At 43.3% G+C, this 62,500-nt stretch overlaps 3 protein-coding genes across 24 annotated transcripts in view; 1 reads left to right on the top strand and 2 right to left on the bottom strand.

The window, feature by feature from the left end:
• The window catches only part of LOC147031272 (KN motif and ankyrin repeat domain-containing protein 1-like), a 122,800-nt gene extending 121,598 nt beyond the window's left edge, over window positions 1-1,202 (bottom strand). For 6 of the 11 annotated variants that reach the window (XR_015052629.1, XM_085860868.1, XM_085860791.1 and 3 more), the window contains exon 1: window positions 851-958. The gene's annotated coding sequence lies outside the window, so the exon portion shown is untranslated. Of the gene's footprint in view, window positions 1-844 lie in introns of all 11 variants that reach the window. The other 5 variants (XM_085860807.1, XM_085860831.1, XM_085860824.1 and 2 more) reach the window with 4 other exon arrangements.
• Window positions 1,203-11,900: 10,698 nt separating this feature from the next.
• On the bottom strand, window positions 11,901-49,416 carry GSR (glutathione-disulfide reductase). Of its 4 annotated transcripts, XM_085860764.1 has the most exons (14): window positions 49,193-49,306; window positions 46,363-46,447; window positions 45,626-45,652; window positions 45,256-45,344; window positions 42,867-42,936; window positions 42,618-42,765; window positions 37,774-37,828; window positions 34,203-34,302; window positions 32,117-32,203; window positions 31,849-31,998; window positions 31,625-31,736; window positions 15,516-15,647; window positions 15,275-15,405; window positions 11,901-14,343 (listed from the first exon to the last, which is right to left on the bottom strand). In XM_085860764.1, the coding sequence occupies exons 4-14, from the start codon at window positions 45,339-45,341 to the stop codon at window positions 14,194-14,196; spliced, it is 1,221 nt and encodes a 406-aa protein (XP_085716890.1). In that variant the 5' UTR covers window positions 45,342-45,344; window positions 45,626-45,652; window positions 46,363-46,447; window positions 49,193-49,306; the 3' UTR covers window positions 11,901-14,193. The 4 variants fall into 4 exon arrangements, with proteins under 4 accessions (XP_085716890.1, XP_085716883.1, XP_085716897.1 ...); XM_085860757.1 differs by lacking the exon at window positions 46,363-46,447 and having other exon boundaries at window positions 49,193-49,416; XM_085860771.1 differs by lacking the exons at window positions 46,363-46,447; window positions 49,193-49,306 and adding an exon at window positions 46,328-46,344.
• Window positions 49,417-61,897: 12,481 nt separating this feature from the next.
• The window catches only part of HORMAD1 (HORMA domain containing 1), a 95,310-nt gene continuing 94,707 nt past the window's right edge, over window positions 61,898-62,500 (top strand). For 6 of the 9 annotated variants that reach the window (XM_085860714.1, XM_085860713.1, XM_085860711.1 and 3 more), the window contains exons 1-2: window positions 62,050-62,128; window positions 62,336-62,387. In XM_085860714.1, the coding sequence (XP_085716840.1) occupies window positions 62,065-62,128; window positions 62,336-62,387 (116 nt within the window). In that variant the 5' untranslated portion in view covers window positions 62,050-62,064. The other 3 variants (XM_085860745.1, XM_085860734.1, XM_085860723.1) reach the window with 2 other exon arrangements.

The following is a 62,500-nucleotide window of genomic DNA, read 5'->3' as shown; positions in this document are numbered from 1 at the left end:
TGTCTGTGTGTGTGTCTGTGTGTGTGTCTGTCTGTGTGTCTGTGTGTGTGTCTGTGTGTGTGTGTGTGTGTGTGTGTGTGTGTGTGTGTGTGTGTGTGTGTGTGTGTGTCTGTGTGTGTGTGTCTGTGTGTGTGTCTGTGTGTGTGTGTGTGTGTCTGTGTGTGTGTCTGTGTGTGTCAGAGTGCCGCAGTAAAACTTGGAATGTTTACTTCACTTTGGAGAGGTATTTTGAAATCTCTGATTGGTCAGTTTCGTCCTCAGGCTGTGGCTGCTGGTTGCATCATTTTTCTGACAGTGCGGCAGTGGCGCTGATGCAGTGCCCCTGTTACCAGCAAGCTGGTATTCATTTTGCTGACCACGGAAGGATGACAGGCTGAATCAGCCCACTTGGTGTTATTTCAACGGCACGACAGGGGCTCAAAAAAACAAAAACAAAGACCATTTTAGTTGAAGATCTTAAGCCAGCCACCTTAACCGCCAAGAAAACACCAGGCTCATCTCTGATTGGTCATTTCCCTTTACAAGGTCCAAAAAATATATCCAAAGGAATTAGTGACAAAAAAAAAAACACTAATTCAAGTGTAAACACACAGGTAAACCACGTGACGAAGACAAGGTTATACAGGTAAGCCACGTGAGGAGGTGCGAAACGACATTCAAAATGGGTCCGTTCGGGGTTCGTGTGAGAATGACAAATCGCACGAACATTTGGACCTCGTTCCGGTGACGAGGGTCGAAGAGCGAAGACTGAGGCGGTTTTACCAAATTCTCCACAACACAAACATTCTCCTCCGTTTCGTGAAAACCGACACACAACTCACAAACAAGTGCGCGTGACACGCACATTTACCTGCGGACAGGTAGCCACGCGGAAAGCGACACACCACACGAGACCAGCTCACCGTCCGACGTCACCTGCGATGTTGTGCAAGGTGTCCCCAGGACAGGGCGGAGCCGCCCGCGGCCGTCACGACTCACCGGCAGCAGTTCACTAACTGCGGCTCTTTCTCCACCATCGAGCAGCAGCGCCGAATTCCTGTTACCAGGACAACACGTTCGGACGAGCAGAAAACCGAACAGAAATATATAAATAACTTCTCTTTTGAAGTGTCGGCAAAACCGGAAGTGACCCGGGCGGCCGCCGCAGGAAAGTGAGCGCGCGCTCGAACATCAGATTCTTTATTTGATCATGACGTCATCAAACTAAAATACAAGGGATAACAAAACAAAATAACTTCAACTCTAAAGAACAACCCAAGTGGGCGGTCAAGTAATGGACTGTGTTTGGGTCCAAGTGGGCGGTCCGAGTAACGGACTGTGTTTGGGTCCAAGTGGGCGGTCCAAGTAATGGACTGTGTTTGGGTCCAAGTGGGCGGTCCAAGTAATGACTGTGTTTGGGTCCAAGTGGGCGGTCCGAGTAATGGACTGTGTTTGGGTCCAAGTGGGCGGTCCAAGTAATGGACTGTGTTTGGGTCCAAGTGGGCGGTCCAAGTAATGGACTGTGTTTGGGTTCAAGTGGGCGGTCCAAGTAACGGACTGTGTTTGGGTCCAAGTGGGCGGTCCAAGTAATGGACTGTGTTTGGGTCCAAGTGGGCGGTCCAATAATGGACTGTGTTTGGGTCCAAGTGGGTGGTCCGAGTAATGGACTGTGTTTGGGTCCAAGTTGGCGGTCCAAGTAATGGACTGTGTTTGGGTCCAAGTCGGCGGTCCGAGTAATGACTGTGTTTGGGTCCAAGTGGGCGGTCAGAGTAATGACTGTGTTTGGGTCCAAGTGGGCGGTCCAATAATGGACTGTGTTTGGATCCAAGTGGGCGGTCCAAGTAATGGACTGTGTTTGGGTCCAAGTGGGTGGTCCGAGTAATGGACTGTGTTTGGGTCCAAGTGGGCGGTCCGAGTAATGGACTGTGTTTAGGTCCAAGTAGGCGGTCCAAGTAATGGACTGTGTTTAGGTCCAAGTGGGCGGTCCGAGTAATGGACTGTGTTTAGGTCCAAGTGGGCGGTCCGAGTAATGGACTGTGTTTGGGTCCAAGTGGGCGGTCGGAGTAATGGACTGTGTTTGGGTCCAAGTGGGCGGTCCAAGTAATGGACTGTGTTTGGGTCCAAGTGGGCGGTCCGAGTAATGGAGTGTTTAGGTCCAAGTGGGCGGTCCGAGTAATGGACTGTGTTTGGGTCCAAGTGGGCGGTCCGAGTAATGGACTGTGTTTAGGTCCAAGTGGGCGGTCTGAGTAATGGACTGTGTTTAGGTCCAAGTGGGCGGTCCGAGTAATGGACTGTGTTTGGGTCCAAGTGGGCGGTCGGAGTAATGGACTGTGTTTGGGTCCAAGTGGGCGGTCCAAGTAATGGACTGTGTTTGGATCCAAGTGGGCGGTCCGAGTAATGGAGTGTTTAGGTCCAAGTGGGCGGTCCGAGTAATGGACTGTGTTTGGGTCCAAGTGGGCGGTCTGAGTAATGGACTGTGTTTAGGTCCAAGTGGGCGGTCTGAGTAATGGACTGTGTTTAGGTCCAAGTGGGCGGTCCGAGTAATGGACTGTGTTTGGGTCCAAGTGGGCGGTCGGAGTAATGGACTGTGTTTGGGTCCAAGTGGGCGGTCCAAGTAATGGACTGTGTTTGGGTCCAAGTGGGCGGTCCGAGTAATGGACTGTGTTTGGGTCCAAGTGGGCGGTCCGAGTAATGGACTGTGTTTGGATCCAAGTGGGCGGTCTGAGTAATGGACTGTGTTTAGGTCCAAGTGGGCGGTCCGAGTAATGGACTGTGTTTGGGTCCAATTGGGCGGTCTGAGTAATGGACTGTGTTTAGGTCCAAGTGGGCGGTCGGAGTAATGGACTGTGTTTGGGTCCAAGTGGGCGGTCCGAGTAATGGACTGTGTTTGGGTCCAAGTGGGCGGTCTGAGTAATGGACTGTGTTTAGGTCCAAGTGGGCGGTCTGAGTAATGGACTGTGTTTAGGTCCAAGTGGGCGGTCCTTTGAACCCTGGATTGGTTAAAACGGCATCAAGCGCTTCCCAGGGAGGCTGTGACGGTTGTTTTGTTGTTGTTACATCAACTCGTGACCGTTGTTGATGTTGTTACTTCTGCTGCTCTTCATACTCTTATTATTGCTCCACCACAAAAGCAAACAAAATTGACAGACAGACAAAGGAGAAAAATATTAAACCATTGGATAAAACTGAGCATCCGACACTAGAACTTGCTTTATACAGCAATTTATAGATGTTAGGACAAAGTTACAACAATTGAGCTCGAAATTGTTTAATATGGAATCGCCAGGCTACGAGGTGCATGGCAGATCTTTCGAGTCGGTGAAACAACTGAGCATTCCCACGATCCGATAAAATACACGCCCACAAACGTGATGACGTCGTTCCTCCGCGACGCGACATAGTCACATCTTCCCCTTGGGGTTTTAAAAAAAAAATTTCAAAGAAAACGTTCATCAATGACTTGATGTTGCTCAATCGTCCAAATGGCATAGTAGAAACAAAACATGTTAACCAAATTATCCATTTTATATTTCATATAATAAACAAAGCATGTTATCCAAATTATCCATTTCATATTTCATACAAGAAAACAAAGCATGTTTACCAAATCATCCATTTCATATTTCATTTTATAAACAAAGCACGTTAACCAAATCATTCATTTCATATTTCATACAATAAACAAAACATGTTAACCAAATTATCCATTTCATATTTCATACAAGAAAACAAAGCATGTTTACCAAATCATCCATTTCATACAATAAACAAAGCACGTTAACCAAATCATTCATTTCATATTTCATGTTATAAACAAAGCATGTTTACCAAATCATCCATTTCATATTTCATACAATAAACAAAGCACGTTAACCAAATCATTCATTTCATATTTCATACAATAAACAAAACATGTTAACCAAATTATCCATTTCATATTTCATATAATAAACAAAGCATGTTAACCAAATCATCCATTTCATATTTCATATAATAAACAAAACATGTTAACCAAATCATCCATTTCATATTTCATACAATAAACAAAACATGTTAACCAAATCATCCATTTCATATTTCATATAATAAACAAAGCATGTTAACCAAATAATCCATTTCATATTTCATATAATAAACAAAACATGTTTACCAAATCATCCATTTCATATTTCATATAATAAACAAAACATGTTTACCAAATCATCCATTTCATATTTCAGATAAACAAAACATGTTTACCATATCATCCATTTCATATTTCATATAACAAAACATGTTAACCAAATCATCCATTTTATATTTCATATAATAAACAAAGCACGTTAACCAAATCATTCATTTCATATTTCATACAATAAACAAAACATGTTAACCAAATTATCCATTTCATATTTCATATAATAAACAAAGCATGTTAACCAAATCATCCATTTCATATTTCATATAATAAACAAAACATGTTTACCAAATCATCCATTTCATATTTCAGATAAACAAAACATGTTTACCATATCATCCATTTCATATTTCATATAACAAAACATGTTAACCAAATCATCCATTTTATATTTCATATAATAAACAAAGCATGTTATCCAAATTATCCATTTCATATTTCATACAATAAACAAAGCATGTTTACCAATCATCCATTTCATATTAAATACAATAAACAAAGCATGTTAACCAAATCATCCATTTCATATTTCATATAATAAACAAAGCATGTTAACCAAATAATCCATTTCATATTTCATATAATAAACAAAACATGTTGACCAAATTATCCATTTCATATTTCATATAATAAACAAAGCATGTTAACCAAATAATCCATTTCATATTTCATATAATAAACAAAGCATGTTTACCAAATCATCCATTTCATATTTCATACAATAAACAAAACATGTTAACCAAATCATCCATTTCATAGTAAATACAATAAACAAAGCATGTTAACCAAATCATCCATTTCATATTTCATATAATAAACAAAGCATGTTAACCAAATAATCCATTTCATATTTCATATAATAAACAAAACATGTTGACCAAATTATCCATTTCATATTTCATATAATAAACAAAGCATGTTAACCAAATAATCCATTTCATATTTCATATAATAAACAAAGCATGTTTACCAAATCATCCATTTCATATTTCATACAATAAACAAAACATGTTAACCAAATCATCCATTTCATAGTAAATACAATAAACAAAACATGTTAACCAAATTATCCATTTCATCTTTCATATAATAATCAAAACATGTCAACCAAATTATCCATTTCATATAATAAACAAAACATGTTAACCAAATCATCCATTTCATATTTCATATAATAAACAAAGCATGTTAACCAAATCATCTATTTCATATAATAAACAAAACATGTTAACCAAATCATCCATTTCATATTTCATATAATAAACAAAACATGTAAACCAAATTATCCATTTCATATTTCATATAATAAACAAAGCATGTTAACCAAATCATCCATTTCATATAATAAACAAAACATGTTAACCAAATCATCCATTTCATATTTCATATTGTTGTGGTTACCAAATTCGCAAACCACCATTCAGGTCCCTTAGGTGAGGTATCTCGGTAAGTACATGTGTAGTTAGGCCCAAACCCGTTGTCTAGTGGGAATACATGTCATTTATGCGTGCTGCGACTCTTCAGGATAGCCGTTTTTCTTTTGCTATCTTTATTTTGGACCAACCGCCATGATTACCACCACAACCACAACATCAACCACCAACCACAACGCCGCTTCACCACAACCGCCACGACCTTCCCGTCACACCTCGCAACCGTCGCATCGCCACCGTTCTTGCCCCGCTGTGGGTACCGGTGTTGGACTCGTGCAGGGCGCGCGCCGAACAGCGTGTACAAAATCACGGATTTTGTGCTTCAAAAACGGATCAAAAACGACACACGCCCACTTTTTGCCGTCCAATCGGTGAGCGAGGGGCGAATTGGCCCCGCCCCCAGGGCGATCGATATATGCAAATTTATGGATCAAAAAGCCTTCACGCCCACTTTTTCTCGGGCCAATGGGGAGCGAGGTGAAAGGTCGAAGGGAGGGGGTCAAAGATGAGAGGGCGAAGCTACGGGGCTGATAAAAGGACCGTGTTCGTCAGTCCAGAGAGTCCAGAGGCGGAGAGTAGGAGAGTCGAGAGGCGGAGAGTAGGAGAGTCGAGAGGCGGAGAGTAGGAGAGTCGAGAGGCGGAGAGTAGGAGAGTCGAGAGGCGGAGAGTAGGAGAGTCGAGAGGCGGAGAGTAGGAGAGTCCAGAGGCGGAGAGTAGGAGAGTCCAGAGGCGGAGAGTAGGAGAGTCCAGAGGCGGAGAGTAGGAGAGTCCAGAGGCGGAGAGTAGGAGAGTCCAGAGGCGGAGAGTAGGAGAGTCCAGAGGCGGAGAGTAGGAGAGTCGAGAGGCGGAGAGTAGGAGAGTCGAGAGGCGGAGAGTAGGAGAGTCCAGAGGCGGAGAGTAGGAGAGTCCAGAGGCGGAGAGTAGGAGAGGCGGAGAGTAGGAGAGTCGAGAGGCGGAGAGTAGGAGAGTCCAGAGGCGGAGAGTAGGAGAGTCCAGAGGCGGAGAGTAGGAGAGTCGGAAACAGAGTCAAGACTTCGCGGGCGGTGGAGTTGGCAAGAAGGAGCTGGTCGTCGTGTGCGTTGGAGTCGGAACGGAGGGGACGGAGCTGTGGAAAGGCAGCGACACCAGACGAGGGGAGACGCTCGTCGCGGGATAATAAAAATCCTCTATACCCCGAGCATCAGCAACCCCCTCCTGTTTCCCCCCGCGCTGAGATAGTGCGACCAAGGGGGCCCCTTTCCCACCCCCTACCAGACACTGTCCACGAGGCCCGCGGAGTTGAGGCGCCATCGCCGCTCCGCGTCTCATCACCAGACGGGTAGGCGCGACCCGGTCTCGGCCTCAGGCCCGCCTCATCCTTGAGGGTATTCTTTTCCTTGGTTTTGGGTATGTGTTGTCGGCGCCGTCTGTGAGGTAGAATTGTATAAGTGTTGCCGTGTGCTCGGTAGTCGGTATTAGCTCTGCATTGTGTTTTCGCTTTTACATTTGCTTCTGGTGTAAATTACATTGTGTCTTTTCTGTGTGCATTTGGTGGAATTGTATATGTGTGCTCCCGTGTGCCGCGAATAAATGTGCTTTGTGTTGAACTGTTTCCCGCTTCGCTTCGTCTTTTCCTTCATTGAATCCTCATCTTGCTTCACGTAAAGGGTTGGTAGTGGGCTGAATATGCCTGATAATTAATCGAACTGTCGAGGTCGACGATAACACCGCTCGGTTATTCTGATAGTACGGAACGGGTCGCTTAAGTGGCCCGTGTCCGAAGTCGACCTGCGGCGAGGTGCGATCGCCCGGTCTACCCTCCGCGTGGGTACTTAGGTAGGTCGAATTTGGCGAGCAACCCTATCCCACGTGGGGGCTGATTGGCTCGATCGCGGTGAGACCAAAAGGTCCACCCGTGACTGGTTCCCGGCGTTAGTCCGAGAGGGTCACGACTGGATTGTCCGTCCGGTGGGCGACGTGCCGCGATTCGAGTTACGTGGCCGTCAGCACGCCGGCGGGCGCGAATACCGCAACAATATAATAAACAAAACATGTTAACCAAATTATCCATTTTATATTTCATATAATAAACAAAGCATGTTAACCAAATTATCCATTTCATATTTCATACAATAAACAAAGCATGTTAACCAAATTATCCATTTTTTATTTCATATAATAAACAAAACCTTTGCTCTCAAACAAAACCTTTGCTTTGCTCTCAAACCTCGAGTCAGATTCTGCAACCGGTCCAGACGGCATCAGCCCACGTGTCCTCAAAGCCTGCTCTTCTGCTCTTGCTCACCCTCTCTCTGTTCTATTCACCCTCTCATTTGCCCAAGGTCATCTGCCATCTGCTTGGAAATCTGCTAACATCACTGCCCTGCATAAAAAAGGTGCAAAAACAGATCCCTATAACTACAGACCAATCAGCCTTCTCCCAATCATCAGCAAGGTGATGGAATCCATCATCGCCTCAGATATGAAATCCTTCCTCTTCTCCAATGGCTTGATTTCCAATCATCAATTTGGTTTCAGACCAGGTCACTCTACCCTGGATATGCTGCTTCTGCTCTCCCATCAATGGATGGAGGTCCTCAATGCCAGACAGGAAATCCGAGCCGTATCCCTCGACATATCACGTGCTTTTGACACAGTCTGGCACCCTGCCCTACTCACCAAACTCTCTTCCCATGGTATTCAAGGCCATCTCGACTCATGGCTCGCAGACTTCCTCTCCTGTCGCAGTCAACGTGTGGCCCTAAATGGAGTTCTTTCATCCCCTCTTCCTGTGCAGGCTGGAGTTCCTCAAGGTAGCGTTCTGGGCCCTGTTCTTTTTCTGGTTTTCATCAATGATCTCTCGGACTCTCTGGAAAATCCTCTATTTCTCTTTGCCGACGACTCCACCCTCTGCCGTACCATCTGTCATCCCTCAGACCGGCAAGCAGCAGCTTCTTCGCTCACTGCAGATCTGGATAAAATCACAAACTGGTCCAACACGTGGAACATGTCTTTCAATCCAGACAAATCTCACACTCTCACTATGTCTCTTCAAAAGGACCGTTTACAAAACCCCCCCATCCACTTTCTCAACAATCCTCTGGAAGAAGTCTTTTCTTTCAAGCTTCTAGGTCTCACTATCTGCCATGATCTTTCCTGGGAAAGTCACATTTCCAACCTTGCCTCAAAAGCCAGTCGCCGACTGGGAATCCTCCGTCGTGCTAAGTCCTTCCTCGGCCCTCTTGAGGCCCTGACCACTTACAAAGCTTTTGTCCGTAGCCTGATGGAGTACTGCTCTCCCCTCTGGGCTGGTGCTCCTGCCTCCCACCTTTCTCGGCTTCACGCTGTCGAAACCAGGGCTTTTAAGATCATTGGCATCTCCCGCAATGAAGCTGAGTCTTTGGGCCTCTCACTCAATCACCGCAGGTTGGTCGGTGGTCTTTCTGTCTTCTACCGACTCCTCTCCAGCCTTGCCCCCCCGCTCTCTCTGCGGTTTTTTTCCCCACCACATTTCCACAGGGCGCTCAAGGTCCGCCAACAACCCCCTTCTGGTAAAACTACCAAAATCACGAATCACTGCTCATCTTCACTCTTTCATTCCTCTTTTTTCCCGCCTTTGGAATAAACTTCCTCACTCTATTCTTTCCCATTCTTCCCTCCAGGCTTTCAAAACAGCTGTTCACCACCACCTCTTATCTTCCCCCATCCAAATCCTCGATCTTTTCTATCCCCGATAATCCACCCAAGCCCACTTCCCTCAATTCCCCTGCTTTCCTTCCTGAAAGTCCCTGAAATGTCCATCTTCTCTTCGCCATGTTCCCCGTCCCATCCCCATCCCTCTCCCTTCCACAGTTCACCTAATGTGTCTGTTCCCCACTGTTTTGTCCCTTCCACTCCCGCCCCTCTTGTCTCATGCCTCCTTGCTGTGAGTTGTGTGTTAGCTCTCATACGAGCCTCGACCAAGGTATACAAAAAAAACCAAAAAAAAAACATGTTAACCGAATTATCTATTTCATATTTCATATAATAAACAAAGCATGTTAACCAAATCATCCATTTCATATTTCATATAATAAACAAAACACACACACACAAGCATTTAAAGGCCATTTTCCCCACTAAAGCGGGGGTTAGCCATAATAATAAACAAAACATGCGAACCAAATCATCCATTTCATATTTCATGTAATAAACAAAGCATGTAAACCAAATGTTTTGCTTCTTGAACAAAGTAGAATAACAGGAATGAAGAAAAATAAATTAAAGATTTTTTTCATTTCACAGGTGCTTTGTTTTAATACAAAAACCTGATGGTGTAAATATTTTTTTCAAATCATGACATTCATCGTCGTTCGGATGCAGCATAAGGCTGTGGGGTGTCATCATTAGCTGAGTGTGCGGCTGTTCAGCTGATGCAATGCCCTCTGCTGATTTAGGCAGGAATTTGGAATTTGGCTATGGTGCCGGTGACAGCTCACCAACTATTCACAAAGGATAGCATCCCGTTTAACGTCCATCCGCACACACTAATGAATCATCCTTCCTTGTGGAACACCGGGATGACAATTTTTAGCTGGGTTGGGATTCGAACCCAGCCTCGACAGCTTTGAGGTGAGTGTGCATACTGTACCTGTCGGCCATCCTGTCAGCTCAACATATGACATGAGAGTGTCTCATTGTGTCAGAGAATACAAATGGAATAGCTTTGAACCCACTAGACTAGAAAAAACGTGGCAGAACGCAAGGTTGCCCTTTGGGAAATTCCTATTGGTAACTTTTTATTTCATGATGATGATGATGAGTTAGAATCCAGTAAACTCCTCTGAAGAGGATGCAGGTGAGGATGCTGAAGGGGACACAGGTAAGGGTGTTGATGGTGTTGAGGTGGAGGGGCTACAACAGGAAAAAAATGGATAATCGACAACTGTTTTGCAGAGTCCTGCAGGTTTCTGTGTTGCTCCTTGAACGAAAATAAAACATCAGCCAACCCCCTCTTGAACCGGAGGTACCGCTCCATCACTGGGTCAGCATCTTGCAACCAGTCAGCGACTGCCCTCATATCCTGCAGCACCTCAGCCAGGAACTTGAGTCAGGTTGGGCCTTGCCACCTCTTCACTGCCCTCCTCCTCCTCCTCCTCAGAAACCTTTACGATGGCCTCCAACTCTTCCTCAGTCAGCTCCTCCCCATGTGAGGCGATGAGCTCCTCAAATTCCTCAGACTCCATTTCATCACAGCCTTCCTATCCCATCTCCCATGCCAACCTGGCAATTTTCTGCCTCTTCTGGGGTGTTGGGAAAACCTCTGAAGTTGTTGACTGCCTGTGGCCATCGGTTTTGCCAGCAAGCGTTGATGGTGGAGGCTTTCATGCCACTGATGCTGTGTGCCACATTGAAGTCCTTCCAACATTTCCTGGTAAGTTAGTGATCGGGCTCCACAGCATCAAAGATGTAGTGGGTGTAATACGTTTTAAATATTGAAATTACCCCTGGGCCGAGTGGATGGATCAGGGATGTTGTCTTAGGTGGTAGAAAGATGACCACGACATTGGAATGGGCCAGCTTCAGCACCTCAGTGTGGCCAGGAGCATTGTCCACCAGCAGGAGGACCTTGAAGGAGAGGTTCTTCACTGCTGAGTACCTCTCCACTTGGGGGATGAAATGGTTGTGGAACCAATTCATGAAGATGGCAGCTGTTACCCATGCCTTTCTGTTGCGATTCTAAAATACAGGTACAGAGTGTGGTTGTTTATGCCCTTGAGAGCACATGGGTTTAGGGAACGGTACATCATCATTGGTTTGATCATGCAGTCAGTCCCCTTTGGCATTGGCACAGTGGGAGAGAGATACCCAGTCCGTTGTAGCCTTGAACCCCGGTGCTGTCCTTTCTCGCCTTGAGATGAAAGTTCGCATCGGCATGTTTTTTTTTTTTTCCAGAATAGGCCAGTCTCGTCTGCATTGAAGACATGCTCTGGTACATTCTCCTGGAAGAGCTGCATGAGTTTAGCAGGGAAAGTTTCAGCTGCCTCATGGTGCACTGAGGCATGCTCGTCTGTGAGCTTCACATTGTGGAGACCATACCGCTTCTTGAAGCGGTCAAACCATCCCCGACTAGCTCGGAAGGGACTGGCGCCACTCATACCCGCATCAGTAAGCGTATCGCTCATACCCGCATCAGTCGTGTTTTCATGAATGAGGTCCACTTTAAGGCACGTTTTTCTGGGAATTGTCCTCTAACCACATATTCAATGCAATCATTATTTGTATGTGAATGTCCCTGACCTGAGTAACCACTTTAGTGCTGGGTACTGCACTAGCCATGACACTTTCACGAATCACCTTCTCGTTTTTTTAATGTAAAGGAGCAGTCAACTCATTCACACCATAATGCCTGCCCAGAGGCCACACTCTCACCTCTTGATAGCTGGTCTAGTAGCTCCACTTTCTGGCTCAGGCTCATGACTTTTTTTTGTCTGCCTCTTGGGAGCAGATGCATCTCCTACACTGCTCTTGCACTTATGACCCATGATCGAACAATGTGCACAAAAAAGCCTACAAGCGTGAGGAATCACAGCAAGTCAAGGCAGTGGGCCGAGAAGAAAGAACGAGACCCAGGACACACTGCACAAAGGGCCGCAAAAGTAGGATGTGGTTACATTTTATAACATCGAGAATACGTGGGGTCTGCGAAGGTCGAATCCACGAATGTTGGGGTTTCACGGTACTATGGAAGTTGATGACAATTCTCAATTCAGCTTTGTGGTGCTTGCTGATCTTTTGCTGATAAGAAGGGATAACAAAGGAAAGTTTGTGGTGCTTGCTGACCATTGTATCATGAAGTGGTCTGCCAATTCTCTAATTACAGATTGGTAATCAACTCGATGAAATACAATTCGGGTTTTCTCAAAGTTAGTACATTTAAAAGAAGTAACAATGTTAATCCGACCCCAATTTAACACAATATACAAGAAGTGAAAGAGTGTCAACATCCAGGTCATAACAAAAAAAAAAATATTCACATGTTGTCCTGAAGTTAAAAAGAAAAGATAAAATGTATTTAGAGATCAGTTCATCAATTTTATGTCCAACATTTAAAAAACGAGGGATGTTAATAACTTACGAGTTAATGGTATTGGCCGAAATGTCTTCTCATTTCATAAAATATCATGGGATCCTTCATGTATTTATGCATGTGCTAACAAAATGACTGACGATCGGGGATGAATAAAAAAAAAAACACGAGGATATAATTACAGCAGTAAATAAAACAATTAAGCTTTAACCATTTAGCCACTAACTATACCAAGAGGTCGTTGATGTTGACTATGGAGGCACAGCATTCTCATTGGGGCACAACACTAAATCTCAGGAACAGTTTTGATGAATCATTGGTCATGAAGCCAAAATAAACAAGTGACACAAGAGCATAACTTTGAAATAACACACATCAGGATGATATTTCATTGTGAAAAATTACTTTTATTCAAATAGACCAATGCATCCAGCAATAAATCACTTTTGAGACTCACAATAAGGAAAAAAAAAAGAAAAGAAATTGTACTGTTTATAAAGGTCCACAAGTGTCCCAGAGGATGGTGTTGTGGTTGTGCACTAACCTTTGAACCATCTCGTCTGGCTTTAAATCTCAGCACAACTATAAACTGTTGGATTTGTATTTTGCAGGCATGGCATTGCTTCACAAAGTGCACCGTCCTTCAGGTGGACATTAAGCTGGGGAGCCAACCACAATAATTAGTAGGAGGCCATTAAAGAGAACATGCTGTCTTTTCCGAAGAGTCAGTTATCACTGGCACCATAGCCCGACTGAATTTAATATTCCTTTCAACATAAGGCCTGGCCACTCAGCAGCAAAAGACATTGGCTGAGCATACATTTTCTATCAGGGCAGCTGTTCTGTTCTTGCATATGGCAGCTTTGGCTGCAGGTAGCTATCATTTCTTGAAAGGATGACTGTGCTGCTGATGCTGTGCCCCTCTGCGAGTACACTGGTACTCATTTCACCGACATCAGAAAGATGACAGGCTGAGTCAACCCCACCTGGTGTTAATTTAGTAACCAACAGGACTTTGACTCAGGACCCGAAAATCCCAAGCCAGCCACCCTAACCACTAAGTTAACACCAGACTGTTATCAGGACAGCTGACCCCACCAGACTGTGGGATTAATTGGGGCCATTCAAGTAGTAGTAGTAGATAAAATTACAAGCCCAAACTCATACAAGAATGCAAAAACATTTTTTCTCCCCTCTTTAGCCCTTCTCGACTCACCCTCTTCATCTTCATGTACTTGTAGGTTGATATTTCCTTCACTTTTCCTCTCTTTCTCTTTCACCTGCTTTTTCCAACCCCTTTATTGTTGTGTCCACATGTTGTTCGACTGCTCCAATGTCAGTGTGCCGACTTCTACACTCTGTAAACTTGCTCTTTCAGGAGCTTAGATTTTGTGTACAAAAAAAATAATAATAAAAAATGTTGAAATAATGAAATTAAATGCCGAATCAACAGTTTAGGATTAGATTACATGGGTTTTCTTTGACGTAATCAAAGGGGAGTTTGATCGTGTGTTCAATCAGAAAGATGGGCAACAATGTCCTCAAAAAGCAAAACTTCATCGCAATGTCACAAGTTCTTCAGCAGATGTGGGGTGAATGGCTAATGTTGCATCAAAGTTTGCTTTTGTTGCTCCCATTTGAATAGCAACAGCAAACCCTTGTAAGATCTCATCACACCCCATTCCCTGCATGTGCAATCCAACGACCTGAAATTCACCACAGAAGACAAAAAAAAAAAAAATTGTCATTTACAGCATCACAGACATTCCTTCAGAAACATAATGTAGTATAAAAAGTTACAAAATGAACAATAATTGCAACGAGAGTTCATAGAACACGATACCCCACGCAGTGTTCACATATATACTTCGATTCAAATAAAATAACGAATTTTAAAAGTTGCTATTAAAAAAATCCGGAAGTTTAGCACGACTGAAGCAGTCTTTCCATCACCGTTATACACTGTAAGATGGCGGTGGGTCGCAGCTTCAGCGATTGAGGCTTTCTTGATCATTACAGAACACAGCGTCAATCAGCATCGTCCATAGCCATAATCGGGAACCTCTTCTTCACCACAATACTGTCCCCTTTCACATGCCACGCCCTATTATGAAGGCGCTTTTTTCTTTCTTTCTTCGACAGTGTTCAAGTATATAACTCAATTCAAATAGAAAGGTTTAAAGGCGTATAAATTAATTAATTCTGGGATTTACCACCGTTTTACCCAGTGTCCATTACATCACCCGATCTAACACGTCACATTAGTTATTTGCACCTGCTGTTTGTGTTACTTGTGACGTCTTTAAAAACAGTAAGTTTCTTGTTTGGAATGATTTTAAATTTTGTTTGACTGCCAGGCTGGCGGACAGAGTAAAACGGTAAACTTGTCTTTCTATTCATGTCCCGATTTGTGTTCAAAATACAATATTCAATTTAAATAAGTTCTTCCTCGATCATAAACTGATCAGATAGACAGATGGATGGACATGAACCAATTGCTTAACCCCGCTTTTCACTTTGCGTGCGTGGGGTAAAAAGGCAATATGACAGGATTTATCACAAACTTTGACCAACCTTTAACCAGATGGTGTAAGATTCCCTTTTTAAAAATTCTATGCAGACATCTCAAAATCTTACCTGCTCGTTCGCATTTGCACACACCAGTTTCATCACACATTTTCTCTTGTGCTCAGTCACAGCATAGTATAATGGAGTAAATGTAGAGCGGTACACCTTGGTATTTTGTCCATATTTAGCTTCTGCTTCAGCTGTTCATGTGAAACGACATGTTGCTTCATTAAGATAAAGACGATTAGGGCTTGCAAAAAAAGATGTGATAAGAACCAGTAGTTTGGCCAGCTAGAAATTTCCGACATACCTTCTGTCAAACCAATGGTAGCAATCGGTGGATGACTAAACACAACAGTTGGGATGTTCGTGTAGTCCAGCCTCGCATTGGCCTCTCCCCCAAACAACCGGCTGGCAAGTTTCCTCCCAGCAGCAATTGCCACTGAGAAAAACATTGACCACATCACTCAACTATCTTTCCTCATGCAGTTGCAAAATATTTTTCAATCAAATAAGCACAGCGATTTAAAGGACAGGAGTGCTGTACATCATTGCATGATACTGCCCATCATGTGTGGAATATGCATTTAATTCCTAAATACGAGGCTGTTCAGTTTTATCAAAGAAAACGAGAAATAAAATAACTTTCCCTTTTGAAGTGAATGCACAGCAGGTTCAACATTTCTCTATGAGCTATGTTCTGTCGATCAGATTGATTTTGTTCTCTTTCGCTACTGTTCATTAAATCATTGTAAATGTTGTACGTCCATTTCTGCACGAGGAAGTCTGACATCTTTGTGTTTCAGGTTTGGGTAACACCTTAGGACCACCATACATACATGGGCTGCCTGTAAACTCAAGGAATTACAAGGAACTTCAATACAGGAGAACATCACTATGCCCAATAAACCTGTGCAATCGTACCAACATATACAGTGACCTGGAAAAGTATTCACCCCCAACCAATAATTACAGTGGCTCAGACTCCTCATTCAGCACCTCAAGGACCCCCATAAGGATATCCAATAACTCTGCAAAGATGACCGAGTCATCTGCGAAATCAAGGTCAGAGATCCTGACATTCCCAAACGATGCACCGCAGCTTGATCTCTGACATCCTCCCCAGAATCCAGTCCATACAAGTGCTGAAAAGTGTGGGGGCCAGTACACACCCCTGACAAACTCCAGAAACAACTGGAAATAAGTCAGAGATGGAACCACCACAACTCACAGCACTCTAAGTACTACAGTATAGTTCAGAAATCAGATTGATCAGTTTTGGTGGCACCCCACGAAGACCGAGAATCCTCCAGAGGGCATCCCGATTGACTGAATTGAACGCTTTGCGGAGATCAACATAAGCTGTGAATAGCCCCTGATAAAACTCTCGTTTGCATCTGGTTTGGACCTGAAGAGGAAGGATACGGTCAATCATTGACCACTTTGGTTTGAAGCCTGACTGCTCCGGGTGCTGGTGCTCAAGCTGATGGTGGTGAACCCCATCAAGAACTATGCAAGGAAATAACTTACCTGGCACCAAAAGCAACATCACCCCTCAGTGGTTGTTGCAGTCCTGGCGACCACCCTTCCCTTTCCAGAGAGGGACGACAAGACCCCTCTTCCAGTCAGTTGGGATAGTGCCTGTGCTCCATACAGAGCACAGAACTGCATGCAACGACACGAGTGCAGCATTTCCACCAGCCTTGAGAAGTTCAGGATGGATATCACAGATCCCAGGCGGATGACTTGCCAATAAATCCCAAGAGTTTTACCCCCTCGCAACTGGTTCACTGTAGCCTGTGTTTCCACAAACAAAAGCAGTTAATAGTTGACTGGAGGGTCAGCTATAGGGACAGTAACACCCGTGAAATGCAACTCAACAGCTGCTCAAAGTAACCCACCCAGCGGGCCTTCACATCAGACTACTCTGTCAAGAGCCCACCACCCTCTGCTCTAACTGCAGTACACAGAGGAACAGGCTTGGAGGAATGCAATCCACAAATGTCTGTAAGCAGGATGAGAATCACTTGACGACAGTTGATGTTCTTCCCCTTAACAGTCATCGCGCATAGGCCATATTGTTCGCCCTCAGCGCACGTACAGTTTAATATGGTTCGCCCTCAGCGTACAGTTTACATATTGTTCGCCCTCAGCGCACGTACATCTTCCTGAACAGCTCAGCTCCGCCATCAAGCCTGGCCCAATGACTCTGGTAAATGGTATCCAGTGTTCCTTGGGAGACAAATTTCTTTTTCGCCTGACAGTGGGTTCCAAGACATGTACAACTCTTCAGGATTCCCCAAAACACCCAGACCCCCCAAATCCCCACACAGCCCACATGCAAACTCCTCAGCTGCCCTCTCATCATTGAGCTTGCCAACATCCAGCCTCGGCTGGGATGGTACCATTCTCCCAGATTTAATCTGCAACTTCGAAGTTGCTACAACAAGCTGATGGTCAGTATTGATGAACTGAACACTCTGGTAGCTCCTGCAGTTATGGAGTATCCTCCAGCGACTATTAACAAGTACAAGGTCAATCTCCTTTGCCACACCACCAGCATGGATTACCAAGTCGAGCGATGAGGCTCATGTGGGTGCTGAAATCATGAACCAGCCACTCCAAATCCACAACTTCTTGTAAAGTCAAGGAACTTAGTGCTATTCTGATTCACAGTTCCAGACCCATGGGGACCAACATGTCTCATAACCATCCCTGTCAATGTCAGTCAATGCATTCAAATCCTCCAAAACTAGAAGATCATCTTGCCTGTGGCACTGATCAACCAGACTTGAGTGTGGCACAGAATGCATCCTTCACGGTGAGATCACTCTCCTCAGTCGGAGCATATACAGAGATCAGGGAAATGACACCCAAGGAGTGACAAATCCTTAATCTCATAATACACTCGTTGATTGGTGATACGTCAATTGATTATCATGGGAGTCAGTTTATTGGACACAGCTACAGCAAATGCTTGAGCATGGTAACCATCAGAGTGCCCAGACCAGCAGTCAGTGTAACCACCCACCATGATCTCACAACTATCTGGTCTCCAAATCTCAGAGAGTGCTTCAATACCGATGTTCAAATGCTGGAGCTCAGATGACAGCAAAGACAGGTGATCATCCTCTCTTAGGGATAAGACATTCCAGGCACCCATCCAAAAGGACCATCTCAGGTTAACCTGAGGAGACCACCGTCTGGTGGATGACACCTTAGCACCACCCCAACACACCACTGCAATCTGACCCAGGAAGGTAAATACCCCATGCTTTTCCTCCCATCATCAAAGAATGGGGAACCCAAAGGCTTTACCCCAATCTCGTCATCCGGTGAGCTGCCCTGCAAAGGGCAACTGCACAGGAGGTACTCCCACAGAGTGGGTTTTGAGTTTTCTTTGCGTTTTTAGTGCGTTTTGCAGAATTAAGTGATTTTTAAGTAAATCCTGTCATCAACCTTCGAGAAAAAGGTAACCCAACTGCAGGAGGACGTCCACAGACAGTTGGGCACAAGATATGGATGGCCATTGGCTCACAAGGAATTCCTCTGCCCTTTGACAGGTTTTGTTTTTAATCCTGCTGGGTATCCATATCGATACACCCTCCTCAACAGGAAACCTTGTGGGGGAGATGGTTTAGTCGCCGACAACCTGATCACTGATTACATTAACTGAGGATGATTATTATATTATCTGAATAAATATTATCTGGTTAGGGTTAGGGTTTTACCCACATTGTCACACTATTCTTACCAACTCCAATCGCAATCCACACAGAATCCACCAAATTAACCCCTTCCTTCATGTCATTCCTGAATTCTCTTTATCGTCCATTAGTTTTCTGAGCCATCTCTTTACTTTCTCCACTCATACAATGATCTCTTATAAAAGCCATTGCTCACTTCCAAGATATGTACCATCAGCTATTGGAAGGTCGCCTGACTGTTCTTTTGTAAATGTATAGGGTGGGCCAAAAGTCACTGAAGATTTTCTTTTTTTTAATAACTTTTTTATTTTTAAATAAAAATTAATGAAATTTATTCCACACGGTAGTTTTATTCATGGAATTAGTTGTTTTTTTTAGATCAATTATGAAAAATAATGTCCTGCAAATGGACCCCATTCGCTTCTTCGCAAAGTCTTCTCTTTCCAAAACATGATATTCATTATAGAGGACAAAACTCCTTGATCAATCGCTGCAATTTGATCAGAAATGTTGTTTTTCAATTCCTCTGACAGTCTCATGTCTGTTGCTTGTTGACATACACGCGATCTTTAAGGTACCCCCCCCCCCCAGAGAAAAAAAATTAATCTGTGGTCGTTAAATCTGGTGAATGTGGAGGCCAATTAATGTTTCCAAATCTTGAAATTATATGGTTACCACAAACTGCCCTCAAGCCCATTGTTGGCCTCGCAGTATGGGCCGTAGCTCCATCTTGCTGGAACCACATTTCTGATAAATTTTCCACTTCCGGAAACAATACATTTCCCAGCATTGAACATTAAAACGATTGCAAAATTTTCTAAGTTTGAATTATTGATTTCCCAGTGGAGTAATAAAATTCAACAATTTTCACGTGCTGATCATTGGTAAATATAATCGCAACGAATCAGCCTGGTCTTCCTTCATTTATAAAAATTAATTAATTAATTAATTAAAAAGAAAAAAGAAAACCTTCAGTGACTTTTGGCCCACCCTGTAGAAGCAAAAATATATTTAACAAGCCTGTCATCTCACCATCATAAGCCTGGTGTTGGCTTAGCGGTTAGGGTGGTGGCTTGGGATCCTAGGATCCCGAGTTTGAGCCCCGTTGGCCACTGAATTAACGCCAGGGGGTTGACTCAGCCTGTCATCCTTCCGAGGTCGGCGAAATGAGCACCAGTATACTGGTAATAGGGGCACTGCATCGGCGGCATAGCCGCGCCCCTAGCCAATGATGCCACCAGCAGCCAAAAAAAAAAAGGCAGCACATGATGGGAACAATCATTAAACACCAATTCTATGATATTTCTCAAGGAGCTCACACTTATCTCAATATACCAATACGAGTCACACTCTATTCCTGTTATTTTGTACTTGATGAATGTCTTCTGCTCATCATTTATAACACTGCTTACCTCCCTGCTCATCAACTAGATCTAGAACATCCTCCACGGCTCTGCTCTTTCCCAGTTCCTGGACCCAATCCATCCTTGGCAAACGAAAATCCCACATAATCAATACTCCTTCCCTTTGCACATGCCTTCCTGAATTCTTAATGAACCCCTCTCTCCTGCACCTCCCTTATATCAGGAGCCAGAATCGATGCATTCTCCAAGTATCTTACTATTCTTACAATCTCAAAGCACAATCCACGCAGAATCCTCGACAATAACCCCCTCCTTAATGTCATTCCTTACTCTCGACACAATATTGTCTTTTAACCAGATTGCCACACCCCATCCTAGCTTCCCTTTGCTATCACTTCGAGATGCATCTGGTAGCCTTCAATTGCTGTCCTCCAGTTTTTAATTTGTCATTAAACCACATCTCACTTACTGAAACAGTCATGCCTTTCACGATTTACTTTGGCTTCCATTTTAATATTTAATCTTCCGGCATTAGCACAAAATATTTTAATCTTTCATAAGTATCTGCTGCCAACACCTTCCAATCATATCTTCAACAGCAATTTCTTCCGCGAGAGCCTCTCCACTCCCCTCTAACCGAAAAAGGCACAATTTCTCCATCAAACCTCGCAGCTGTTTTTCTGTATTCTTCTGCATCACCATTCTCATTCTCCACTCATACCTCCCTCAATCAAATAACCTCATAAAAATCTCTCCCTCCCCATCTCCCCAGATGACAATTAATTTTTAAAAATTGCCTTTAATCTGAATGTATTTTTCCGATCGCTCTCATTACCCCACAAGCTTCTCTTGCTTTCTTCACACCACCGAATTGACGATGGAACTGTAAATGATGCAATAGCGCAATTAATGTTTTCCATTCCTTGTTGAGACAGAACTGAAAGGAGTGAACGAGCCAAAAAGAATAATGGAAATGGATGCAGGAAAAAAGTTTTCTTTGAATTACAAATGATTCCACAACTTCTTTACTGACTGGTAAAAAGTGGTTCAGACAAATGGGAGTATTAATAGAAAGTAAGAATATGTATAATCCAAGCATGTTTGCTACGTTAACACGAGTTCACTAACAAGGAACTTTGATGCAGGAGGATGCCATTCGACCCATCAAAGTCTGTGCTAATATTACCGAATTATGGTTGATTGTCTGTGCTCCATCCTTTTTTAAATACCAAGTGTTGAGCGAGGAAGCAGCACATACCGTTTTAAAGTCTTTGGTACGACTCGGCTGGGGATCGAACAGCCAACCTCCCAGACTCACGGCAGATGCTCGAAACATTACACCATTGAGGCTGGAAAATTCACGGTGAATACACGATATCTTATCATGAAAGGCTTCAGCAAATCGCTTGGCTAGAAATACACGTGTAGTCATAAGAAAAACAGTGGAAAAAAAAAAAAAACGAAGAAAGAGTTTAATATATATTGAGAATATTATGTGTACTATTGTGTGTGCGTGCGTGCGTGCGTGCGTTCCTCCATAACTCCAAAACCAAGAAACTTTGCAAGCATACTAAGAAAACTGCAAAGGAGTGCAAGAGTGAAAATTGGGTGGTTGGGTTAGTTAAAAACAACCCTTTTGAGGATAATTAACGGCCTTAGTTAATTATATCCTTCATCAGGTGATCCTCAGCCACCTCGCTCTCTGGGGTCTGAAGCAGCCATGTTTTTTTGGCCTGCTCAACCATGCCTTAACTTGGAACAGGCTGCAGCGATTTCTTAACGATGAAGTTTTCATTTTCCACTTTCCTCACTCAGATTATCGAATGCCTGTTCATCAGAGCTATGAATCACTGTATACATCGCTTTTGTATGTACTATAGTTTTCAAATTAGGAACTTGGTGCAATTTCATGCATTATACGATACAATTTTCCACGATCTACTCTCACGGACGAATTAAAGTACATCATCGAATCATGATTTCGGTTTTGAGGATCGGGTATCAGCCAGACTAAATAAATGTCGAAATCTGGAGTGAAATCCGATAATTTAAAGAAATAACGAGTCTTACAACTAAGCAGATATACCTATTTACTTAAAGCAAGCAAGGCAATGTTCCCTCCTTCTCCATACATATAATACACAAGAAGATGTGAAATTTCCAAAGCATTAAACTTATCTTTTTCCACTGTTTGGAGAATTGGATCACGTGAACAAAAAAAATTAGAAACGTAAAAAAATTAATCAGCTTCATTGAGCTGTACGATTTAATGCGTTCACTGCGAGACCTCACGCTCTGTACCCCAGATAGACTGCCTAACCATAGTGTCTCCCACATCTGTGGCTATATTTTTTGGGGTTTCACGAGGTGCACGACGAGGAATCAAAGCAAATCTTGTCAAAAACGGATGTTTTAAAGAAAAGTTAAAAACCATGTGAAACGTGAACAGACAAGCAGGGAAAATGGCGGATTTATGAATTGATTTTATTTCATCAACTGCTGCGTGCGTGGTGAAGATGAGCTTTAAAGTTAAAGGGATCCTATAAGTTATGTAGCGACAGCCTTGCCAACTGTTCATCAACAATTGAATTGGAGTGCTTAAGCCACTTGCCAAGTGCCCATTGTCAATGGCGGTACCGTGCTACGTCATTCTGAGTGAATCCTTGACTCACTGCAGACACTTTTGCCATTCTCCGTCACCCCCAGCGAGTGGTCCGTGCTCCGTCACCCCCAGCGAGTGGTCCGTGCTCCGTCACCCCCAGCGAGTGGTCCGTGCTCCGTCACCCCCAGCGAGTGGTCCGTGCTCCGTCACCCCCAGCGAGTGGTCCGTGCTCCGTCACCCCCAGCGAGTGGTCCGTGCTCCGTCACCCCCAGCGAGTGGTCCGTGCTCCGTCACCCCCAGCGAGTGGTCCGTGCTCCGTCACCCCCAGTGAGTGGTCCGTGCTCCGTCACCCCCAGCGAGTGGTCCGTGCTCCGTCACCCCCAGCGAGTGGTCCGTGCTCCGTCACCCCCAGCGAGTGGTCCGTGCTCCGTCACCCCCAGCGAGTGGTCCATGCTCCGTCACCCCCAGCGAGTGGTCCATGCTCCGTCACCCCCAGCGAGTGGTCCGTGCTCCGTCACCCCCAGCGAGTGGTCCGTGCTCCGTCACCCCCAGCGAGTGGTCCGTGTTCCGTCACCCCCAGCGAGTGGTTGTGAAATAACACCCGATTTCTAAGCTGTCTAACGTATTAACGTGCTTTGTACATTAACAAGCCCAATTTTATTTTTTCCACCTGTCACGTGTAGCTGTTTATGAAGAATAATGTTTGTGAACATATCCCTGAAACGTTGATATAAATGCAGCATGGTTTTTTGGTGAAAGCTACTCCAGGTTGCTGGGTCGTATGCAGTAAGTACTGTCATTGGTAATCCCACTGACTCCAACCTGCCGATTGCCAAAAAATTGCCTATGTCGGCTGAGCACGTGTGTGTGTGTGTGTGTGTGTGTGTGTGTGTGTGTGTGTGTGTGTGTGTGTGTGTGTGTGTGTGTGTGTGTGTGTGTGTGTGTGTGTGTGTGTGTGTGTGTGTTTTTCATAAAGCATAACACATTCTCTCTGCTAAGTCCCCTGCCCCCACCTCTGTCTCTGTCTCATCCTTGCTCTACCCCCTTCCATGACAGTGCAGCACCCTCCTCCAACATCTCCTCTCTCACTCTCCCCTACCCTCTCCTCTCCTCTCCTCTCCTCTCCTCTCCTCTCCTCTCCTCTCCTCTCTCTGTCTGCGTCTCTGGACGTATCGCGCCAGTGGTTATGTCTGGACAGGCGGTATTCATCTCCGGACCGTGTTTATAGTATGACCGGTAGAAAATGGATTTCAGACATTATTTTGTTTCCATCTTCACTGTTATTCTATGCAGAATCATTTTGACGAGACGGTATGAATCGTAATTCATGCTTCACCACGTCTGCCTTCCCTTCCTCTCACCTCACACAGTCTTCCCTTCCCCACTCCTCCTTGCTCCCCCTCCCTCCTTCTCTCCTTTCCCCTCCACCTCTTCACTCCCCACTCCTCTCTCCCTCTTCCCCTCCTCCTTCTCCCTCCCCCTTTCATATTACCATTAGTGAAGCGATGGTTGGTATTTGCTTGTATTTAATAAAGCTTCTCTGGACATGAACCTATAATTGTTAGTGAAAGGATATTGGACTAGGATTCAATTCCAAATTCAGCCCGTTGGTTGTTGCAGTGCTGCAGTGAGTGGATATCAGGAGGCGGGAGCAATCGGCACATGAAGCTGGCACAGGTGAGGCCGCATCAGCAAAACAGAATCATGGCCAACAGACCAGCACAGCCAGATGAAATGAGACCAACATACCCCATTACCCTTTACTGAAAGGCTAACAGGTGGCCACACAGCCAACTCAGCTGTCAGATATCCAATATCAATGTGAATGACAAACAGTCCAATATCGATATCAATCCAATACACGATGGTTCATATGGTGAGGCAACTGCCGGAAAGTGACTTTCATTTTCCTTCTGAAAAGCAACCCTGTCCACCCCCACCCAAACCTGCTCTGTACACATTATTATATTTCTGAAAAACCTCCCTCAAATTTTTGCATTGTTGCAACAACCAAATTTAATTTTGATTTAACCATAACAACTGGCATTGTAAATACAACTAACTAGTGCAAAATAATTTATATACAAGTAGTGGTATATTCAAAGTACACCACACCCATGCCAAATAAATAAATAAACCCTCCAGTGCACGACATTGCCAGGGCACCTTTTATGCCCTGGCAATGCCAGCGTATAGCACGTGGAGACGGAATTGGGAGGGAGTGGTGCACTTCTGAGGTGAATATGTACAAATGATACTTACTCGCCGTGCAGCATATGGAGATGGATTTGGAGTGAGCGGTGTGCAATAATTGATTTATTTAGTGATTAATTGCGTAATTAAAATAAATAAGTCGTAAAATAATTGATTTCTCAATCAATTGTCTACGAGCATACCTAAACCACCACTATTTCTTCCGAACGTGTTACTGAAAATTAAGTGATTAATCGAAAAATGAATAATTAATCGATTAATGGAATCATCAATAAATCAAAAATACCCTTGATCGACAAATCACTTGTTCACTGTCGTGTCCAAATATCAGTTTCCTCGCTCAAAAGGTGCCCAATACATTGTTACGAATTCGCGCCCACGAGCGTGCGAACGACCGCTTTTCACCAATAGTAGCCGCTCGCCCACCAGATGGACAATTCAGTCGTGACCTTCCGGAACAACGCCAGAACCCTGTCACGCGTGGATCTTCAACCCCACCACGGCCTAGCCAATTTTCTACCCGCGCAAAATAGGGTCAATCGCCGACTATCGATATACCTAAGTACCTGCGCGGGTAGCCTACCGGGAGACCGTACCTCGGCGCAGGTCGGCTTGGACACGAACCGCTCAAGCGGTCAGTTCCATTCTGCAGTGATAACCGAGCGGGTATTATCACCTGACCTCGCCGGATCCGATTCTATTTAATGGGTATTTAAAACCCAACTAGCATTCCGAGATGCAATATGGCGTTTTAATGGGGGAAAAAAGATACGACGAACAGGTTACATTTAGACCAGCACATTTATTATACACCTATGTACAGCCATGCAATCAATGCAGGTATTCAAGAACACGTATACAGGCAAACAATCATGCACGGGACGGGGACAAAGACACGAGCAAGGTGAAAGCACTACGACCGTCTATCAGCAATTATGTAGTCACTTAACAGTTTTTACTTACAGGACACGGTGCCACCAACATTCATTCAAAAGAAAGGAAAAGGCCACCCTCAAAGACGAGGGTGCCAGACAGGGTCCATAGACCTTATGGCGTGGAGCCTGGTTGACCAAACGGACCCCACGAGACCGTTGCAGGTTACCTGCACCCTCGTGGTGCGATGGTGGGCGAGCTCTCTCCGGCGCTCTCCTCCCGGGTGCGCAGGCTGCGCGGCAGAGCTGCAAAGCGGCTCCTCCCGTCCGCATCCTTCGTGCCTCGACCCGGACCACCGTGCACCACACACACAACTTTGCGCGCCCAAGAAGGCACCACCTCGACGACGACGAAACCACCAATGCACACGAAGAAGACCACCAGTGAACCACCACGAAGACAACAAAAATAAAAAGCCCAAAAAAGCCCCCAACTGGTGTCCTGCGCGCCCTTATATCCCTCAGTTCCAATGCCTCGCTCCTCCCCGTTTATCGCTCCGCCTCCCTTCCAGCTCCTGCGGGAAGCTTCCAGAAAAAGGGGCGTGCACTCTCGCCCCCCTCCCCGCGTGCCTCGCGGGGGCCGAGAGAATCATTCTTGGCACAGGTCCAGGGAGATTCATTCCCCCAAAATCAGGCCCCTCCATCACATGACCTTTGACCCGCATCGCACTTCCCCCACACCAATGCGTGGGAAAACAGGCAGGAAAATCCACGCGCCACCGATAGAGTGTTGTGGTTTGGTTTGTGGAGAAGGGGATCGGCAGTTGGCGTAGCGGGGAAGGTGGTTAGGTGATGGGCATAATTGTGGTTGGCATTTGTTGTGATGCGGTTGATGAGAGTGATGTTGGTGGTTGGTCCAAAATAACGATAGTAAAGAAAAACAGCTATCTCAAAGGACCACAGCCCTGTTACACGAATAAATCCCATTAAACAACGGTGGGGAAATCTAACTGAACACAGACTTATCAATCTAACTGAACTATGGACCTTTATGGTGTTCTGCGAATTTCCACAGCCGTAACAATATTGTTACGAATCTAGAACCCATCGCACACAACAGACAGAGTCCTTATAGATCAGTTATATCGGTAAGTATGTGTTTCTAGTTAGGGTCCCATCGCTTGTTTAATGGGTAATTAAGTATACGTGCGCTGCGAAGTTGTTTTATAGTCAGGTCTATAAATCCTTAGATATGACAAACCAAGCACCCTGCCACTGAACCAGAGCTTTACAGCGCGTTCCCGTTCACAACTCCTCCACTGAACTAACGTGTTCCCATTCACGGCTCCTCCACTGAACTAGCGCTTTACCAGGCTCCCCTTGCTGTCCAATCAGGAGCGAACAGCGCGTCAACACACCTGATCCCTGTCCAACCAAGCGCGGAGAGAGCATCCGACACCGAGGCTCTGCACTGCTCAGGGAGTGGATAAAAAGACCAGGCTCCCTTTGGAGGGGGGTTCAGGTTCGTGTTCATGTTCGTGTTGGCGTCAGAGTCTGGTTGTGTGTCAGAGCCTGAGGAGAATCATTTGCTTCGCCTGCCTCGCCGCCTCCTCGCTTGTTTTTGCTGATCGTGCTGGCATCTTATGCTCCACTCCTGGTGCCTTCGTCCCTGATGCCACATGAAAGTTGCGGGTTTGAGTCCTGCTACTGAGCCAGATCGTCGAAGACCGCATGAGTCGGACAGGTCCAAGCACAGGCTCTGGTCTCCAGCTCACCTTTCTTCGAGCTAGAAGCCTTCAATAAAGACCCGACGGGGTCCATTTCTTTGGGTGTGTGTCGGTGTGTGGGCCCGTCTCTTAAGTAGAACTGTTAAGTGCTTTTGCTCTCTGTATATTGCCTGCCTGATATTCGGATAACTCTGCCCTTACGTGCTTCCCGCTATTGTAATAAATTTCCCAATTGTTGAATGTCCCAGCTCGTTCCCTGTCATTTCTTTTATTGGCTTAGCACGGTGTGTACTGAGAAATAGCGAGGCAGTAAATTGTTCATTTGGACCGACGGGCCTCGGTAACCATCCGCTCGGGTTACACATGGTTCGAGCACGGTAACGGCTCGTTCCGCTCGAGGTCTGTCGAGGGTGTGAATTCCCCGTTTGCTCTGCCGTGTGGGTACTTCGGTATATTGAAGTTTGGCAATTAACCCTACCCCACGCGGTCGAATTATTGGCGATTCATGGTCCTGTAAGGGACCAGTGCCTTTCGGACTTATCCGAGGGTCACGACCTAAATTCCGGTGTGTTCAGTCGAGCCGACTCTACTGCTCCCTCGAGCGGTCGTGCTCGCCACCGATACCCGGCCCCACAACAATATTGCCCAGATGAGAAAGAAAATAAATCGATAATAATAAACTAATTAACCAATTGATTAATAAAAAACAAAAAATACAATTTTTGCGAAAGCACATCTTCGTTTTTGTCCCCAAATTTTGGCTTCCCAGCTCAAAGGATGGTTGAGATATTGCCCGGACAAACAAAGAAGAAAACAAACAAGTTGTGGTACATTCAAAGTACACCACCCCCTTGCCAAATAAATAAATAACAAATCCTCCAGCATGTGCCATCGCCGGGGCACCTTCGGCGCCCAGCAATGCCGCCTTGCAGCACATGGAATCGGACTTGGGAGGGTGCGGTATACAATAATTGATTGATTAATTGCATAATTAAAATAAATAAATAATAATCGTAAAATAATTAATTTCTCAATCAAATGCCGAATAGCACCCCGAAACCACCAGTTTAATCCGAATCTGAAACCTTTTGAGAATTAATAATTAATCAATTAATTCATCAATAAATCAAAAACACTCTTTATAGCCAAATCACTTGGTCACCGTCATGTCCAAATATCAGCTTCGTAGCCTAAAATATGCCTGAGATATTGCCAGGATGAGAAATAAAATAAATAAGTAATTAATAAATCAATAACAATGTAGTAATTAATCAATTGATTATTCCAAAAAAAAACATTAAAAAATTTTTTTTGCCAAAGCATATCTTCACTTTTGTCCCCAAATTTCATCTTCTTAGCTCAATGGATAGCTGAGATATCACCCAGACAAACAAACAAGAAAACAAGCAGTCATAGTCTGGTACTTACGAAATCAACTTGACCTCTCACCTTGTCTAATAAAAGCTGTCTCTAGAGAAGGTAGCGATGCAAACCAGAAGTTTCTACGATGACTCTGTACCAAACCATCAAAAATCGTAACGTCGACCGAAGCAAAAATCTTCATTTCTCGACGCAATTATTTAATATTATTTTATCAAAGTCACAAAACCGTAATATTCGGCCATCCACCAACAATCTTTACATAATCCGACGGCTTAGCGAGTCAGGCATGCGATGATAACCTTTATTGGGATAAAAAATGACTTTTAAACACCATCTTTATCAAAAACACCGTCAGCGCGCACACGAAAAACCTTTACGTGACTCAACGACGCCTCTGCTCGAGCGCGCTGCACCACGTGACGACCTGTGATGCGGCGAGTGAAATATTTTTTATACAATTTTAAAACGTCTCCAAAACATCAGATTTTTACCAGAATTTCGACAACCGAGTTTTAAGCGTCCTAAGCGATCGCAAAAACCGAAGACAAAATTAAAATCGAAGTTAAAACGAACTAGTAACGTCGATCGAAGCAAAAATACTCCATTTCTCCACATGAATTTACGGAATTATGTTTGACCTCACTGTGACCTTGACTTTTGACCGATTTTGACCAAAATCTAATCAGCGCTAGCCATGACCCTCCTGAATCACGTGGTGTAATTTGACATTGGTAGCTTCTTCTGTTCTCGAGTTATCGTGCCTACAAACAAACAAACAAACAAGCAGTCATAGACTGGTACTTACGAAATTGTCAACTTGACCTCTGACCTTGTCTAATAAAAGCTGTCTCCCGAGAAGGTAGCGACACAAACCAGAAGTTTCTACGATGATTCTGTACTAAACCATCAAAAATCGAATGTTTTGGATGTTTGACCTCACTGTGACCTTGACCTTTGACCGATTTTGACCAAAATCTAATCAGCGCTCGCCATCACCCTCCTGAATCACGTGGTGCAATTTGACATTGGTAGATTCTTCCGTTCTCGGTTTATCGTGCCTACAAACAAACAAACAAACAAACGGAAGTCATCAATATACTTACGAAATCTTTAGATTTCGTAAGTAACAAACAAACAAGCAGTCATAGACTGGTACTTACGAAATCATCAACTTAACCTCTGACCTTGTCTAATAAAAGCTGTCTCCAGAGAAGGTAGCGAGGCAAACCAGAAGTTTCTACGATGATTCTGTACCAAACCATCAAAAATCGAATGTTTTGGATGTTTGACCTCACTATGACCTTGACCTTTAACCGATTTTGACCAAAATCTAATCAGTGCTAGCCATCACCCTCCTGAATCGCCTGGTGTAATTTGACATTGGTAGCTTCTTCTGTTCTCGAGTTATCGTGCCTACAAACAAACAAACAGAAACGGAAGACATCAATATACTTACAAAATCTTTAGATTTCGTAAGTAACAAACAAATGGAGTAAAAACTGAGTACCCCCTTCCTCCAGCGCCTGGCGATGACATCATGCATTGCCTAGATATGGAATTGGAAAGGAGCGATGAACAACAAACAAGAATATACTATACCATCAGAGATGGGGAATCCCCCACCATTGAATGAAAAAGGTCATACATATTCCAGATAATGAGGGAGGTGAATTGGAAACAAGACACCATTTGGTCATCATCTCGAAAAAGTTCCCCAGGGGTGAGGAACGTATTAATCAAAAATAATTGAAATCAGATAAGCGGTTTTCCATTTATTACTAAAAAACATTTTTTTTCAAGATGGCCACCCCAGTCGGCCATCTTGGATCCGGCCATGCCCAAAATCAACAGGGCTCTTCCTTTTCAGGTGGTATATGTGTGACCCAAATTTCAAATCGATATGGCGAACAGTTTATGAGTTATCACACTCAAAGCTATAAATGTTGATGCCCGGACGGACGGACAGCCGGACGGACAGCCGGACGACCTGGGTGACAACAATATCCCCCTTCCGACACGCGGTGGGGGATAAAAACAAAAAGCATGGTTCATGAGGCAGGGAAGCCATGAAGCAGTCGGTCAATCTGTGAAGACCACATACTGATTAATCACGTCCTGTTTGAACGTTAATTCCCCAAGACCCTTAAGACCCCGAGGACCCAAAAGGCCCAGACAACCGAAAAGTCCCCTGTAGACACCAAGGACCCAAAAGACTCCGTGGACCCGAAGGACCCAAAAAGACCCAGATAACCCAAAAGTCCCTGAAGACCCAAAAGTCACCAATGACCCAAGAGATCCAAAAGACCCCTTACACCTTTCAGACAGATTAGACAGCTTAGACCCTTGACCACTTGGACCACCTTATATCACAAATAAATATAATATCACCAACATTTCAAATAAATTTGTAGAAAAGCAATGTTTGTGTTATGATCGGTGTAAATCATGCCAACATCGCAAATGTCTGACATCAATCTCTGCAACGACATGTGGAGAGGCGAACGTAGCGAGCCGATCCACGCTAGTTAGATATAAAATGAAGATGTTCACCTGGAGTAAGCAAAGCTTTGCCACACACATCTCCAAGTGCGTAGATGCCTGAACGGTTTGTATTCTGATACTCATCTGTACATATATGACCAGAAGAATCTAAAGAAATTCCCTGGAGATGACAGTAGGGGAGAGGGGAGGGAGATGGAAAATAGGAAGTTGACTGCATTCAACCTGAATGCTTTCCATACATCACTTTTGGATAAGTTGCTAACAACACTCACCAGTTTGCTCAGGTTCAGGTCATGACAATTGGGTTTTCTTCCAATGGCCCAAACAAGGCAGTCAACATCTGATAGAGTATGGTCAGCTGCATTTTCTCTTGCAATTGTAACCACCAACCGCCCAGCTGAGTTTCGGCTCACACTGCCCACCTGATAAAAATAATATTTAAAAAACGGAAATGAGGCAGCAGAACAGAAAATCATGATTCCAACAAAACTTGCATCAAAATCACAGATGACAAACAGCAGCACAAATCATTGTCCTAACCTTGGAGCGTCTGAGCAATTCCACACCATTGCTCTCAAGTTCCGTAGTACAGTTGCCGCTGATCATTGTGTCAAACTTTCGCAGAACCTGTGCTCAGAACAAGGTGAATATAATGATCTTATTTTGGCAGCATTCCGTACAAAAACATACTGACAACTTCTGTATATGATAAATGCAATCCTTTTCCCAACTCGATCTGAAAATATGTTCGGCACTTGACCAGGTAGAATAGGCCAACATGCTGACAATGTTCCTCTATTTTAATCAACGCTTATAAACAACGATAAAATTTCCATGATGAATTGGAGCGCCTGCCAAAGGTACTTTTCATGAAAAACGAAATCAATTGCATGTTTGCTTCTTTACTGATGAAACTTTTTTGTGCATCCAAAAATCAAGGCTCATGAAAGAGGAAGTTGACAAAGGATGAAAAGGCAACATAAAAATAAATGACAGTGGGGGCCAGAGTTGGATACAACACACAAAATAGTAAGCCAACAACAAAAGAGGAGACAGAGAGGGAAAGGAAAGAAACAGTAATTATTAAAGGTGAGCAAGGTTGGGTTAATGGGGGAAGAAAGGTTTGCAGGTATTAATGAGCTGATGAGGTATGAAAACAGATGGTGGTGCATTGCTTAAGCCCTGGAAGCAAGAGTGTAAATGAACAGTCTCTGGAAGGCAATACCGTAACCAGAAAAACAAAGGAGGAACAAAAGAAGAGAAATGGGCAGCAAGCCTGGATTTTAGGAGTTTAATCAGGAAGGGGTTAGTGGATGAGACTGAGATTTGTCAGGGCATGTTACATTTTTTTTTTATCAGACCAGTCTCGAATCATTTCGAGATCAGCAGAGAGAGATACAGCTGCTGTCTGCCTATCCGAGGGATGGGGTACTGTATAACAGAATAGGGAGACATCTGCATCAAGAAAGAGAGGGTTTTCCAGAGCATCGAGAGGTCATTAAAAATGATGATAAACAACACTGGGCAGAAGACACTGCCATGGGGAATTCCAGACTCCACTAAGAGAGGGTTTCATTGATGATAGGATGTTGACTGCATGAGTGGAGGAAGTCAGAAATTCAGGAATGAAGGTGGCCTTCTATGCCACAGGCAGAGAGCTTGGCAAGCAAAGCAAGATGCCAGACAGTATTGGATACCTGACATACGTCCAGGGAGACGGTCATAACCAGAAAACGGTCTCTTGTTGGATATTGATGGCATCCAACCATTGCTGAGAAAAGAGCAGAAGCATGTCCAGAGTTGAATGACCAGGACAGAATCCAAACTGATGGTCAGAAAACCATGTTTGAAAACATGAAGGACTTGATATCAGACGCAATTATGGATGGTCCATGACTTGTTTGTAATTGGAAGCAAGCTCACTGACCTATAGTTGGTAGGGTCCAGTTTCTTTACAACATTTTTGTGGATGGGAGTGACGTTTGCATATTTCCATGCAGAGGGTAGGCAGCCGAAGCAGAAGGACAGACTGAATAAGGCAGATAGAGGGTGAGCAAGAACAGCAGAGCAGGGTTTTAAAAGATGGGCACTGATGCCATTTGGGTCTGTCGACGAAGCAGAGTCAAGGCTGGACAGAATTTATCTACCTTCTCAGGTGAGGACACTGAGTCCAGTGGAGTAGTGGCAAGTTTTAAGGGGTTTTTTTCTTTTCTTTTTTGAGATATGAGAAAAGGGATAAATATGAAAGAGGAAAAACAAAGGAGAGTGTAAAGAGAGAATGTGTCGATCCAGACTGCTGAGAACATGACATAACTGAGGCCCAAACAACCAAATCGGTATCGATACAGCAGGACCAAATATAACTAAAAAGACACGGGACCAAATCTAAGATACGAGGAACAGGACAAGGAACAAATGGCAACAATTTGATAAGACAAATCCGATGTGGTAAATCTATGTTTTGGAGAGAATTTCACAGAAAGATTCGAGGACCGTCTGCACTCACAAAGGTTACGCAACTAGAAGACAATTTCTATATGTTGTGCGAGATCAAGATTAGACATGGCGTTTGTAAGCAACAATATGGACAAACTGCAGCCTTAGTCAACAAAATATAGTTCCATACCTCATCATATCGAATGACCAGAGATGTTTTACAACTTAGGTGGCTGAATATGCCAGCAAGTTCAACGGCAATGTAACCAGCTCCCACAACAACAGCCCGACTGCAACATAACAAGAAAGACATTACTTTATGTTGATTATCCCTTTCTGTTTATGCAGGAAATTCTGTTAACAGTAATATTTTTAGGTATCAGAAATATAACAAAGATGGCCTCATGAAGGAGGGTTCAATCACACCATTTCTTCCAAGGGTTCAAGCAAGCAGTGAACAACCATCTCATGTTCATCTGTTATCCATCCTCCATCCACACATGCAATATTTTCTGTAGTCTCCAGTCTAACCCCAACTCTCTTCCTTGCATATAACTGACTGATTGTGTCTGTTTCTCTGTCTCATCTTTTCCTGTTCATTCAACCCCCTGCTTGTGTCCAACTGCAGCATCAATTTCCCACTATCAATTGGATGCCTTTTTACCCTCTTTCACCTTGCTCTTCCATGAACCAATATGTTGTATGCAGAACAAGATTGAACAAGAAAAAAAAACAGAGATTGCAGACCCTTGCCAGGACTTGTTTTGTGTGGTGTATTTTGTGTGGCGTTTGTGTAATGGTGTGTTATGTAATTAATGAGACATAATTAGAACCGACACTTTATAACTGCTGGCAGTGATGACCGGGTACCAAGCCATCTCGCTTTGATGCAACCCCGCTTTGATTAGACACCCGACCCTGACCCATGACGTTTTTTATTATTATTAAATTGAATTTAGAATGGGATTAAAATTAATTCACTTCAAATCAAAATGGAACACCAAATGGGTACAGTCCTGCATTGGAGTCATCAGAAGAAACCCAAACAAGCAAAAAGCAACGTCATCAGGAGGAACCTGGATAGGATTGTCATTTCAGCTGCGACTCCTCTACCCTCAAACCAATCCAGGCACAGCCAAGTGAACCAAATAATAAAAATTAAAAAGCATTTCATCCATTGGGACCATACTCTGTGCAGAGCGTTGGTGCTGCCTTAGAAGTCTCCTTGGCTATTGGACACAATCCTGGACAGGTCGCCACTCCGTCACAGGATATCAGCATGTTGGCACTCATTTTGCCGACCTCAGAAGGATGACAAGCAGAGTCAACCCCACCTGGTATTAATTCAACAGCAGAGTGGGATTTCAACTCAGGATCCTCAGATCCCAAGCCCTCCACCTTAAACATTAAGGCAACACCAGGCACATGTATATATATATATATATATATATATATATATATATATATATATATATATATATATATATATATATATATATATATATATATATATATATATATATATATATATATATATATACATATACATATACATATACATATACATATACATATACATATACATATACATATACATATACATATACATATACATATATAGTATGCCAGCCTGGTGTTGGCGCAGTGGTTAGGGCAGCAGCTTGGGATCCAAAGGTCCTGAGTTCAAGCCCCGTTGGGCTACTGAATTAATACACCAGGGGGTTGACTTAGCCTGTCATCCTTCCGAGGTCGGCGAAATGAGTACCAGTATACTGGGCCGGTGTATACCCCGGTTAAAATAGGTGTACCATATCCCTGTGTCGTAAGAGGCGACCAGGGTTGCGTCAGGAAGGGCATCCAGCGTAAAACATGTGCCAAATCACTATGCGGATCATACGGATGATCCGCTGTGGCGACCCCTATCGGGAGCAGCCGAAAGAAGAAGAAGAGATATATATATATATATATATATATATATATATATATATATATATATATATATATATATATATATATATATATATATATATATATATATATATATATATATATATATAGTATGCCATCATGTGCATTATAAATTGAACAAATCACTGGATTATGTTGTATAATTATAATTTACTCTGTATAACACACTGTGAATAGGACATATTACAGTATAATTGTCAACTCTTCCATAAAACTTAAATGATTATCAAATTAAACTTTAAAAACGTGTGTAAACTTTTTCACTAAAACATAAAAATAAATTTTTTATAAACTATAATATGTGGTTTCTTTGCTATTGATTGATGAAAAACACGACATCAGGGCCATTTTTAATTATAGTAAACTTAATTTAGTGCTTGCATTTTAAATTGGAAATTAAGGGGTTGAAGACCCAGAATTCAGCTTGAGAACAAGCATGTTTGGATTCAGCATGTTCAAATTAGGTTAAAAATGTTCAATTCCAACTTTTAACACAAAATGCCTCGAGAAGTTTCTGTTGCCTTCTTTTTGCAAAATCCGACGGGCATATTAGTTTAACGTCAGGCTTGGCCAGCAGGGTCGTAAAAGACGACAAAGAAGAAGAAGGAGAAGGAGAAGACAAAGAAGAAGGACGACGACGAAGAAGACGAAGAATACGAAGAAGAATACGAAGAACAAGACGAAGACCAAGAAGACAAAGAAGAAGACGAAGATGAAGAAGACGAAGAGGAAGACGAAGAAGAGAAGTTTACACCAAATCTGTGGCTCATGTCACATAAATAAACCACTTTTTCTTTTTCTTCAAAATAACAGAGCATGCACGTCTGTGACTTCGTTTCAGACTGTGACCATAAAACTTGCAGACAGAAAGTAGAAGTGTTTACTTGGAAAACGAGAGAGAAGAAAAAAAAAACCTTAAATGACTATTTCTTACCACTAGTGATTTGCACGTTGCTGTTTAATACCTTCTGCCATCTTGCTCTTTCATGAGCCTCGATATTGTATCCAAAAATGTCACCTTCAAGTCTGTAATGAATACGTATTCCATATTGAATACGTATTCTAGTCTGGGTTCAATTATCAGCCTGACTATAAGCCTGAGAGATTGGTGTTTCAGAGACAGGGTGTTGCATCGCAAGGTGAGCCACCTCTCGGATCGACGTCAATTCCAACTTTTAACACAAAATGCCTCAAGAAGTTTCTGTTGCCTTCTTTTTGCAAAATCCGACGGGCATATTAGTTTAACGTCAGGCTTGGCCAGCAGGGTCGTAAAAGACGACGAAGAAGAAGAAGGAGAAGAAGGAGAAGACAAAGAAGAAGGACGACGACGAAGAAGACGAAGAATACGAAGAAGAATACGAAGAACAAGACGAAGACCAAGAAGACAAAGAAGAAGACGAAGATGAAGAAGACGAAGAGGAAGACGAAGAAGAGAAGTTTACACCAAATCTGTGGCTCATGTCTTTGCAGATAAAACTTGCAGACAGAAAGTAGAAGTGTTTACTTGGAAAACGAGAGAGAAGAAAAAAAAAACCTTAAATGACTATTTCTTACCACTAGTGATTTGCACGTTGCTGTTTAATACCTTCTGCCATCTTGCTCTTTCATGAGCCTCGATATTGTATCCAAAAATGTCACCTTCAAGTCTGTAATGAATACGTATTCCATGCAACTTCCAAATCATTTCATGGCCGCATGTCATGTGACAGAGCCACCAGTTGCAATATCAGTCAGCTCGTTACTTTTAGCCAGATAGGTACACCTCTATCCTTTCCTTGCAGACATTTTTATACCTGGGCAGATCTTCCAAGTTGAAGAATCCATCACTTGTGATGCCAAACTCAGCACCTGAATTAAAGGTAAAAACAGAGAAACTTGGTCAGGAAGAGAGACAGAGTGTGAACCATCAATGGATATAAAGTTTACCTCTGTCTGTCTCTTTCATACAAATTAAACTTATCTCCCTCATTTGTAAACTTAATTCATCACACGTACTCTGAATTAAGGGAAGTTCAACAAGTCAGTGCAGAGGTAGCACACTAGCTTTGAGCCTTCTAGTCTGGGTTCAATTATCAGCCTGACTATAAGCCTGAGAGATTGGTGTTTCAGAGACAGGGTGTTGCATCGCAAGGTGAGCCACCTCTCGGATCGACGTTAAGCTGGTGAGGGGAGTCATTACCAGCACCCTCGTTAAATTCCAAATTCCAAAGAAAGATGGGCCAACTCACTTTCCCTGGCAGACCCCACAAGGCGGCATTCATTGGGCACATTAAAGTAGTCGTAGTAGAGTCAAGATTAAGGGAACATGTAATGTAATTAATCCTATATGCAGATCTATTGAAAATACATTCCTGAAATGGATCAGAAAGATAAGTGGACCAAACAGGAGGCAACTCTATGATGTCTCCACTGCTACTTCAATAATCACCCCAAATATTCCCACATTATTGTGGGGTCAGCTGAGGAATGTTTTTCGCTCGAGTCTTTCATGAACCAGCTCGCCAGGTCTGACATTCAACTGAAGGTGGCAGAAATTTGTCCAAAGTACAGGTAACACATCATGCGTACAGAAAAAAAAGTCTGGAGAAGTCAACCATACTGGGTATGGCGGAGGGAAGAAGAGGAAGAGGGAGACAATATTTTGTGGATAGATGAGGTAAAGGCAGCAACCAAACGGTCTCTGCCAAAGCTTTCAGAAGCAGCGCAGGGAGGGATGTTTGGAGAAATACGATTATGAATGTCACTTGAAGTCGGCCATGACTTGGCAGAACTAGATAAGTAACTAGATAACAGGCAATAACTTGCTTACTCTTGGTGAACACCACCATGAGATCCTTAATGTCAACCTATGAGCAGTACTGACAGAGTGGACCTCTGGATTAATGTCCTTCCGATGGACGACACACGTTGATAGATACATAATCACAAATGCAAAATACAGAGGTGACAGTTTCGTTTATAGCTTGTTCAAGATTTGAAGCCGATCTAACCAGCTCAAAGACAGATGCACACACCTCCAAATTATCCTGTTAGCCCAAACTGTACGATGATCGTCAAAAAAAAGGAGAAAAGCAAAGCATATTCCTCAAGTGTGATAAAAACCTGAAGACTTGTATTGCAAAGAGCTTGTCCAAATGACTCGTGCTCATGTTGAGCATCATATCAGCCAATAGTCAAGTGTAGCTGACATCAGCTCCAAAGTTTCCATCCTCCATGCAGTACAATTTATCAGGAGTGAGCTAGCTGGTAGGAAGTGAAAGACTCATACATTGTCAAATGCTATTGAAAGGGTGGCTTCTCTTTACCAGGCAACAAACCAAAATACGATACTTCTGAGTCTGTAGACTTGAACTCGACGGATATTGCTAATAATGATACAATGAGGCAACTTTTAAAGATGGCAGCATTAAAGGGCAGCACAACGAGGCAGGGTTCAGTCAGTAACAGCATTTCATTGTCCACAGCTTGAGCATGAATTTAATCTGGGTGGGACTCGTGTCCTGGATCCCACTCTCAACAAACATCGGAGACTGGTTCTCAAGGCGTAGTCGCAGTGGTATAACTGAATAAACAATTAACTTACCTGTACAATACACCTCCAATACAAGCTGCAATAACAGGATTACGGCAGGTAAGAATTATGGGAAAACAGGCAAAAAGTGCTGCATCAATTATACACCTCAAAGTGCCACGAGATACGTCACTACTTCACCAGACACGAGCGGGGACCTGCGGAACATCTGCACAATGTAAAACGTGACTTCCAAGTCCTCAGCTCCCCCCACCCTATCATAAACCCCAAGTTATCAACCTGACTTGTGATCTGGCCCTTCTCTTGCAAACTGCATCCACATCACAAGTTTGCCTGGTTACATTCCCTTACTTTCTCCTGAGTGGATGACCCAACCAACACCCTATACAGGAGAAGCAGTCTAACTACCATTTTGTAAATCTTTCTCCTCAACCCAACTGTGAATCATTTGGTCATAATTTTAATCATATTGAGACACATTGTAGCCTTCATCAATGGTCCAGCATAAAGACTGTCTGGCTATTGAGCATGGATAATCAGAAAAAAATGGAAGGGAAGACTGAAAACACTTAAACACAGCAATTTAGTTTAGAAAACACCAAAAGATTGTAAAAGCTGAGATCGAGAGGTCATCGTGTCAGATGATGTCATTTCATTCTTCTCAAATGTTCCAATTGATTGGGAGGTCAAAATCATGGGTGATTAGTTAAAGGAGTCGAGTGATTGGATGCTAGAATAATTAGTCAAAACCAGATGGCCTTCATGTATAACAGAAGACAAGATCAATAGATCTTTGTCAGAGCTATGGGATCTTCGTAATCCACAGTTTAGCAAAATTGGTCACGGAGGAAATGGAACATAACACTTTCATGACTGGTGAGGATTGGCTGCTGCAATAATGCAACTGATACGTTGATAACACATTTTCCATTGAATACCAGGATGAGGTTGACATGCCTGGTGTTAGCTTAATGGTTTGGGTGGTGGGCTTGGGATCCGTGGATCCCAAGTTCAAATCCCCCTCGGCTGTTGAATTAATACCAGGTGGGGTTGACTCTGCCTGTCATCCTTCCGAGGTCGGCAAAATGAGTGCCAGCTTGTTGGTATCCTGTGTCGGAGTGGTGACCTATCCAGGATTGTGCCCAATAGCCAAGAAGACTGCTTAGGCAGCACCAATGCTCTGCACAGAGTATGGTCCCAATGGATGGATGGATGGATGGATGGAGGTTGACCACCTTCATAGGCAACTGGCCCAGATATAAACCAGGATCAGATTCACAAAGCACCTCAAGAAAGGGGAAAGTGGAATTAGGCTTTTTGGGTGTGCAGATTGGCTGAAAAGCAAGTAGCTCTTTGAAGACTTCTGTGCAGGAAACCGACGCACAACAAATTGTTCGATTACAATTAGTGCAGCCATCCCATTAGGAAGAAACGCAGTGTTGGGGATACAAATGGTGTTACTTACCAGGAATGTCACTCACAAAGAATGCGAGCTATTTTGATAGAAAATGGGTACGACTGAAACTTGCTCCCTGGCTTTGAAAAACCATGAGAGCACAAGGGAGTGGAGATGATTGGATGGTATGTACTTCAATCCTCTCAGCAAGAAATGGCACAATTCGAAGTTGAGGAATTATTGCAAAACATTCATGGCATCATTACCAAACTAAGATATCCTTGGTGACAATCTGTGGTGTTATATTGCAACACGTGCGAGGACTGCGGCGAGGCCGATATTTGGGAAGATTGGGAGAAATATAAAATAATAATTAGAAGAGTTAGATGATTCGATAATAATAATTCTAATTAATAATAATTAGACTATGCTCGTACGGAATGAGCCGCTAGCGTACTCGAACCGTGGGCGACCCAAGCGGATTGTCACCGAGCTTCCGTCGGTCCAAATGTCCCTTTACAGCAGCAACAGCCTGGCTAATTGTCCAACACGCACCGTGTTAAACCAATAAAAGAAACACAAAAACGAACCAATACATTTCACACATGGGTTGATTTATAATGGGGAAGGGGGAGCACGCAAGAAGCAGAGTTATCCGACGAAAGATGCACGTATGTACAGCAAGGCACTTAACAATTCATTACTTCCGAGAGGAGACTGGCGACACACACACACACACACACACACACACACACACACACACACACACACACACACACACACACACACACACACACACACACACACACACACACACGAAAAGAAAAGGTGGCCACAGCCTTTATTGAGGCCTCCAGCTCGGAGGGAAAGGCGAGCTGAAGACCAGAGCCTGCCGCGGACCTGTCCACCTCATGTGGTCTTCGAGCAGATTCGAACCAGGCACCAGCAAGCTGCGATCAGCCACCTCAGCTCCGCTCGGCGCTCGTCCTGGCAACCAAACCTCTCCTCTGTATCCTTCCGAGAGACGGCGCACACCCCTTCCTGTTATTGTCGGCTGCAGGATCTCCCAATCTCTCCCTTGGTGTTGTCGGCAGGGACGCGGCGCGTAACCCACACGGTTCTGGTGGGGGATGGTGTCTCTCCAGCTCTCTCGTGTCGTCTGATCGTGCCGCACCCTTATTCACCGTCTCGGGGGGCAAGGGGGGGAACAGCTCTGCCCTCCCTTACTGGACGGTTTTGGCGCGCAGAATCACTCGTCGCCCTGTCACTGGCCAAAACGAGCGGCAAGTCCGTCGATTGGCCCGGGGGCATGGTGATGTCACGCGGACCGCCTTTCTCACTGTCTTCCTTGAACTCCGCCCACCAAACAGGCAGAGGAACATTATCCTGCGTGGGCTACCACGTACATGCTGACACGCACACAGACAATGGCGTCGGTGTGAGGAAGCGAGGTGAAGGAGTATTGTTGTAGTTGATGGTTTAAAAATAAACGAAAACCCTAACTATTAAAATAACGCACAGCGCATGTACATTTATTCACCCATGAGACGCGGGACGGGGACCCTAACTAACAACACATACTTACCGATATAACCGTTCTATAGGACCTGCATGTTGTGTGCTCATGGCTTCCAGATTCGCAACAATATATCATTAAGTAATCTGGAATTTGTTCAACAAGATTTGTTCAACAACTTCACACTACCCACCTGGTATGTCGGTCTCTGTCGGTATGTCTGGCTGGCCACCGGTGGCAATAACAATGTGGGAGGCCGTATATTGTTGCCCGTTGACCTCCACTGTTGGTTTTGAGCAATCTGAAAAACTGGCACTGCCAGATATGATCTCAATTTTGTCCTGGAAAGTAAAATGTACATTGCAAAATAAAAATCAGCAAATAAGAAAGAAAAGCAATACTATGCAATTAAAAAAAAAAAATTCAACAATTGAGTCATTGCCTTCTCCAGGTTGCGTTGGTAGATTCCGTTGAGGCGCTTTATGTAAGCATCACGCCTCTCCTTGATTTTCCTAAAAGGAAAAAAAATAATAATCTTGAATATTATTTATTAATGGTAGAATCCAATGCAGTCTTTTCCCTGACACTTTAATAATAGAAGCATTTTAACATCGTCACGAGTCAGCATTATAAATCGTATAATTCCTTGTGTTTCGTCGCGATGAATGGCCGTCTTCGAAGCAAGTGGTAGGTAACCAAAGATGAAGGAGTGTCTGAAGAGATTAGAAAGAGGATAAGAAAGAACAACAAATTTGACAAAGAAAGGGTTCGAGAACAAGGGTGCTAATGCTGGCAAGGTACACTGCTCAGGCTGAGTTAAAGCGAGTCAGAACTCGCTCTACCTTCAGGGATGGAAAGGTCACAGTGTCCACGAGGCAGTGTGGGTGGGAGGATAACGTGATGGGGTTTGGAGGATGTAGGGATAGCTCTTGTCCATGAGCTTTGGAGGCAAACACCAAATTGAGACATTCAACCTTGTCTTGAGTGGTGTCCACTGTGGTGCTATTGGAGGTGAGAGGGTATGCAAGGAGAACATAATGACAGATTTAACAAGGCACCGCCAAGACTGAGGAGAGAGACAGGTTGGAGGGTTCATCCTTAAGGCGAACAAGGGTTCATCCTTATTTTTTCTGGGTAACACGAGAATGTACACACTTGTTGAAAGCTTCAGAAAATTACCTAAAGTTGCTCTGGGTCAGGTTAGGCTTCCATTATGAAAGAGGAAACTGCAAGAGCTCGACCAACTACCTGAGTATAGGATTCCACGTACCAGGATCGGGAGAATGACACGACATCTGCAGACAATTTGGGATAGACTTATGCATCATAGAGAAGGTATTTTTGAAGGTATTCCCAGGTACAGTCAATATCAGATGCAGATTGAGATGGAATATCAGGTGTTTTTTTGTCAAAAGGCAGGTTTCAACGTTTGCCAGTCAGTTTGAGCGAGTAACTAGACACTACGACATTACGGTAGTTACCAAACAACAGTCAGGAAAATGTTCACGTGCACAAGAACATGGTCTGAGGCACTGGCTATACTTGCAAAGTTTTCTACCTGTGAAGTCCAAGACCATTTTCATAATGAAGGTGTGGTATTGGCAGTGTAATGTGGAGGTCATCTCTGGTGTCAGTTAGATAGAGTATCTGCTGCAAGTCTTGGAGGTTAGTAGTTCAAACCCTGGCCGAGTTTTCCAAAGACTTAAAAAAAATAAGCTACGTGTTGCTTCCTTGCTTGACGTTCAGCATTTAAAAGGTTGAGGTTGGCATCCATAGGGAGGACATTTCTCCTCTATAAATGCCCAACTAAGTGCGGTGAGAAAGGTGGTGGTGGTGCCAATGTTGTGGGGTCGCTGGCACCCAGTCCTCCATAAGTGATGGCACTTCCCCCAAGCTCAGTGACCTGGTTGTGTCGTGTGTGCGTGCGTGCGTGCGTGTTAGCTCTGCTATGAGCATTAGATCCTAAAAATAAATAAATAAATAAATAGAATGCTGATTTTTCTCCACTTTGTATATAAAAATATAAGATAAAAAGGCTGACCTAAATTTCCTCATGCCTGGTGTTAGCTTAATGGTTCGGGCGTTGGGCTTTGGATCCTCGGGTCCCGAGTTCAAATCCCACTCAGCTGTTGAATTAATACCAGGTGGGGTTAACTCAGCCTGTCATCCTTCCGAGGTCGGCAAAATGAGTGCCAGCATGCTGGTCTACTGTGTCGGAGTGGCGACCCATCCAGGATTGTGCCCAATAGCCAAGGAAACTGCTTAAACAGCACCAACGCTCTGCACAGAGTATGGTCCCAATCTCCTCCTCCAAAGCAGCCAGGTATGAACACACATTTTCTGAAATTCCCATTCATTCCCATTATGCTACCATATCTTGTATAAATCCACTCTACACCCCTCAAAATTACCTGATGGAGGCCTTTGTCTTGAAGTGGACTGAATAGGCTGGTTTTATGTTTTTAAATCTTTGATTTGGATATCTCACAGTGGAGTTCACTTTGCCAACACAGATAAAAAAATTAAAAAAAAAGAGTCATTGGGAAAACTGTGCACTCTACCTTTTTCATCATTTTGACTCACTCTCCAAACATTTGACTCAAAGCATAATCCGAAAACTGCTAATGACTCGTATATGAGGAAATTTTCTGACAAAGAGGGACAGTTTCCATCTTTAAACCTCTCAATTGTGATGGTTTCCACTTCCGCAAATCGACAGCTCCAGCTAAAATGCATCTATTGCACCGGTCGGTTCAACTCGTGTTGCTTCGCTTCAGTTTGGCTCACGTGTAAATGCACAGCTTTCGGCTTTATCAATGCATCTTACTCACCTCCAACTGAAATCCACATTGGAGACAGTGAAACCATAATCCATATGGTTGTGAATGAAATCTGCATGCATTGCAGTGTTATACATCACCTGTGGAAAATAGGAAAGTGTCGCATGAACAAACCACCATCAAAACGGAAGTTGTAAAATTGAACAGCTGTATAATGTCCGACTGAAAAATAAATAAATCTTTCATTCCACATTTAAAGTTTGGTTGAAAAGCACTTAAAGTTTGCATTGGTGCACGTTTGTAATGCAAACGAATGTAATGTAAATGTGTGATCCGCTCTTCAGTAATCACCTGGGCTTGACGTCGATGAATTACCCGACTGCATGGCTAGCTTAAAGACGTACAGAAAAGGCAAACCTACCTTTTTGGGAACGCAGCCAACGTTCACCTATTGAAAAAAAAAATGCATAATCAGTTGCAGGCAAAAGTGAGAGTACGAGGATAGGTATGATTTGGCATTTACAAATAACAAAATAACAATATTTGAAAGTAATTATTTTTGGAAAACTAAAAACACAAACGTGTGGTCAAAAACAATGCTGCAATGCGTATAATAAAACTACGCTTGGTCAGACATCACGGAATAATTCTTATAATGGGACTTAATCTGTTGTCTTACGAAACACAACTAGGTGGTTTAGCTACCCAGCACACCAAAGTACACAATTTGGTGTCTGTCCGTCTGTCTGTCTGTCTGTCTGTCTGTCTGTCTGTCTGTCTGTCTGTCTGTCTGTCTGTCTGTCTGTCTGTCTGTCTGTCTGTCTGTCTGTCTGTCTGTCTGTCTGTCTGTCTGTCTGTCTGTCTGTCTACCTATTCGACCGCGATACATTTGGTCATTACTTATCCAATCTCAACCAAACTTGACAGGAGGACTAAGAGTCAAACGATGGAGGTTGTAGCAACTAAATTTTACGCTCTCCCCAAGGGGTTTTTCTTGCTTGAGTGAAATCCATGTTAAGGTGTATGGATAGCTTGTCGTGTCATTTTTCCAAGGTTGCTCCTAAAAACAAAAATAACTCGAAGGGCAGATGGTGAAGGTGAAGCTCTAAATGGTGAAGAATACTTTAAAAACTCGAGTAGTCGGATCTGGATCTTCACCAAAAGCTTTTCAGATCGTCCTTGTCACACACTGAACCTGTCCACAAAATTTCATTCGGATCAGTCCACAACTTTTTGAGATATCCTGTACACAAACAGACAGGAAGGGGTGAAAACATAACCTCCTTCACCGTCAGTGGTGGAGGAAATAATATCCCTTCTCCCCATGGGTATTTATTTTTAACTTCTTCAACAAACGTCGTGTTAACGTGTATAAATAGTTTATCGTGGTGTTTTGTGGGGCACAACTACCGGATAAAAACATATAATAAACCACAAACACGTACGGCTACCTTTTCAAACATTCGCTAGACCACTGTTTGACACCAAACTGAAAGGGAGGAAACCTGACGTCCATCAAGCATTATATGCTTATCGCGTCCCCCACAGACTAATGGACCTGAGCATAGATCTACTGTAATATATTTCCTCCAGACAGGCCAATAGCATGATGCTTCCTGGTGTTCCTCATATTCCAAAAGGAAGTTCAAGCCACGGAAGATGACGTGCATTACAGTGCCTTCAGAAAGTACTCACACCCCTCGACGATTTTCACATTTTGTTATGCGACAGCCTGAATTTAAAATGGGTTAAATTTTAAAAAAAATGTTGTCACCGATTTACACAAAATACCCCATCATGACAAAGTGAAAACATGTTTCGAGAATTTTTTTACAAATAAATTAAAAATGAAAAGTTGAAATGTTTTTGCGTCAACAAGTATTCAACCCCCTGAATCAATACTTTGTAGAAGCACTTTAGGCAGTGATTACAGCTTCGAGTCTTCTTGAACATGTCTGTATCAGCTTTGCACACCTGGACTTGGGTATGTATGCATGTATGTATATCATATATATATTTACGAATATACACTACATGGCCAAAAGTACATGGACACCTGCTCGTCCAATACCTCATTCCAAAATCATGGCCGTTAATATGGAGTTGGTCCCCCCTTTGCTGCCATAACAGTCTCCACTCTTCTGGGAAGGCTTTCCACGAGATGTTGGAACATTGCTGCGGGGATTTGCTTCCATTCAGCCACAAGAGCATTAGTGAGATCGGGCACTGATGTTGGGCAATTAGGTCTAACTTGCAATCGGCGTTCCAATTCATTCTAAAGGTGTTCGATGGGGTTGAGGTCAGGACTCTATGCAGATCAGTCAAGTTCTTCAACACCGATCTCAACAAACCATTTCTGCGTGGACCTCACTTTGTGCACGGGGGCATTGTCATGCTGAAACAGGAAAGGGTCTTCCCCAAACTGTTGCCACAAAGTTGGAGACACAGAATTGTCGAGAATGTCATTGTATGCTGTCGCGTTAAGATTTCCCTTCACTGGAATGAAGGGGCCTAGCCCAAACCATGAAAAACAGCCCCAGACCATTATTCCTCCTCCACCAAACCTTGCAGTAGGCACTACACATTCGGGCAGGTAGCGGTCTCCTGGCATCCGCCAAACCCAGATTCGTTCATCCGACTGCCAGATGGTGGAGCGTGATTCATCACTCCAGAGAACGCGTTTCCATTGCTCCAGAGTCCATTGGTGGTGAGCTTTACACCACTCCAGACCACGCTTGGCATTGTGCATGATGATCTTCGGCTTGTGTTGGGCTGCTCAGTCATGGAATCCCATTTCATGAAGCTCTTGACGAACAGTGCTTGTGCCGACGTTAAGTCCGTTTGGAACTCGGTAGTGAGTGTAGCGACCGACGACAGACGATTTTTATGCGCTACATGCTTCAGCACTCGATCTGTGAGCTTGTGTCTCCGACCACTTCATGGCGCAGCTGTTATTACTCCTAGACGTTTCCACTTCACAGTAACAGCACTTACAGTTGACCAGGGCAACTCTAGCAGGGAAGAAATTTGATGAACTGACTTGGTGGAAACGTGTCATACTGTGACGGTGCCACCTTGAAAGTCACTGAACTCTTCAGTACGGCCCATTCTACTGCCAATATTTGTCTGCGTAGTTTGCATGGCTGTGTGCTTGATTTTATACACCTGTCAGCAATGGGTGCGGCTGAAATAGCCAAACCCACTAATTAGAAGGGGTGTGCCGGGTGTCCGCATACTTTTGGCCACAGTGTGTGTGTGTGTGTGTGTGTGTGTGTGTGTGTGTGTGTGTGTGTGTGTGTGTGTGTGTGTGTGTGTGTGTGTGTGTGTGTGTGTGTGTGTGTGTGTGTGTGTGTGTGTTAATGCTCCAAAAACTAAAAAAGAAAACTACTGAACCAAATATATCCGAATTATTTCCACATATATGGTAAAAATGGGTAAATGGAGCGGAATGCGGAATGCACACTTCTATACGTTCGAGGGTTTGGGCAAGCACTGAAAATTAACTTCTGTTGGGGGACAGGAGCGTCACACGTGAACACACAGGTCACAAGGGAACCGTTCACACACACACACAAACACACACACACACACACACACACACACACACACACACACACACACACACACACACACACACACACACACACACACACACACACACACATCACAAGGGAATCGTTCACTCACACACACACACACACACGTCACAAGGGAATCGCTCACACACACACACACACACACACACACACACACACACACACACACACACACACACACACACACACACACACACACGGGAATCGCTCACTCACACACACACACGTCACAAGGGAATCGCTCACTCACACACACACACGTCACAAGGGAATCGCTCACTCACACACACACACGTCACAAGGGAATCGCTCACTCACACACACACACACACACGTCACAAGGGAATCGCTCACTCACACACACACACGTCACAAGGGAATCGCTCACTCACACACGTTCCACCAAGCGGTCCACGCTCGACAAGAGCCGTCCTCGCTCCAAGCTCCGCAGCCCGGCGAGCACAGGCTAAGCCTCCTGATCCTCCTCCCAGGACGAGTAAATCGAACGCACGAGCCAGAAGCGGCATCACGGCAACCGGCAAACGTCCCGGACCCCGCGCAGCTTCAATGGGACCTTTCTCAATACGTCATTTCCGGTACACAACCCGCTGAAGCATCCGCACATCCGCGCGGCACTTTATTAATGCTCTCGCGGATTTGATGCGTCCACTAATAACTAATTAATCCCACTCTGCGGGCACCAGGGTCGTCCTCATGTCGACGATGATCGACGTCGATGCCTCTTGGTTTTGTTCGTCGACCGCGTTTCCCGTTCGGGATCTCCACTCGAAAATGACCGCGTGTGTTTCTTTCATATTCGTCACGTGATTGTGGTCACGTGTGGGAATGAGACGCGTCGAATGAGGAATAAATAAATAAAATCAGGAGAAAGATTAAGGATAGTGCAGGATTGTTACTTGGGGATTCAGTACCCATGATGCAGTGCGCGGGCGCCATCTTGGTTGGCTAACTAAACAAGACCTAACTAAACAAGACCTAACTAAACAAGACCTAACTAACAAGGCCAAATAATTATTAGCGTCACCTTCCATTGCAGTCAGTCAGAATTGATGACTGTCAACCCAAACCTGTTTGAAGGAGTGAGAATATTACGGGACCAGGGTCCAGGTTCCAGACCCTGGTGATATCCAGGTTCCAGACCCTGGTGATATCCAGGTTCCAGACCCTGGTGATATCCAGGTTCCAGACCCTGGTGAGGACCAGGTTCCAGACCCTGGTGAGATCCAGGTTCCAGACCCTGGTGAGGTCCAGGTTCAAGACCCTGGTGAGGTCCAGGTTCCAGACCCTGGTGAGATCCAGGTTCCAGACCCTGGTGACGTCCATGTTCCAGACCCCAGTGAGGTCCAGGTTCCAGACCCTGGTGATGTCCAGGTTCCAGACCGTGGTGAGGTCCAGGTTCCAGACCCCGGTGATGTCCAGGTTCCAGACCCTGGTGAGGTCCAGGTTCCAGACCCCGGTGATGTCCAGGTTCCAGACCCTGGTGAGGTCCAGGTTCCAGACCCCGGTGAGGTCCAGGACGATGGCCTAGTTGGGGGGTGGCGATTGGGCAGAACAAATCGAGTAAAATAGAACCCAAATGGCGAGCTCTGGGGGCTATAAATCCTATTATCGGAGCAAAGGGGAAGGAAGAAAAAAATTATTGACAATTAGACTGAACTCTTCAAACTAATAATGGTCATTAAGTATTCCAAACTCATCTTCAGACGTGGACTTCAAGGGGAATATATTGACGGTGAAACGAAGTATTTCCAGTCTCTATCAGGAATCAAAAACAAGAAGAATCCACATTTACTATTTTTATTGATTTATATGTAGCCTGTGGCTGCTTGGCTGCATTAATTCTTTTTCTGGGGGCACACCTGTGCCCCTGTTACCAGTAAGCTGGTACTCATTTTGCCAACCTCAGAAGGATGACAGGCAGAGTCAATCCATCTGGTGATAATTCAATGTGTGACACGAGTTGGAATTGAAGACCCTCAGATCTTAAACCAGCCACCTTAACCATGAAGCCAACACCAGGCTCCACATTCGCAATGGTCATGTTCAACAACATTTAAGTTTTCAGTCATCGTGATTTGGAATAATGTCACTTCTGGTGGAGTTTGTTGTATTCCACTGCAGCGCTCATTGCTTTGGTTAACAATTCCTTCGAGGGTTACCGCTTGCAACAAGGACTCACCGACTCTGGGTGAGCCAGTTTTTAGCTCACCTGGACTTTAGTCAAGTAAGCTTATGTGATCGAGCAGTGTCCGTAGGTGAGTGAGTCCGTCAACACTTCAGTCATTATCACTTGAACCAAACACGATATTGATTAAACTTGGCCACAAGCTTCATTGACAGCGTCAAAAACTGTGCTCATCAAAGGGGATCTACGCGAAGGAGTAGTTGACCGCCCCCAAATAGGTATTTGTTGTCTTCTCCGAAACTGCAGACACAATTTCGAGGAAAGTGGACCATAACCTTCATCACCCATGACGTACCAACGTGTATCAACCGCATCAAAATCGGCCCTCATTAAAGGGGTCTATGGGGTGGAGTTTGACCCTCCCAAAAATAGGTATTTGTTCTCTTCTCCAAAACTACATACACAGCTTTGGTGAAACTTGATCACAACCGTCATCACCCCTGATGTACCAAAGATTATCCATCCATCCATCCATTGGGATCACACTCTGTGCAGAGCTTTGGTGCTGCCGAAGCAGTCTCCTTGGCCATTGGGCACAATCCTGGATGGGTCGCCACACCAACACAGGATACCAGTAAGCTGGCACTCATTTTGCCGACCTCGAAAGGATGGCAGGCTGAGTCAACCCTACCTTGTATTAATTCAACAGCCAAGTAGGGTTTGAGCTTAGGCTCCTTGGATCCCAAGCCCACCACCCTAACCATTAAGCCAACACCAGGCATAAAGTTTATCGACTGCATAAAAATATGTGCTCATCAAGGGGGTATAAATGGGGGGGGGGTGTGACCCCGCCCCAAAAGGTTATTTCCTCTCTTCTCAGAAATGACACACACGACTTCGATGAAACTTGACCACAACCTACATCACCCGGGATGTACCAAAGTTTATTGACTGCCTCAAAATATGCGCACTTTAAAGGGGTCTCGGGGGGGGGGGTTAACCCCCCCGCCCAAAAAAAAACTTCAAGGAAACTTGACCACATCCTTCATCACCCGTGATGTACCAAAGTATCTTCACGGCATCAAAAAATGTGGGGTTTAAGAGGGTGGTCGGGGGTTTGAGTGACAGTTGCTCCGATCGAGGTGAGCTTCAGGACATACGGTCCCATTTCTCTGGTCAGCAATGAAGTGAGAGTCCCATCCAAGGACAGACGATTTCTGAAGTCAGTGTTGGTTTTTCTGACCATGCTGAACACTCTTTCTTCCCCAGCATTTGAATGAAGGAGAACAAGAACCAGTTTTGCCAGCTGCACAACTTCTGCAAATCTTGGTTTGCCACCAGCAAACTCACAGGTTGCAAGATGTCCCCAAATCATGTCTATCCTGTGTGTAACATTGCCATCATCCAGGTTAACAACTGCAGCATTCCATACCTTCCAAGGAATATCCATCTCATTCAAGAGCTGGTATTCTGTGAACGGCTCTTGTAGATAAACTTGATGGGTAGACTGGTAGGATAGGAGGTGGGAATATCTCTTCACAAAAAACAGGACATGCAAAAATGTAAATGACTTTGTAACAAAACTGATAAACCTTTCAAGTTTCAGCATCATTACATGGAAGTTTCTTAATTACCCTCCCCAGTCCTCAGAGGAGAGAGGGTATTGTCCATTTGTGTCCGTTTGTCTGTTTGTCTGTTTGTTACTTGCAAATTCGAACATTTTTCAGGTATATTGGTCCGTCGATTTTGTTTGTCTGTCTATCGCCCACAGGTCGCAGTTTAAAAACAATCTTCACGAAACTCCACCAAGTTGTAGAGGTAGTCTCAACTGAGAAGCCTATTGATTTTGAGGTCAAAGGTCAAAGTTCATCTTGAGGTCGAATTTCTAAAATCGTCATTTTTCATCTGATTGACTTGAAAGTTGAACAGGATTTGCAAAGTGTCTCACTGAATTGGGAAAGCAACTATTTTGAGGTCAAAAGGTCAAAGGTCAAACTTTCCAAATCATCAATTTCAATCTGAAAAATAATCAATTTTCATCCAAATGACCTGAGCTTTGATTAAGATTGTCAATTTTAATCTTAACGAAATGGACAATTTGATGTATCCATGGCAACCTTTGTAGGGGTTGGTGGATTTTGCAAGTATCGTGCGCTGCACGACATCTTTTTCTTGTTTGATTGTTTGTTTGTATGTCACTCGACTACAGGTCAGAATTTTAAACCGATCTTCACCACCTGGTAGCGTTCATCATAAGCAAGGAGCTTATTGTTTTTGAGGTCAAAAGGTTAACATAGGCCAAAGGTCAATAATTTTGTCAATTTTCATCTGATTGACTAGAAATTTTAAAAGGATTTGCATAGCAGGTCACTGAATTCAACCACCAATTATTTGAGGTCAACGTAGGCCAAATAGTCAACATAGGCAGAATTTCTAAAGTTGTCAATTTTCATCCAATTGACTTGAAATTTGAAGAGGAGTTGCGTATTTGTTCATTGAATTCAACCAATTATTTTGAGGTCAACATAGGTCAAAGGTCAACAACATAGGTGAGATTTCTAAAATCCTCATTTTCATCCAATTAATTTGAAATTTGAAGACGATTTCTATTTCAGATCACTGAATTAAACCATCATTTATATTATTTTGGAGGTCAACAATGACCCAAGTTTCAACAAAGGCCAAAGGTGAACAAGTTAAGTAAAGTTTCTAAAATCCCATCGACTTGAAATTTGAAGAGGATTTGCACATCAGGTCACTGAATTCAATGAACAAGTATTTTTGAGGTTAACCAAGGCCAAAAGGTCAACAAAGGCCAAAAAGACAAAATCGGCTGAATTTCTAAAATTGTCATCTGATTGACTTGAAATTTGAAGAGGAGTTGCAAATTTGGTCATTGAATTCAACCACCAATTCTTTTTAAGGTCAAATTTGCTTTATGCATTTCGCCAGTATCATGCTATGCACGACATCTTTCTTGTTTGTTTGTTTGCCTGCAAATAACTTGAGTACGTTTTTTACGGACTCAAGGCTGTTTCGTACGGACTGGCATTGAGGAAGGCTTTAATGGAAGGGTGACGATGCTTTCCTGCCTGGCAGCTCACTATTTACATCGTCGTGGAAATAACTCATGGACTTGAGTTTCACTGGAGTTTAATAAAAGTTCACTGGAGTTCACAGGAATTAAAACCACATTTTAAGCCCTATCTTCAGCGACACATTTCCTCTCTTGACTCAATCAGCTTCGTACCTCATGGCCCATTGCGCGGTTCCATCTTAAGTGGGTTTTCACTCCTTTCAACCATGGGACTACTATCATCGCACCCTTTTTGGTGAGCACCTTATTTCCACGGGCACTGGCCATTTATGACACCCGAGTCACCGAGTGAATCACATTATTTTGTGGATATGACGCCAAATTGGTCCACTGGTGATAAGTCATTTTTGCTTCTTATTGAATGTGTGACAGTATTCCCCCACACTCAGACTTAACAGCTTATGAGACAACTGCTCATACTGGACAAAGTCATCAACCTTTAGAAGTGAGTACAACTGTACAAGTGGATAACTCGATTTTCTATAGCCTCAAATTGAAAAGGCCGGACGGTTTCACCTTCAGATAAGACTTCATTCAACCGTCTGATTCTGCTGAATGAATGCTTTTCACCTGAAGTTTATCTTTTAAACTCAGGCCAACAATAGTTTCACGAGTAACCTTTCAACTGTATTCACTTTATGTACTGATAGAAACGAGCCGAATGCAATAATTTGTCGCTTCCCAGGGAACGACCACAGCACTCGGTTGGTGAATCCAACTAAAAACTGTGGATTCGCCATCCACGAGGAGTTTGGTAAGGAACTGCTGAGCTCTCCCTTCAGATTAGATATCCTGGAATCAGTGGGAAATGTATAAATCCCTTGGTTGTCTGTGGTGAAGGAATTGATGTTCCACTCTTTGTAGTCAAGCGACGTGGTACGTGAGGAAACCTCGGTGTGGAACGTTTGCCTCTCACCCTTTCAAATATTTGAATTTTAAACGTCTCCGCTTCCACTAACGCCCAATACACAGGTTGGTCTTTCTCTCGTCGTCATCAAAACACTCGACTTTCTCATCGACGGCGCCATTATTTCCCAACACAGCCATCCTTTCGGGTTCCTGAACAATCAACAACCTTCGTCGCCAATTTGTTGTGTCCTGGATAAGCAAATATGCCGAGTGTTCCAGTCTTCGACGCTGAGGAAATATGCACACGACTCAGACTGAGGAAAGCCATTGTACAGGCGCACGTTCCACTCCCGAGATGACGTCAATCTCCGAGCATTCCAACATACATTAGGGGTCACGTGGGGAAAGCTAGGTGTCATCTGTGGAAAACCAGGTGGCATGTGAGGAAAGCGAGGTGTCACGTGGGGAAAGCAAGGTGGAACGTGGGGAAAGCGAGGTGGCACGAGAGGAAAGCCAGGTGACATGTGGGGAAAGCGAGGTGACTCGTGAGGAAAGCGAGGTGACACGTGAGGAAAGCGAGGTGACACGTGAGGACAGCCAGGTGGAACGTGGGGAAAGCGAGGTGGCATGTGGGGAAAGCCAGGTGACACGAGGGGAAAGCGAGGTGGCACGTGGGGAAAGGGAGGTGGCTCGTGGGGAAAGCGAGGTGGCATGTGGGGAAAGCCAGGTGACATGTGAGGAAAGCCAGGTGACACGTGGGGAAAGCCAGGTGACATGTGGGGAAAGCCAGGTGGAACGTGGGGAAAGCGAGGTGACACGTGGGGTAAGCCAGGTGGAACGTGGGGAAAGCGAGGTGGAACGTGGGGAAAGCGAGGTGGCACGTGGGGAAAGCCAGGTGACACGTGAGGAAAGCGAGGTGACACGTGGGGAAAGCGAGGTGGCACGTGGGGAAAGCCAGGTGACACGTGAGGAAAGCGAGGTGACACGTGGGGAAAGCGAGGTGGCATGTGGGGAAAGCCAGGTGAAATGTGGGGAAGGCCATGTGACACGTGGGGAAAGCGAGGTGTCAGGTCAGGTATGGGAGCATGTGCCAGAACAGCACGTCGCTGCGTCCACTTTCCGCCGGTACTCCAGGGGCCTCCGTCTGGCCATCCCCCAGGCAGATGCCAGGCCCATCCCCATCTCCTTGAGATGATGGTCAACCTGTTGCAACCATGAGGAACGTGGTCGACCCACTGGCCTCCTCCACTCATGAGACTCCCTCACTGAGAGAATCTGGTGAGCAGGATCAGAGTCAGGAAAACGAGCCACATGTCCATACAGCCGCAACTGACGCTCACGGACTATGCAGGTAACAAATCTCATCCGAGTCTCTCTCAGCAACCGCTCGTTGGACACAAAATCCGACCAGCGATAGCCAAGGATTCTCCGAAGAGACCTGGTACCAAAGGAATTTAGTCTCCGTCTCAGATCCTTGGTCAGAGTCCAAGTCTCGCACCCATAGAGCAAGACTGGAAGTACCAAGGACCTGAAGACTCGGACTTTCGTCCTCCCGCACAGGTACCGGCAGCGCCACACCCCATGATCCAGTGAGTCCATGACTCCCCAGGCCCGACCCAGACGTCTATTGACCTCTGACTCGCAGCCAGCAGAGACATGAATATCACTGCCAAGGTAAGTGAATCTCTCCACGACCTCAACATCCTCACCACAAACAGACACAGACAGGACAGCAGCATCCAAGATGTCACCGAAAGCCTGGATCTTAGTTTTGACCCAAGAAACCCGTAATCCCAACGGCTCCGACTCCTCATTCAGCACCTCGAGGGCCCCCAAGAGGATGTCTAAAGTCTCCGCAAAGATGACTGCATCATCTGCAAAAAAGCGAGGTGGAACGTGGAGAAAGCGAGGTGGAACGTGGGGAAAGCCAGGAGGAACGTGGGGAAAGCAAGGTGTCACGTGGGGAAAGCTTGGTGACACGTGAGGAATGCCAGATGGATGGTACGTGGGGAATGCCATAGCAAGCACGTGGGTTCGGGATTCGAACCAATGCTAGACAGCTTCATGTGCGTCCCTTTTAGGCCACCCTGCCCACCTCGTACCGTGTACAGCACAGTGAATTTAAATCCCTGAGACTGTAAAACACAATAAGATGACTCCTCTGTATTAAAAGTGCCACTTTGTGTTGAAATTTGCAAAACCACCTTTATATTCACTTATATATTTAATAAATACCAGTCAACGTGCAACGAACTCAGTTTGTATGTGAAAACAGGAAAACAGCTTCAAACATATTAAACTATAATTAAGTCCGGTGTTGTTTTAATTAAGTCCGGTGTTGTTTTAATTAAGTCCGGTTTTGTTTTAATTAAGTCCGGTTTTATTGTAATTAAGTCCGGTTTTGTCTTAATTTAGTCCGGTTTTGTTTTAATTAAGTCCGTTTTGTAAAAATTAAGTCCGATTTTGTTTTGATTAAGTCCGGTTTTGTTGTAATTAAGTCCGGTTTTGTTGTATCTAAGTCCGGTTTTGTTTTAATTAAGTCCGGTTTTGTTGTAATTAAGTCCGGTTTCGTTTTAATTAAGTCCGGTTCCGTTTTAATTAAGTCTGGTTTTGTTGTAATTAAGTTCGGTTTTGTTTTAATTAAGTCCTGTTCCGTTTTAATTAAGTCCGGTTTTGTTGTAATTAAGTCCGGTTCCGTTTTAATTAAGTCCGGTTTTGTTGTAATTAAGTCTGGTTTCGTTTTAATTAAGTCTGGTTTTGTTGTAATGAAGTCCGGTTTTGTTTTAATTAAGTCCGGTTTTGTTTTAATTAAGTCCGGTTTTGTTTTAATTAAGTCTGGTTTTGTTGTAATTAAGTCCAGTTTTGTTTTAATTAAGACCAGTTTTGTTTTAATTAAGTCTGGTTTTGTTTTAATTCAGTCCGGTTTTGTTTTAATTCAGTCCGGTTTTGTTTTCATTAAGTCCGGTTTTGTTTTAATTAAGTCCGGTTCCATTTTATTTAAGTCCTGTTTCGTTTTAATTAAGTCTGGTTTTGTTTTAGTTAAGTCCGGTTCCGTTTTAATTAAGTCCGGTTTTGTTTTAATTAAGTCCGGTTCCGTTTTAATTAAGTCCGTTTTTGTTTTAATTAAGTCTGGTTTTGTTCTAATTAAGTCCGATTTTGTTCTAATTAAGTCCGGTTCCGTTTTAATTAAGTCCGGTTTTGTTCTAATTAAGTCCGGTTTTGTTTTAATTAAGTCCAGTTTCGTTTTAATTAAGTACGGTTTTGTTGTAATTAAGTCCGGATTCGTTTTAATTAAGTCCGGTTTTGTTTTAATTAAGTCCGGTTCCGTTTTAATTAAGTCCGGTTTTGTTTTAATCAAGTTCGGTTTTGTTTTAATTAACTCCGGTTCCATTTTAATTAAGTCCTGTTTCGTTTTAATTAAGTCCGGTGTTGTTTTAATTAAGTCCGGTTCCGTTTTAATTAAGTCCGGTTTTGTTGTAATTAAGTTCGGTTTTGTTTTAATTAAGTCCTGTTCCGTTTTAATTAAGTCCGGTTTTGTTGTAATTAAGTCCGGTTCCGTTTTAATTAAGTCCGGTTTTGTTGTAATTAAGTATGGTTTCGTTTTAATTAAGTCTGGTTTTGTTGTAATGAAGTCCGGTTTTGTTTTAATTAAGTCCGGTTTTGTTTTAATTAAGTCCGGTTTTGTTTTAATTAAGTCCGGTTCCGTTTTAATTAAGTCCGGTTTTGTTGTAATTAAGTCCAGTTTTGTTTTAATTAAGACCAGTTTAGTTTTAATTAAGTCTGGTTTTGTTTTAATTCAGTCCGGTTTTGTTTTAATTCAGTCCGGTTTTGTTTTAATTAAGTCCGGTTTTGTTTTAATTAAGTCCGGTTCCATTTTATTTAAGTCCTGTTTCGTTTTAATTAAGTCCGGTTTTGTTTTAATTAAGTCCGGTTCCGTTTTAATCAAGTCCAGTTCCGTTTTAATGAAGTACGGTTTTGTTTTAATTAAGTCCGGTTTCGTTTTAATTAAGTCCGGTTTCGTTCTAATTAAGTCCGGTTTTGTTTTATTAAATTCAGTTTCGTTTTAATTAAGTCTGGTTTTGTTCTAATTAAGTCCGATTTTGTTCTAATTAAGTCCGGTTCCGTTTTAATTTAGTCCGGTTCCGTTTTAATTAAGTCCTGTTTCGTTTTAATTAAGTCCGGTGTTGTTTTAATTAAGTCCGGTTCCATTTTAATTAAGTCCGGTTTTGTTGTAATTAAGTCTGGTTTCGTTTTAATTAAGTCTGGTTTTGTTGTAATGAAGTCCGGTTTTGTTTTAATTAAGTCCGGTTTTGTTTTAATTAAGTCCGGTTTTGTTTTAATTAAGTCTGGTTTTGTTGTAATTAAGTCCAGTTTTGTTTTAATTAAGACCAGTTTTGTTTTAATTAAGTCTGGTTTTGTTTTAATTCAGTCCGGTTTTGTTTTAATTCAGTCCGGTTTTGTTTTCATTAAGTCCGGTTTTGTTTTAATTAAGTCCGGTTCCATTTTATTTAAGTCCTGTTTCGTTTTAATTAAGTCCGGTTTTGTTTTAATTAAGTCCGGTTCCGTTTTAATTAAGTCCGATTTTGTTTTAATTAAGTCCGGTTCCGTTTTAATTAAGTCCGTTTTTGTTTTAATTAAGTCTGGTTTTGTTCTAATTAAGTCCGATTTTGTTCTAATTAAGTCCGGTTCCGTTTTAATAAAGTCCGGTTCCGTTTTAATTAAGTCCGGTTTTGTTCTAATTAAGTCCGGTTTTGTTTTAATTAAGTCCAGTTTCGTTTTAATTAAGTACGGTTTTGTTGTAATTAAGTCCGGATTCGTTTTAATTAAGTCCGGTTTTGTTTTAATTAAGTCCGGTTCCGTTTTAATTAAGTCCGGTTTTGTTTTAATCAAGTCCGGTTTTGTTTTAATTAACTCCGGTTCCATTTTAATTAAGTCCTGTTTCGTTTTAATTAAGTCCGGTGTTGTTTTAATTAAGTCCGGTTCCGTTTTAATTAAGTCCGGTTTTGTTGTAATTAAGTTCGGTTTTGTTTTAATTAAGTCCTGTTCCGTTTTAATTAAGTCCCGTTTTGTTGTAATTAAGTCCGGTTCCGTTTTAATTAAGTCCGGTTTTGTTGTAATTAAGTATGGTTTCGTTTTAATTAAGTCTGGTTTTGTTGTAATGAAGTCCGGTTTTGTTTTAATTAAGTCCGGTTTTGTTTTAATTAAGTCCGGTTTTGTTTTAATTAAGTCCGGTTCCGTTTTAATTAAGTCCGGTTTTGTTGTAATTAAGTCCAGTTTTGTTTTAATTAAGACCAGTTTAGTTTTAATTAAGTCTGGTTTTGTTTTAATTCAGTCCGGTTTTGTTTTAATTCAGTCCGGTTTTGTTTTAATTAAGTCCGGTTTTGTTTTAATTAAGTCCGGTTCCATTTTATTTAAGTCCTGTTTCGTTTTAATTAAGTCCGGTTTTGTTTTAATTAAGTCCGGTTCTGTTTTAATTAAGTCTGGTTTTGTTTTAATTAAGTCCGGTTCCGTTTTAATTAAGTCCGTTTTTGTTTTAATTAAGTCTGGTTTTGTTCTAATTAAGTCCGATTTTGTTCTAATTAAGTCCGGTTCCGTTTTAATTAAGTCCGGTTCCGTTTTAATTAAGTCCGGTTTTGTTCTAATTAAGTCCGGTTTTGTTTTAATTAAGTCCTGTTCCGTTTTAATTAAGTCCGGTTTTGTTGTAATTAAGTCCGGTTCCGTTTTAATTAAGTCCGGTTTTGTTGTAATTAAGTATGGTTTCGTTTTAATTAAGTCTGGTTTTGTTGTAATGAAGTCCGGTTTTGTTTTAATTAAGTCCGGTTTTGTTTTAATTAAGTCCGGTTTTGTTTTAATTAAGTCCGGTTCCGTTTTAATTAAGTCCGGTTTTGTTGTAATTAAGTCCAGTTTTGTTTTAATTAAGACCAGTTTAGTTTTAATTAAGTCTGGTTTTGTTTTAATTCAGTCCGGTTTTGTTTTAATTCAGTCCGGTTTTGTTTTAAGTCCGGTTTTGTTTTAATTAAGTCCGGTTCCATTTTATTTAAGTCCTGTTTCATTTTAATTAAGTCCGGTTCCGTTTTAATTAAGTCTGGTTTTGTTTTAGTCAAGTCCGGTTTTGTTTTAATTAACTCCGGTTCCATTTTAATTAAGTCCTGTTTCGTTTTAATTAAGTCCGGTGTTGTTTTAATTAAGTCCGGTTCCGTTTTAATTAAGTCCGGTTTTGTTTTAATTAAGTCCGGTTTTGTTTTAATTAAGTCCGGTTCCATTTTAATGAAGTCCTGTTTCGTTTTAATTAAGTCCGGTGTTGTTTTAATTAAGTCCGGTTCCGTTTTAATTAAGTCCGGTTTTGTTTTAATTAAGTCCGGTTCCGTTTTAATCAAGTCCAGTTCCGTTTTAATGAAGTACGGTTTTGTTTTAATTAAGTCCGGTTTCGTTTTAATTAAGTCCGGTTTCGTTCTAATTAAGTCCGGTTTTGTTTTATTTAATTCCAGTTTCGTTTTAATTAAGTCCGGTTTTGTTCTAATTAAGTGCGGTTTTGGTTTAATTAAGTCCGGTTCCGTTTTAATTAAGTCTGGTTCCGTTTTAATTAAGTCCGATTTCGTTTTAATTAAGTCCGGTTCCGTTTAAATTAAGTCCGGTTTTGTTGTAATTTAGTCCGGTTTTGTTTTAATGAATTCCGGTTTCGTTTTAATTAAGTCCGGTTTTGTTGTAATTAAGTCCGGTTTTGTTCTAATGAAGTCCGATTTTGTTTTAATTAAGTCCGGTTTTGTTTTAATGAAGTCCGGTTTCCTTTTAATTAAGTCCGGTTTCGCTTTAATTAAGTCCGGTTTTGTTGTAATTAAGTCCGGTTTTGTTCTAATGAAGTCCGGTTCCGTTTTAATTAAGTCCGGTTTTGTTTTAATGAAGTCCGGTTCCGTTTTAATTAAGTCCGGTTTTGTTGTAATTAAGTCCGGTTTTGTTTCAAGAGAACACAATTATTGCTGACCAAGTTGGCTTTCAATTGGGACGCGAAAAACAAGCGGCATGACGTCACGATTCGATTGGCCAATCAGCACGTCCCGCATCTTGGCGCAATTTTTCTCCTCGGCGTCTCTCGCTGTGTCTCACAGATAATTAATTTGCGTGTCCGCAGGTTTATTCAGGTCAGTTGTCTCAGGGAAGTACTGCATCGCCTCATGTTAATATTGTCTGCATTTATTGTTGCATTTTATACACATTATTGTGTCCAACGTCCAACAGGTTCGTGTCGATGTCGCGGTTTTGCCAACTTGTTTAAAATGCCTCCATTGACGGGTTTGCGTCTTCTTCAGTGACCACTGTAACGATGTTATCACTGAAGATGCAAACAGATTTTTTGTTTCGTTTGTCTCGAAGCATTTTCAATGTACATTTTCCACACGAAATTTGGTTGAAAAGGAAATAATTTTTCGGCGTTTTTCTCTTCAGGAAACGCGCGGCAGGACGTCCGTGTCCGAGTGTCGGTCCTGGGAAGTCTGAGGTAAAAAAATCCCCAACATGAACGAGGTATTAATTAATTCCGCTAAACTGAAGAAGTACCTCAACCTCAACAACCCGATATGTTTTACACCAGTCAAGGTCCATTCTATTATT

The sequence above is a fragment of the Eptatretus burgeri genome, chromosome 2 (genome assembly GCF_056783735.1).
Source record: "Eptatretus burgeri isolate ZD-2024b chromosome 2, Ebu_testis_v1, whole genome shotgun sequence".
NCBI classification, from domain to species: Eukaryota; Metazoa; Chordata; class Myxini; order Myxiniformes; family Myxinidae; genus Eptatretus; species Eptatretus burgeri.
The sequence above is the reverse complement of the archived record's forward strand: the minus strand, read 5'-3'. Positions and strand labels throughout refer to the sequence as shown.

Excerpts from the sequence above, each read along its gene's own strand:
- GSR (XM_085860757.1), bottom strand. The coding sequence starts at position 49,327 with ATGCCGCTTCTGGCTCGTGCGTTCGATTTACTCGTCCTGGGAGGAGGA. Across the intron at positions 45,653-49,192 it reads GACCGCTTGGTGGAACGTGT|GTGAACGTTGGCTGCGTTCC; the intron begins GTGAGTGAGCGA and ends TTTTTTCAATAG. Across the intron at positions 45,345-45,625 it reads TTGGCTGCGTTCCCAAAAAG|GTGATGTATAACACTGCAAT; the intron begins GTAGGTTTGCCT and ends TATTTTCCACAG.